The sequence below is a fragment of the Seriola dumerili genome, unplaced genomic scaffold (assembly GCF_002260705.1).
Source record: "Seriola dumerili isolate Sdu_G_001 unplaced genomic scaffold, Sdu_1.0 BDQW01000478.1, whole genome shotgun sequence".
Classification (NCBI taxonomy): domain Eukaryota; kingdom Metazoa; phylum Chordata; class Actinopteri; order Carangiformes; family Carangidae; genus Seriola; species Seriola dumerili.
This window is the reverse complement of record NW_019174733.1, coordinates 5,462,056-5,534,144: the sequence shown is the minus strand read 5'-3', so window position 1 is coordinate 5,534,144 and position 72,089 is coordinate 5,462,056. Positions and strand designations below refer to the sequence as shown.

At 39.8% G+C, this 72,089-nt stretch overlaps 2 protein-coding genes and 1 long non-coding RNA gene across 4 annotated transcripts; 2 read left to right on the top strand and 1 right to left on the bottom strand.

The window, feature by feature from the left end:
• Window positions 1-33,634: 33,634 nt before the first annotated feature.
• LOC111235213 (delta-type opioid receptor-like) lies at window positions 33,635-59,056 on the top strand. The gene is made up of 6 exons (XM_022763580.1): window positions 33,635-33,994; window positions 54,802-55,151; window positions 56,681-56,856; window positions 57,579-57,757; window positions 58,031-58,214; window positions 58,558-59,056. The coding sequence occupies exons 1-6, from the start codon at window positions 33,711-33,713 to the stop codon at window positions 58,561-58,563; spliced, it is 1,179 nt and encodes a 392-aa protein (XP_022619301.1). The 5' UTR covers window positions 33,635-33,710; the 3' UTR covers window positions 58,564-59,056.
• Window positions 59,057-68,112: 9,056 nt separating this feature from the next.
• LOC111235276 lies at window positions 68,113-70,668 on the bottom strand. The gene is made up of 3 exons (XR_002665672.1): window positions 70,530-70,668; window positions 68,476-68,593; window positions 68,113-68,320 (listed from the first exon to the last, which is right to left on the bottom strand). It is a non-coding gene; the product is annotated as an uncharacterized LOC111235276 (long non-coding RNA).
• On the top strand, window positions 70,052-71,699 carry sf3b5 (splicing factor 3b subunit 5). Of its 2 annotated transcripts, none has more exons than XM_022763681.1 (2): window positions 70,052-70,154; window positions 70,948-71,699. In XM_022763681.1, the coding sequence occupies exon 2, from the start codon at window positions 70,977-70,979 to the stop codon at window positions 71,235-71,237; it is 261 nt and encodes an 86-aa protein (XP_022619402.1). In that variant the 5' UTR covers window positions 70,052-70,154; window positions 70,948-70,976; the 3' UTR covers window positions 71,238-71,699. The 2 variants fall into 2 exon arrangements, with proteins under 2 accessions (XP_022619402.1, XP_022619403.1); XM_022763682.1 differs by having other exon boundaries at window positions 70,060-70,097.
• The last annotated feature ends 390 nt before the right edge of the window (window positions 71,700-72,089 follow it).

The window sequence follows — 72,089 nt, the reverse complement described above, 5'->3', positions numbered from 1 at the left end:
ACCGTGGCCCCTGATGAATTTGAGGCCACAATCTGTGTGAGGCAAAATACACTATAATTTACCCTATTACTCTATTATTTGGTAGTAGTATCTCATGTGCTTTCGATAAATTCCTGTGCCAATTTTAGAGGTGTGTGAGGTATTTTCGGGACATTTACCATAGACATAGAGTCCATGGTACTTTCAAACAGGGGTCTGTGGTATGCATACAGAACTAACACAGCTATTGCAAATTTTGGGATTTTAGCAGATCAAGCAGAGTACATAACCTCTATTGGATGGATGGATGGATGAATAGATAGATGAATACTTTATTTATCCCATAGTGGAAAATTCATGAAATTCATCATATTAACATGTCTCCTCCTACTATATGTACAATCCTTACCATAAATTCATGCAGTAAGGAGACATGCACACGGAATGTAAATTGCGACTGCATGTGTTTGGGCAGAAATAATGTGCTAAGTCAAAAGCCTTTACTCTAAATTGTAGTGGCTCAAACGTTCTATGTTTCTATTCAGTCTGAGTTGCTAGTTACAATCTCCAAACCTTTTACTTTATTTCATGTGAGGCCCTGCAAATAGTGGCTTCAACTAAACATCTTGATAAACATTAAATCAGAGCATCACTGTTAATATCTTTAATGCTGCTTTGAGTGGTATTTCACATTGCTGTGTGCTACATTTATACATCATGTCTGACTCACAGGCACAATTTGTTGCACTTGTACTGTGCTTCATTTTTACAGGCCAATTTTCAAAAAAGGAAATGGAAAACTAATTTAATCTCGGTTTCCATGGCATTTCTGCTTTATTCAGTCATGGGGGAGGGAGACAATACTTCCAGCTTGGATTCAAACTCAGGATTGTTGCAGTTACCTGGCAGGGATCTTATCTCAGTGAGACAATGTGACATCTCTGAAATTGCCCTTTCACGAGATTTTCACCACTGCCTCCCACAGAGTCTCTGCACACTGCTGTCCTGAGGCCTGACTGTCAAAGCTGATCCGTCAAAAGCAAGCCAAGCTTTAGGAGTAATGGTGCTAGTATTTTATATTTCTATATGATACCAGATGGGTGTGGTATGATATATCTATACATGTTATTGAGGAAAGGGCAGCAGTGTTGTTTGTTCTTTTTATGAGCGCCTCTTTATTGTTTTTCACGGTATAAAAAGTGCGCTGTGACTGATGCTGCATGGGCTCAGTAACATCTATTTGCATTTATGTTGCAGCTTTGTAGATGTACTTTATTAATTTACATTTTTGCAACAAGATGCCCAGAAATGCTGCTGGTTCACAGTTCAGCTCTGGAGACATCCATTTAATGCCTATGAGCAAGAGAGTATTCTTACATATAGGAAAAGCACTAACTGTCCATGAGTACATGAGAGTCATGGGAACAGGCCGTATAGCTGCTGTGAATACCCTCATTAATGGGGAGCACAGATGAATATTTTCTTTGCTTTTGTGCCTTAGGCTGTAATGAATGATGCATCCCATTATGAATGATGTGAGCTACAATGTATTTGCTCCTGAGAGAGACAGGTCGAAAGAGATTAAAGGGGCAGTCTTGCACTTCATAAGATATGTAATCTCCAAAACTCACCACACAAAACCTTCGGTCCTCCTCCAGTTTTTATTATTACTTTACAAAACAGTTTCTGCATTTTGAGAGTTGAAGGTTTAAAATATAAAGCACCAGCAAGGAGAAATGCATTTCTCTCTTCGGTTGCGTAACCTTGGTGGGAACGAAGCTTCTGCTTCACAGACAAACACAAACTCCTATTACTTTGTTCTGATGCTAAAACCGAATGCATGTTATAATACTGATGTTTAAACTACACACACATATAATCAGCAAAAAACGTTCCAGTACATGCAGGAATAAAATGTGCTTTAGAGGCTGAACCCAAAAGTGGGAAGATGAATGTGTCGCCAAACTGTGGAGAATTGTAATGTATTAATGTCACAGGTTTGTCAAATTGCACGGAAGAATTAAAATAAATTAAACAGGGGATATGGAAGTGCGGGGAACCAGAGGGTACAAGGTCACAGCCTATCCCACAGGAGAATTGGTTTTACTCTGAGAGCTGCTGAGGCAGAATACAACATTTTTCACCCAACTTGTTGTTGTGATCCACAGAGAGCTGAAAATACAGCACTGTTAGAATTTTAGATGAGTTCCTGTGGAAGTCACCCTCAGCCGTTTTAAAGCTACAGCTCAAACACGGGAGGTTCGGAAATAAATCCTTGTCTCTGTGTTTCCCATTTAATTGGACGCTTTTCTCCAAAAGCTCATGCTGTCAGCCAACACAGCCATTAAGACAGACTCACTTGTGCCCAACCAGCCTGAAATTAATTGCTGCTTTCTCCTCAGATAACCTGAACAATCAGGTAAGTGATTGTAGATAAAAACCATACATTCAGAGATACAAACGGCTGCTGATGGGAACACTTTGTTAGTGGAAAGTTAATTGGAATTTAGGCTTTGCTGAGGATGATATGTTTTTCACAATGTTTTTAATTCATGTTCAATATTTCATTATTTCACCCTTTTCACCTTTAAAGATATTCACGTTTGCTTCTGTGTGTATGAAGGAAAGATATTGATCTATTGGAATCAGCCTTATGAAGGCTATTTTAATCAACCATTTGTTTTGGGATGAGTGTCAAAACAGAGACTCAAAGTGTTATAAAGATCCTAACAATGTCAAAATGACAAGGCTTCTATATTCTTCTTCCTGTCCACAAATACCACAAAAAGACCAAATCCAATAACGAATTGATCCCCCTATGAAGCATCCCCTGCAAGTTAAAACCCTGATACAGATTATTTCTCTTTGTTGTGGACATCCATTGTTGTTCAAAAACTATTCTATATACTATAAAGTCCAACGTACATTGTCCTGCTGCTGTAAATTCGAGCTCATCAAATGTGTGTTAATCTGCAGCTAATGATGGTCCCTGATATATACAGTATATCCTCCTGTTTGGGTGAACTTTGCCAGAAGCTACAGTGCCCAGATACTGTGTCTGTCAGACATTACACTACTGTAAAGGCATGAAGTCACGCAGATACAGGTCAGGAGCTTCAGTTAATGTTCACGTCAAACATCAGAATGGGGGAAAATGTGATCTCAGTGACTTTGACTGTGACATGACTGTTGGCAGACGGGCTGGTTTGAGCAGCAGTTCTGTGGACTTGTTGATGGTCAGAGCAGAATGGCCTGACTGGACGATATGGCCAAAAATGTTATAATGATAAAAATTTTCATATCAATCGATTTCGATAATTATTGATAAGAATGACCTATCCTTAATAAAGACCGGGAGAAAAAAAAAAGATGTCGGACTTTTCAACCACACTGAGTGGTAGCATATTGTTAGCAATGTAGTATGCTACTGTACATGTCCATGTACCATTTGAATGTTTTGTCATAGTGTTGTTGGTCTGTTGTTGCTGAGTACCTCTCCATCATGGACTGAGTCTGGTCCTGAGTCTGAAAGGCTTGGCCTCTGAAAGGGACATGCTTTCACCCTCCAGTTGCACCTCCGGAGAGATCCAGCTTCAGTTGTCCTCCTATTCAGTTTCTGGAGAGATCCAGTCTTCATCACCGGCCTCCTGCTTGACCTCCGGAGAGACCCGGTCTTCACTGGCCTCTACAGAGACCCAATTATTGCCTCCTGCTCGTCCTCTAGAGCGGTCTGTTGTTCGTCTCTGCCTTCGCCAATGTCCTCCAGAACAGTCCAGCCTGTCTGCCAGGCCTGATGTGCATGCACATGATGTCTCCTGCTCTGCTCTTGTCCAGCCCTAGGGCTGTTCCCCGTTATCCCCTGCTCCTTCCCTCAGCCCCCTGTCCACTCTTCCCTGGATACAGAATGAAGGAACGGAACATTTTCTGAATGCTAACTTTTTTTGGACATTTGACATTTCAAGCTGTACATTCAAAGACACACATCTGATAGTTTTTGAGGTTCATGCTGTTGACATTTAAGGCAAACTCTCTAGTGATCCATGTGTTTCCCAGAGCCAACCTCTGCAGAGATTCTAGGTGTCACTCTTAGATTGCTTGTTTGTTTTCTCTAAAAAGTTGACATTTTGACCACAGGAGATCTTTCATTTGACATCAGTAATATACAGGTATGCTGCAGAGCAGCAGAATTTCAGTGGTCCTGAAGTTCAGCTCTGCAGTAAAACGAGGCAAGTCAGTGTTGTGCAGCTGTCATCTTTCATCATTTATCAGTGAAATGTCTAAATCTGTCTTCTGCAGAGCACTGTTTGGGTGGTGCAGCATTAACCAAACAAACACACACATATGCACACATACTACCTCTACTTGGCTGCCTGTCTCTGAAGCTCTCTGTCAGACCTCCTTAAAACGACATTAAATAATTCATTTCATTGCTGCAAAGCTGTGCTGAATTCATCATTCATCGAGCCTGCCAAGAGACTCAGGAAAATATTCTCCAGCAGTTTTCCAAGTCAATGAGGCTTTCCATTTGTTCATGGCTGATTACCAAATTTGGAAGATAATCATTTGAAATAAACGTCTCCATTTTCTACATTAAACTTTCCAGAGGCAAAATGTCAGATACGGTCATTTCTAGCAATTTCAGTTTTGGTAAAGGAAACTTGTTTTCCTTCTGAGTGTCTTCAAACTCTAAAAACATGCAAATGCTTCCCAGAAATGTCTCATTCAAAATCCACAGAGGTAAATAAAACAAAATTTCCACCCTCACATACTCATTTTAATGCATCTCTGGTAAGAGAAAGTGAATGTTTAGCAAAACTATTCCTTTAAAATAAGCTTCTCTGGGCTTTAATGATGCATGACTCCACAACATGAGTCCCACGAAAGGCTTGTGGGATGGAACGCGTTAACATTTTGTTGGTGGATCCAGCTAACTTTTTCTCTCTGATGTATAGTCTTCACAATTTGTCTGAAAATCCTCAACATATTACACATTTTCCCATTAAAGAGGTTTTTTTGGGGGGAATTGAGGGTCTTAAGGATAGACTGTGTGAAGTCCTCTGAGACCTCTAATTTTGGGCTACATACAGTAAATAAAACAGATTTAACTTATGACCTTTGGCTTCTGAGAGAGTTACTTTAAACCCTGGGGCACCTCTGCATTTCCTGCTACTTACTACAAACTGCAAACACTTTCGTTTTTACAGGGATTTTTTTTGTCACATTGCAAGTATGGTTCAGGCCATTCATCTTGTGCTCTGCCTGCAGCGCTCCTGCCTGAATTAATCATACCATCTATCATGTTCAGGGGTAAATTCTCTGGGAGGAAACCAGCTGCAATGGAGGAGAACAAGATGGTGCAAGAAACACTGATACACTTGTGTCATATTTGAGTGATATCTCTTGTTCAACCAACTCAGTTTCTGCATGAACACTGAGGTCTCCTGTGTGCACGTTGGCTTCAAAGCTGCTTTGGAGGCATGGTATCTTTTTTTTTTTTTCAATCTCAAAGAAAAAAAAAGGCAGAGAAATATGCAACACTTAAGACGCGGTTGCAGGTGAAAACATCACTTTAAAATCATAGCATACTCATATAATATGCTTACAGTAATAGAGGACACTTTCTTCATGTTAAATGTATCTGTAGATGCCCAAACAGAGGTTTTCTTATCTCACAGAGACTTAACAGAGATCTCTGTACATAAATATCTTGGCTGTTTTTCAGTTTGGTCATGTTTGCTGTCCTTTCTCATTTTCTTCTCCTACTCCTCCTTCACTCACCTTTTCTTTCCAGGACATGCCATCCTCTGCAGCGCACCTCCCCATCCAGAGAAAGTCACCTCTCGGCCTCTGCTTTGATTTTTCATTCAACTGAGGAATGAGTGCAAGATGTGTAAAAAGTCAGTGCTATTGCCAACTGGCATTTTAAGTTAACTTTCATGAAGAAGGTGAATGTTTTACAAGTGAGAGAGAACTTTCATTGTGCCAAAAAAACACAAAACGAAGAGATCTGAAAACATGTAGCCTGCATGTGTTTATTTGAGAAGTTGTGCATCCAGTGTTTTTGAAATTGCTGTTTATTGATTGTTTCCGTCACATTTCTCAGAGGGCCGGTTATATGAAATGTCACCTCAGTCGTAAGCAGGCGTGTGTCACATCGTGTACCAAGAACCAATCATATCAATGAGAGGAAAGTAGTTTTATCAGTCACGACGCTCACCTGCTACTTCAGTTGTCTAGAGATTTAATATCAATACTTTATATCCACTTTGGTGAAGAAAAGGAAACAGAAATGTAATTTAATATCTCTAAAACATCCAGTATTTAAAAGTGTTGACATTTATGTACAGATTTTTACATGTTCTATATTAGGCTATTTATTGTGATTAACATCTTTTAAAGATAGATTTTCAGATTAAGATGTTTATTTCATCTTTAAACAAAAAGCAAATATTGCTGTATAACATCTGGTTTTCTTTTCATTTACACAGCTGTGAATGGCAGCAGGTCCTTGTTTCAAATATATAGGTAAAATCAGTAATCAGGATGTTCCTTCCATTGTGACCCTGGACTACATTATATTGTTGTAGTAAAAATATGCTAGTTCCAACACAGACAGCTGACAATAAGAGAGTTAAATATATACTTTATGTGTAAACCACTGGTGTGTTAAAGGACACATATGATGTTTCAAAATTTCCTTTATAGCAATATAAGTTTGTGAAAACTTAATTTTTTTTTTAATTCACTCACTTTAATTTGACTAAAACAGATTTATCTGAAAAACAATATACTTAATTGGTGACACAGTTGGCAAGATTTAACAACCAAAACACCTGAATATGCTGAGAAGCAATCCTGCTGGTGTTAACTACAATAATTTCCCTCTGACTTGTTTTATGTAGCCTTTGATAATAATTTAAGCCTCATTCAATCTCTGCCCACCCTCCCCTGAATGTCGCTACCCATGACTCATAAGGTTTCCATGGCTACACTTATGTGTCTATCTCACTAACTGGAGGGTATACAGCATATCCATAAACTCATCATCATCTCTTTCCCCTTCTCTCCATCCCGTCCTCCTGCCAATTACCTTTCCCCCACCTCTTATACTCTGATGTTCTGCGTCAGTCTTCATCTCAAATCACCGCCTTCCTCTCCTCAGGCCCTGATGTCTTCTCCTGAAACCTCAGACTTGCTCTGGAAATGAATTTTGGCAGGTGACCCTGAACAAAAGTTCAAAAAAAAAGAAAAGAAAAAGAGCCTGAGGTTGCTGTATTGGATTCATATCCATCAGATTAAATTATTAAGATGAACTTTTCACACACCACTCCCCTCTGTATATTTTTACTCATATAATTTCATAGCCCAAATGAATTGTTTAATGTTGAATTTGTCTGAAGAAACCATCACCTTAAAGTTATAATCTTTGAAGGAGCTATTCATAAGGTTAGCTATTGCTACATAGCTAACATTAGCATTAATAGCTGTTTAGCCTACTTACCAGACTAGAAGAAATACTGTGAGTTCAGCATCAAACTTTATACTTTTACTCACCAAGAGTTGTCTCCAGAGGTGGAAAGCAGCGACAATGTTAACTCTTGTTCCTAACACGTCTTTTCCTCTGCTGAAGTTAGCATGCTAACCAGCTAGCCCTAGCTTAAGTTAACAGGGTGTACTATATTCTCCTGTCTCTACACGTTCGGCTGAAGAGAAAACTTACAAAGCCAGAACATCTTAATATATTTCCACTAAATAATTGCCTCTCTGTATAGTAAAATACATATTCAGTTGAGTTTGGTGTAGTATTAAATTGCATCTAACCACGGGTGTCACCAAATCAACCAGGAGTGAAATCTTAAGCATGAAAGATTCCCTTCAGAGATGTTTTGAGACCTATAAAATACTCTGCTTTGATTAATAATTTGTGTCTATTTTTTTTTTCCACAAAAAAGTTTAATTATCTCATTAAAAATGATCCATTCTACATTATCTACTCCTTCACTCAATAAAAAATCCAGAATATGAATATGCAAATGTATCTCTGTTCTGTCTCTCTATACTGGACATAAGATGTTTTCTTCTTCAATGAAAAATCAGTTCTCAGTTTATGTGAACTGGAGGCTTCAAGTTTCCATATTGCTCTTCCAAGTGAAGTAACAATATGCAAAATACATTTCTGAGCAGATCTTAAATGATTTATATATCTCTTTGTTGTTGTTATATATTCTTTTCACAGCAACCGTTGTTGTTGCTGAGTCTTTGAGTCTGAGAGTTTCTGTCAGTGTTATTTCAGTTTCCTCTTTAATCATCATGTGCGCCACTGGTGTAGAGAATAAACACACAGTCAATACAAAGCCTCAGAAGTGTGCGACTTTTTATATGTGGCATTGTGTGCTCTCCCTGCTCTCCTGCCTTTGCCTTCACCACACACTCATCCATCTTCTCCTCTTGTCTCTTTTCTGTCTTATATAATACCTTTTGTCCTTTTCTTTAACCCTCCTTCCAGCTTCTCAATCCACACCTAGCCCTAAGTGTAGCTTTTACACCCTTCTTTCTTTGAAAGGAACACTCATTTATCAACATCTATTCTACCTCCCATTTCTGCCCCTTTTCACTACATGAGCTCCATCTTATCAATAACAATCCTGAGACATGCACCACACATGCCTACTACCATTATCTTTTGTTTGTGCCCCCCATTTCATCCGGTAAACCATTAGGCGTCCTACTCAAAGATCATTAATTTCCTTTTAAATGTTAAAAAAATAGTACTTCACCACTGTATGCTCACATATATTCTCCTCTCATCATGGCCGCTCCTTTCTCACTTCCACCAATACAGCCTCAAAAATTAAGTCATTGTTGTGAATGAACAGCACAGACAAAACAGTATATTGTGTGTGAAGTGTGAAAACCAGGCAGAGAGCAAGAACGCCACTGGTGAAAAAACAACAGGTGGTAAGAGATAAGAGTCAGTCTTGAAGTCTGGTCTGAACACCCCAACAACTGCAGATTATTATTAGAAAATGTATTCAGTACAAATCAGTTCACTGTATTTAATGCAGTGGATTCCAAACATGAAAATCACACAGATACAGGATTTGTTTTCACTCATTGATATGCATTTACACAGTCACACATGACAGGCAATGTAAAATCATGGCTCACAGTTTCCTCTGAGACAACTCTCACAAGAACAGCAGGATCAAGACGGCAACAGTGTGTTTCAAACAAAGTGTTTGCCTAAACAAAACTCCTTCCAAGGTGGAATCGGTCCAACAATTGTAGTCACTTTTTTTTTTGTAACAGACCTTTTGAAAATCATGCCCAATTTTTAGAATTACTGGCCAGCTTTGTGAAGGCGAGAAAGTATCCAGGATTTCAGCTATTCTCTCAAAGTCTCTTTTTCAGTTTTCACACAATGTGTCATTTTTTTTTTGTGTGTACACGACAAGCACAATGTCATTAATGCCTATGAATTTCTTTGTGTGCGCAGTTATCCTCATTTGTATAATTCACCGCATCAAGATTATGAAGACATGCAAGAGATCAGGGAGGAAGTGGGATGCAGTCCGGAGGGGGTGACAACAGCAGGAATTTCACCCCACTTTGGTTTTTTAAATGTATGACAGCAATGTACTTCCTTAACTTTAACCAAGCAGTTTCTGTGCCTAAACCTTACCAAACCCTAAAAAGGGGCTATTTGTAAGTTTTCTCTGCCACTGAATGTGGTTTCTTGCCGCAAGTGGGTGGTAGTGAATGTTGCCTCCTGTTTACAAGACAAGACGTTAATACGCCTCTGAGCAGCACTACATCTTCAGGGCACATTGGAGGCTACAGTGAGCCGCCATCAGAAAGTGACGAGACAAGACGTGATAGAGACAAGAGTTAACCATTGGCGTTGCTTTCCACCTCTGGAGATGGCTCTTAGTGAGTGACTGGTAAGTAAACAGTCATGCTAATGCTAGCTATGTAGCAATAGCAGAACTTGCAAATAGCTCCTTTAAACTTACATTAACAGATTTTTTGGCCACTTGGGAGCAGCAGAAACAAGCTGTGAACATGACACATTGTGAACTTAAAGTACATATTAGCATTGTGTCCACTTGATGAATGTTAGTCCAATATTCACTGTTCTGAGTTGATGCTTCACTCTCCATCAACTCCTGAGAAAAATATCTGGCTCTTTAGCTGCTAAATGCTCCACTATGTTCACCAGCTAGTCCCAACTGTGCCTGTCTACCCTGTGGTGCAGGTAGCATACAGTGGGTTGTTAGAGCTGCCTGCAGAGTCTGTAAAACAACGCTTATTGTATGAGAGCAGTGAGAGTGAAAATAGTGGGGCAAAGGCCATAACATAACACAAGGGGTTGTGTTATGTTATGTCAAGAGTGGATGGATTGCCATGAAATCTGACAAAGTTCCTGACATTCATGTCTCCCCTCTGGACTCTGCTGATCCTTTAACCTTTCATTTAGCACCATCATCAGGCCAATAAATAAATAAATAAAATTTGCCTAATACTTGAAAAACTAATGACATTCAGCCTCATCTGATTATCAAATATTATCAAATATTAGCATCCTAACATGTCTTTGTTCAAATATAAGTGAAAGTCGAAATAGGACCTATGAAAATTTCAAATGCCAGTAATCCATCCATGGATCCATACATAATTGCTGTAATTTCTGATCTGCTGAGACTCAATTACTTGGTCCATTAAAGGAACAATGTACCAGTTGTGATTGGAATAAATTGTATGTATAGATATGACTCATGACACTGCTAGTGTTGGTGGGAGGGAGGAGGGGATTACTTTAGTGATCAGAGAAGACATGCTCAATGTCTCCTCTTTACCTGAATCCTGAAACTGGCGAAAGTATAACGTCTTCACATTTCAGCTACCCTGAACAAACACGAACTCATCCTAGACTACATGCAGTGAATCAATTGTTCTACCTTTTCCCCGGGAGGAAACCAAAAATCTATTCCACTTGCCTCAAAAGTCCTTTCATCACAACAAAACCAGCTATCTCTTAGTTTGGGGGGGGGATTCAGCTTGGCAGATTTTGAACACTTTGGCACTGTCATGGTTACCTTCTCTTTGCTATCGTCTCAGCTCAACTGCAACGCAAGTCTCCGTGAAAAGCATCTCCTCCTTGTAATTAAAAAGCCTAATTAAAACCAGAGGGATGATCTTCCTCTGAGTATCGTCTGCCCACTCAGAGCAGACAAGGGGAGGGAGAGGCAGCTGTGAGAAGCCTCTGATGGTGCGGCTGTCGCCAGCGTGACAGACTGACGATCCACCGGGATGCTGAGCCGAGGCGGGACCGAGCCGATAACTGCCATCATGACTGCTTCTGTATTCACTGCAACAGCCTCTTTAAATCCTAACAAACTAATTAACTACTTCATGTGGGCAACAGCTTCTGCCAAGAAAGTTCAAAATGAGTAAATCATCCCCAGAATCTTGCTGCGGCCCATCAGCACAGAAAGCCCCAACAGGCCCAATCCGTCAAAACCATGTATGTACATCAGATCTCTCACACTGCTCCAGCTGAGCTGCTGCAGGGCTGCTAACTTCTGAGTTCAGCTTAGATTTGTTCCTGATCTACACATGTGCATTTTAAGATGTTTTGAAGGCAAAGGTTCAAAGTTCAAACTGATGAAAACACTTGAGCCAGGAACCTGCAGCCGGACGCCACACGAGCAGCAAATGGCTTCAAAACCATGAATAAATTATCTGTCAAGCAGTAATACATAAGAATCAGGTTCAGTGTTGTAATGAATGATCCTCACTACAGTCAGGAGAGACGGAAGAAGTTGAAATGATCATGAAACAACTGAAAATAAATATTGAGAATGTGAAATTAAATGTTCAAATATAGGGAAATTCACACTACAGATACTACTAAAATCTAATCATAACCAAATATGGGAGCAACAGGACGATTGTGTGTATGGTTACATAGTTTGAATGTGATCAAGTCAGTCAATTCATGTAGATCAACACATAATGGACATAATGGTAATTGTGTCGTGGGTACAATAAGCAGCACCTGCTTTTCCTCTCTCAGGATGTTTCAATGAGGGCACAGCTTTGTTAATATGTACAGGAACATAGATCAATAATAGGTCACTAACATCCCCTGCCACCTCTTTCTGATGAATATGTTTGTTTAATCTGCACAGAAGCTGCAATGTAAAAATGACAGCTTGTCAACCAGCATCTCAGTTGGTTGCCTGGCAACCTCATTGTGATGACAAGACTTCTAGTCACTGCGTCCGGTCAAGAAACAGTGAGCGATCTTTTCAAATAACTGAATAAAAATTTAATAAGCACACTTTGTAAAATCATAAACTAGCAGAACTAAATCTGCAGAATTGTTCAATTATTGACAGAATTATGTTGATTAAGTGTTTATTTTATTATATATATCATATTTTATATTATTAATGTGCTTGATGAAGGCACACTTGACAGTGAAAAACCCACGACTGTTTATTAACACCATTAACATATCTGCCGCAGCTGAATCATTGTTGGTTTATTGAAAAACCTGAGCCGTTACACTTCATTAATGACTTACAAACATTTATAATGGCATGGTTAAAGAAGGCTTAGTAGTCACTGAGTGGCATTAAAATGTACTTAAAACTGAATTGTAACCACTCCTCACTGTCAGTTTTACTGAAGATGTTTGTGGAGCATCTTTATTCACAGGGGGAGTAAATTCACTGAACATCCTCATGAAATATTCATGCAGGATCTGTCTTAACTAAATGTAGGAGAGCATTTTGTCACATGGTGCATGCATTCTCATGAGCACACACACACACACACACACACACACACACACACACACACACACACACACACACACACACACACACACACACACCAGTGGTATTGTTTTCTATTTTTCACTTGATGTTTTATGAGTTAACTGTGTCGTTTCTGTTGACATCTAGACTTTGTGATCCATGGAGTTATATCTTGTCCAAATTGATGTATTATCTTATTGTGTCTTTTGATAAGAACTGTTATTGAAGGCCTTTGTTGTGTCCCTATAAATCTAAACTAAAACCTCAAACATGTTTTTCTCCTCAGCCAACTGCATGGTAATAAATCAGACAGATACTTTCAGAAATCCTAGACCACAATTCAGAATCTCAGCATGAATAAGTTTTGGATTTGTTGGTTTCGCTGCTGTTTCCACTGGTTTAGGTGATCAGTCCTGTTTATATAACTCTGCTCATGCACATTTACAGAGATCTTAAAAAAATGCTTATATTCAAAGGGTGAAAATACACCCAACTGTAAGAAACAATGCGGATCTTGTGTTCCACCGGCAGAGGAGGATATAGAAGTGAGGCAGTATAATTAAGTATAATTAGGTCACAAAAGAAGCAACACTTGAGCAGTAGCAAACAAATGGGAGTTGTTCTGACAAGCAACTGCTGGCAGATTTAAGTGTGTATCTGTTAACTGTTCTATCAATATCACATTATGTCTCAGAAATTGGAAATTGGAGAAATCAGGCTCTGCTTGTGCATTTTTTAATCCACAGCTTCAAGCTGGATTTCAGTTTGAGTAACTAACAAGTGATGACAGTAGTTTTGCTTGTGTGTTTCCTCTTTGCTCGTGTTTTACGTTGCAGTGTGTTTCACAGGGTTTAAAAGTGAGTTTAGACATACACCTGTTCAACATCTTCCAGTGTTATTAAAGAAGAGAGCTGCGACTTCCTCATGCTGCATCCTGTCACTGTTTGATGCACTGCCTCAGTGCTCGATGCAAAAAAATATATGTAATGAAAACACGTATAAAGACAAATCTTTCCCTGAAACATTTAAAGCCATTTATGATCATTTGAAATGATTATACCTCTGACTTCAATTTAAATTTATAACAATGTCAAACTTGAATCGACATTACAGCTGACTGGGCCATGTTCCAGTCTGGGTCCGTGGGTGTTGACAATCGTACAGTGTGTGATATGTAAAGATTGTTTCATATTTGTGACTGATGTCGTCAGTTGTGTATTGCCTGAAGGAGACATATCTGTGAGTAAACAGTTAATCCTGAAGTTAGCTTCACTGTAGAAAATTCACTCGCCTCCAATTCCAGCTGTGGACTATACAGGCCACATCGGCTACACCTCTCCATCGAGGACCTCACCCAAACTCTCTGCTTCTTCCTCCTGTTCCTTTTGGCACTTTCAGCATAAATTGCACTGCATATAAACAGTACAAGCTGCTAGTCGTGATTTGAAATTTTTGCAAACTTCCAATTTCACTAATTTCACTTCATTTACCACAAAAGTTGTTTCAAATGGAAAGTTTGACCTGTATATTCTTAAATCCTTCCTGGCACAAAGCAGGTTATTGCCAGGATGTTATTGCTGCCATTTGTTTCAGGGATGATGGTTTTGCATTTGCTGGAGGTGGAATGTGAATTCACAACAAATTCTTCTGCAGGGACAGAGGTGAAAATCCCCCACACACATTCAGCTGCACCAGTATGGATGAGCAGGCAGAAATGTGTAGATTATAGCTCAGCAATAGCAGAAGCAAAGACAGAAGAGTTTATTACTGTGTGCACGCGTGTGTGTGTGTGTGTGTGTGTGTGTGTACGCTCATCAATAATAAAAATGAGTCAGCATGGGGTTTATTACCCTCATCTTGTCGGCTCGGTTGTGTAGGTGATTAGGAGAAACTCTCTGAATCTGTTTTCCTGGAACACAGAGTCAGTATCTCTCTCCCTCTCCCTCTCCCTCTCTCGCTCCCTCCCTCTCTCTCTCTCACTCTCCCTCATGCATGTGTGTTTGTATGGACACATATCTACTGTGAAGGGTTGTTTTGTCCACATAGGGGACAACATTGTTGAATCTGCCAGGAAAACTCTATTAGAGCTCAGTGAAACATCCGTCTGTTACTATACTCCCTGAGTGCTCCCCATCTCTCTCCCCCTCTCTCATTCTCTCTCGCTCATATTTTTGTTTGTTCCTCCTCGCTTTTGCCCCTCAGACATCATGTAATGGTTGTTTTGTAGAAAATGGTTGTGCACCTGACAACTGCAGTTGATGATGCTCACTCTCACCAAGGCTCTCTCACTAAGCATAAACCCTGCAACATGTATAGCTAACACACTTTACACCTGTAGTAGTTAGTTACTGTTACTATGCAGTCATACTGAACCAAAACAATGAAGTTATGGTCTGTAAAACCAAAACAACGAGCTGAAAGAGGCTAAGGCCCTCTGTAGAGCTGAGGCCAGCAGTCGGTGGATATTTCTCTGTGGGGTATAGACATTTGCTTTATTGATTCATTGATATAAAAATATCGATTAGTGCAGCTTTCACAATTTTTTACATTTTGTAGAAATGTTGATATTACAGCGATGTTTCTCACATAAAGGTTTTTTGTCAAGGGAAATCTGTATAAGTCTAATGAATGCGGCAGGAGAGTGGAAAGTGGTCTAAATGAGAAATACAATTACAGACCTTTCATTGTGGCTGCTGGATGGAAAAAAGGCCACATCCATAAAACTTTCCATAGAAATACCCATAAATCTTATACATTTCTGCCAATATGAGTCAGCGTGCCCTTGTGACTGCGGACACAAGTCCATTTATCCTGTGTTTGGCTGATTTCCTCTTAAAAGTAAATGAGGGTAATGTGCTTGTTAAGCTGTAGGTCACTAATGTAAAAACTATTTTCTGGAAATGTGCTCAATATAAATATACTTATTATGGGTGTGAATATTTATGTATGACCTGACTTTGTGACCTCCAGTTTGTGACATTTTTAACAACACTTGAACAAAAAATGGCACATTTTTGGAAAAGGTAAGCAAGACAGTGGATAGTCAGAAGGAAAGACTGCACATCTCAACCAAACATGGGCAAACAGGTGTTCATAAAGTCCGTCATTTGGATGGATTTAATCTTACTTCATGCTGTGCTCCATTTTATGGTCATATTGCCTATGATTAGAAAGTGAAAGGAACATGTTGCTATAAAATGCCTTATGTGCCTGCCTGAACTCCACTGTACTTATATATAGTAGGAATGTTTACATTTTCCTTTTCATTACACAATTCAGAATAAAGATCACATCCAAGCAGTGATGCAGATCTTTATTTTATTTTTTTTGCATCAACTCTTTATCTTTGTTCAGTTTTGGTTTAGTGGTGATGCTTTAGACATGGTGAAGGGAACTCAAACAGTACAGTGCAATAGCACAATGATGCGTACACAGTGTATTTTCTATTATTATTACATACAATAACAAAACTTGTGAAAGGAACCATTATTCAAATAAGAGAAGTAAACAAACTGTGCTTTCAAAGTAAAATTTTAAAAGGCAGAACTTGCTCTCATGCAATATTATTGTAATGCAGTGGCATTGAGAAATTACATTTATATACAACTAATCTGCAACAGCTAATATCTTCTGAAGGAAACATAACACGGACCACATTATGTTTTCTATTAACATAATGAGGAAATGTTGTTAATCAAGGTATCTGGCAAGTTGCAAAAATGTGGATTGTAAAATAAAATGTTCCATGTAAAATGTGCTGTTCCAGTCTGTCAATGAAGTTTCTGCTTGTAGTGACTACAGCATTATTACATTTAACCGTGGTGGTGTTTAGGCCCTGGCAGCACTTGGTTACGGTTAGGGAAAAACTCCTGGTCTTAATTCAATTCAGAAAAAGTTTACAGCGACTTGAAACACAGCGTGTTCATTAACATTCAACTGTAACCACAATCTTTTTCATTCAACATTAACCAAGGAGCTCTTGTTGCCTAAGCCTGACCACGGATGAAAATCCTGCACTTTGTACACCTGCCATTCACCCCTACCTCCGTAGTGACTCCTTAGTGATACATAAATATAGCTACTTCATTCACTTCAAAAACGCTGCTTCTGAACATGATCCAGCCGGTGATTAGGTTTGTCACCCCAATATCATTGAGAAACCAACTTAGTAATATAAAGAGATATTGACAAAGTAGTAACAGATAAATGAAGAACAATGAGAGGTGGAAATTGTCTTCTGTATATGTTGGAAACGTAACCGGGCTTTCTATCTCCCCTCAGTGTCAGCTCCAATCAGCCACGGGACAAACTGGCATGTTGACAGATCTGTCAGAGTGAGATCAGATGTTGGCAGCACTTCCATTCGGCTTTGGAGGAAAATACTATCTTGGAATGTGTTTGTGGATTTGTGTGTGTGTGTGTGTGTGTGTGTGTGTGTGTGGGTGGAATTTGTTTAAAAAACAAGCAGTCACATCTCACACACTCTCATGATATGCATGTAAGCAAAGCAAAGCATGGCCAAAAACCGGCCTCTCATTAGTAGAAGAAGAAAAGAGCTCGGCAGATTGCAGAGTTGTTTCCATGGATACACAAACATATAATTCAAAGGGATGTTGTTGGAGCAGATGACCCATGTCGGCATGTCTCATTATCTAAAGGGTTGTTGGATGCACAGAAGAGTAAACAGTATTATCCTTAGACAAGCCAGCCAATCAAATAGGCTTTACCATCTCTAATGACTTTGTATAGCTTAGGCTGCACAGGTGTAGATATTAGCATAAGACTTTTCACAGTATCAAGAAAATGTTTTGGAAAGAGATCCAATCAGAACTAATGTCTTTGTGTGTTAAGGAGGTTAGATGCACACAACTGAATAGTAACATATTGATCTACCTAGCAGGAAGACAACTAGCATGCACGTGCTGCATGTCTCATAAACAGTACATGAATTATTAACATAAGGGAGAAGGAGAAGAACAGACATAAGTGTAAATTCCACATTTAATGTCAAGGAAAACAAGACCCTTTGTGGTGGAGAAACAATCACAGATAAAAACACCACGAAATGAAGCGAAGACTGAAAACTGGTATCAAATTCAGTCCCTGTACACTTAAAATTCAACAAAGTCATTGGAAGCAGCTATGCATGTTCCCTCTGTACTGACTCGGGTACAAAGTGGTTTCAACAGGAGCAGCTACATCTCTAAGTTGAATGGAGAACTGACTCTTTAAAGTGAGACCTCTTTGTCTCCTTTTGGCCTTTTTGTAATACACTTCTACAGACAATAATTCATGTACACACTGTACATTCATGAATATTCAACACTTTAGGCATTTGCTTTGGTGTTTAACCAAAGCTTTTCTCTGTCACTATCATCAGTTCGCATTTTGTTCACATCACATATTGACATTTGCTGAAAGAATACACTGGATGACATTTGTCTTTGTATAATCAGAATGATTCATATGTTCGAAGTGCAACAACAGCATTGTGCATTTGTGGGCGCAGCTAGCGTGCACCAGTTACAGAAACGCAGGAGTCATTTTTGTCTGGGTTACTCCAGCATAATTGGTGACAATGCATGGTTGTGAAGTGAAGGGAAAAAGCAGATGCCACATCATAACATCTTTAGAGAACCGCAAATGAAGTTTAAGGCACACAGGAGACCAACTAATCTGTGTTAACTAAAAGGAAACCTTGTCATGCTGGTGAAAATCAGCTTGATTATTGGAAGGGTAAGAGAAATTCATTCATCTGTACATCAGTGGGAAGACTAAGACTGTGTTCGGACGGACTGTTGACGCAGCAGGCGTGACAGCACAGAGTTGTTGGCTCTGTTGACCCTGACTCAGCTTTTGCTGCAACACAACGTCATCTGGCAAAACACTCCATCTGCCAATCAAATACATGCAAGCCCACGTTCTTGGCGAATTAGTTTGTGACATGGGGGAAGGGAGTATTTATACAGTTTATCTTGCTTTACTGATAAAGCATAAATGCCACCTTTTAGAGGCTTGTTGACATTTGTTCTGGAGTGGAATGGACTCGTTGTTGCCTCTTGTGGCTGGTCGGGTAAAAAGCACTCACTATGACTGGGGCTCTCACCATTACAGATTAGTGCACTACAATGAGATGAAGACGACAAAGACACTAGAAAACTTAAGACAAAATTTATGCTTTATCAGAAGTGTTTTCAAAACTAAGTTTTTCAGGTTTTTCACATGTGTGTCAGGTTAACGTCTCCAGCTCTGTATGTCGTGACCCCACAAACACAACTTCCTGTGCTATTTTATTGCAGGGCTGTTACAACAACCCCCCATTCATATTGTATCCATCCAAACAATGCAGTTTTTACATTGCCGCAATATCTATTGACGTCATAACAAACAGTATTGTGCTGTCAAAGGGCTTCTATAATTGTGTTTTCTTCCCTATAATTTTCTTGTGAAAATGTAGCAGTGTGGAGACAATTAATATCCTATGTCCAGGAACACACAACAACTTTGACCCATCCGCTGACTCATAACAGCCCTTTTCCATTTGCCCTGGTGCTCGTCCCAGTGATCCACTTGGCCACCACTGTGATTTCAATCAGTGTGAAGAGAGGTGAGAGATGGGGGTTTTCTTTAGTGATGAATAGTGCTATTTGGTGAATGGTTTTCTGATTGAAGCAACAGCTGAGTGCTACTGTTGTTCAGTTTCTTACAACAAAACAAAGTTTAGATGGCATCAGTGGTAACTGAGATGTTAAACTGCAGCCACATCATATTGTTGTTTAACATAATTATGTGGGTCAGAGGACAATTACAAGGTCAGACCTTTATCCACATCATCTCTTGATTTTGTATACCACCTGACAATAGATTTGATCTTATCGTTTGCACTAAGAGCCATTCACTGGTAAAATGTTCAGCTCTGCAAAGACGCTTTTCATTTCTTGGAAGTGGATGTGACTGTAATTTAACATAAATTAATCTCCACAGGTGCACAAGATTGGCTTCGGAGAAAACATTTATAAAGACCATCTTGAAAGGTAAGGGTAACTGATCATTCTTTAACCTTGGTAAAAGAAAGGAGACACTGACATGATTGAGAAGGAAATTGAATTTTCAGATGCGCATGGGAAGTAAAGTGCTAACTAGAGGACATTAAGTGACCATGAAAGTTGAAAGAGTGACAATGAAAATACGATAGACTGGAAACATACATTCAAGAAAAGATGTTACAGTATGTTTGTGTGTGTGTGTGTGTGTCTGTGTGTGTGTGTGTGTGTGTGTGTGTGTGTGTGTGTGTGTGTGTGTGTATTTCCCCATATTAAAAATGAATCAGTGGAGTATTTAATATTCAGGCAAACAATTTCCAGAAAATGGAATTCAATGTTTACTATAATGTAAGTGTATAGCTGCAATTACTGAACAAGTAGAATATAGATGCACTGTACATGTCATTGCATTTACTAGTAAACTCTGTGGTGACAAGGACAGAATGTACTGTGTGTGTGTGCCTATGTCAGTTTTACATTTTTACCGTTCATAGCCTAAATTATATGGACACCTGAACATTACACCCATAAGTGATTTTTGAAAATGTCATTCCGAAACCATGTGCATTAATATGCTGCTATAACATGCTCCACTCTTGTGTGGAAGCTTTCCACAAAATGTTGGCTGTAGGGATTTATTCCCACTCAGCCACAAGTGCACTAGTGAGGCGTTTTTCACAGCAGACATTCTGACTTGTTGGAAAAACACAGGTGTTACTAAAAACTTTAACGATGGCTGTGTTCCAGTCAAGTGTCCCAGTGAGCCGTGACAGTGTGACAATGAACCAGCGTGCACAATAGCCACAGAAGCAGCTAAATGAGTTTAGATGTCATTCATTACTATTTTTTACACCTGTGTTTTTCCACCTCAATATGTCAGAATGTCTTTCCAAAGGTGATAGATTGGGTTGAGATCAAGGGTCTGTGCTGGCCAGTCAAGTCCTTCCACACCAAATTAAACCTGTTTATTCATGGATGTTGCTTCGTGCATGGCGGCATTTTCATGTAGAAACAGGAAAGAGTCCTCGCCAAAATACTGCCACGAAGTTTAAGGCAATTATTGTCTAAAATATCATTGTATGCTCTGGACTATAGTTCGACTCATTCTTTTACACTTATTTCCTTTCTTGAAAAGAGTTAGATGACTCTGATTCTCTGTCCATTCAATATTAAGCTACAGCCAGCAACTGTTAGCTTAGCATAAAGACTGAAAAAGGTAATTAGCTTCTTCAGGGCAGAGAGGCTACAGTGAGTCGCTAAGGGGGCTTGTATTAGCATTAACAGGAAGGGTATGTGGACAGGGGTGTCCCTTGCACAATATACACTGTACATACTGTATAATGTATATGTTTTATACAGTCCAGTATCCTTGGATTAATGCTGGACAACTCTGCACAGATTAACATCCAATTACAGCGATCGGGGGCATTGCAGGAAGTGGTGTGCTCTTTATGCTGCAAGGCAGAAAAAAAAAGTGGATAAAAGGTGAAACTTTGGGATCGGTCATACAAAATTGTCAAGGAACTTTTTGGAAAGAAGTCCAGTATTGCTGTTCTTGTCTGGCTAAAGGGTTGATTTTACCTTCAGTGTAGCTGTCAGACCTAGTAAGTACCTGTAAGAGCTACACCACCTGACACCTGATTGTGGTTGTGGACAATAATTTGTGGATGATAATCAGTCCCATTATCTTATTGGCCCAGATGGATGTGCCATCTGGGCACTGGCAATTTGCCTCAAACTAACACATCTAAGCATCTCTATGGCTTTCTCCTTTGTGCCTTCTCAAACAGTTGAATTTTAACTGTTTTGTGTTTTGTGTGTGTGGTTTTTTTTATATGTGCATGTATTCTTTTTTTCAGATCTGAACTCAGAGAATTGAGGAAAAGTTTTACTTTGGAGAGACTTTGGCAAAGCTGATATTTACCAGAATCAAATAAACGGATCAGAGCAGGCTTTGGCTAAAGGGCTGACCATGCTGCAATATTAGATAGTCCCTCTGTGTGATGTGTGGTCATTGTCCACCAATGCCTGATGACAGCCCCAACATTAAACTGAATTATATAATGAACACCAATGAAACGATGAGTTCATAATAAGTTGATATTAATTAACAGCGTCCTTCCTGCTCTGCGGAAAGCGAGCTCGCGTCTGGGAGGAAGAGACAAACTCTCTTAAAGGTTATTAATCAAATCACTGAGTAGCATTAAATTGAGACCGAATGAGTTACAGGATGTATGGTGAACCCAGTTTATGAGCGCGCGTGTGTGTGTGTGTGTGGGTGTGTGTGGGTGTGTGTGGTCTAGAGTCGAGGAAAAGTCAAATAGGATACTAGCAGCTACCAAGTTGTTAGTGTGACAAAATGAACAAGGAGGCCAGATGTGTCAGTGACTCTGATACAAAACAGAGTTTTTCCATTTCAGAGAATAAAAAAGATATTATCATCTGTCATATCTTTTTTATTCAAACAATAATTTGAACAATGAGGTGATGATAATGGCACATCTGAATTGCTAGCATTGTGAGGACTTATCAAAGTGTCTCATCTGCTGAGTGAGACTGCTGTCCTCTAACAGGGAACAATGGGTGAAGTCAGACACATTCAGCTGTAAATGGAGATATTACCACCACCACCTCCCCCCTTTCTCCTTTTGGCTTCAGTTGAGTGTCTGGCCATAAAAAGATGAAAGGCAGTGGGCTGAAGTGATGGAGAGAATACTGAAAAGCACAAGAGTACTTCCATACAGCAATGGCATGAATACAGAGAAGGATGGGATGAGGTAAAACAGAAAATTCTAGATGATGTTGTCGATATGGAGATGAATGGATCAAAGGTTGGAGAGATGATAGAGGGACAGATAGGTGGTGCAACACTGTGTAACAATGTCGAGATAAGACGTGGAACAAGTCTAGCTTTTTTCTCTCATTAGTTCTTCTCTGGCGTTCCCAGATCTTCTAAACTAAACTATTAAGTGTATTTTTTCTTTATTTTCAAATAGTCCTGGTTATTCTGAAATAGGAAATGTGCAATACATCCAAATTTGAAGAGACTCTGAGAAGCCGATACTTAGAAATAGTACAGTAACACAGTTGTTGGGCCCTGAAAGCGTTAATATTTTTCAATACAAAGCACAAAACACTTTGTTTTTCATTTTTAAAAACACATTATACTCAAATAATATCTAGGTCTTGATATGTCTAGATAATCCTTACTCGTTTCAAAATTTGTGGTCGACCTTAGCACGTCCAACAAAATGTCCAGTTGTTCTCTGAGAACAAATACAATCTAGTGAATGAAAGATGCTTTAGTTGCCATGAATTGAGAATAACATAAACATTGAGTCAGTTTGAATAAGCTCAGTCTGAACATTTTGCACTGGTAGAAAACAGTGGCATTACGTTCCCCATAGAAATGCTAGTTTGTTAATGCAAATGAGTTCTATATAAACTTATCATTTTAGGAGATAGTTTGGTCTTAATTTACAATTTTATATGTCTGTGCTCCAAAAAGTGTCTATATTAATATTAATTAATTAAAAATTAATTATTCAGGAGTTCTTACCGTCAGTCCCCTGATTCTCAACACATAATCTGCATACCAAACCAAGACATGCTTGTTCTGCAGTGGGATGATTTTTACTTTCATCATTAGAAATGAGCTGAACCAAGAATTGATGACACAGAGGAAGGTTAATTAGAAAGACAGACAGATGTGGGCTACCAGCCACCAGCAGGGCGGCAGATGCTCGTCCAATGCCAGTGTCTGACAGCTACATGTGCACACTCAGAAAGATTCTCTCTGTCTTATGTGCAGCTTTAAAAGCAGACTGACAATTCTGAAAAACTGAAAATGTTGCTGTGACCAAGCAACACAAGGTCACAAGTTACCTGCCATGACAATGCCACAGGGACTCACAAGATGAGTCATTCTGATCCTGTCATCATGTTGTCTACCTTCAGGCCACTCCCACCAGCCACTTAGCTGGTGAAACTGATTTGGACGGCTTAATTCCTCTGCAACAAAACGCACATTTGTGGAATAAAACCGTGCACACAAGCTTAGTGATCCAATTTTTCACACTGCAGCTTCCAACCATGTGCCTGACACTCCACAAAAATACACATATCACATAAAAAAATACACACAGGAATAGCAATTGATGTTTTGATCTCCTTTTCCTTGTTAAGCAATATATAGATTAAAAAAAGGTAGTTCATCTTCAGTTCCCCTCAGTTGCCTTTAACTGCTTCATTGTTGGTCTGATTTCGGTTACTGCTACTTTGGTTCCAGTTTACTTTGACTTCCTCCTTCTTCATTTACTGGCTTGAAGCATAAACAAACAAACTTGCACAATCTGCAGCAAGTTCACACAAAATGTTTTTTTTTTTTTTTTTGGAGAGAAATAAAAGAAAATGCTCACACTGCTTTGGGGAGCAAAATCCACTTTTCATTCACTTTTTGAGTGTTGCAAATAAAAGAAATATAGAAAAATAAAGGCTGTGAGTTTTACAGAATGAAATTCAGTGCATTTATGAAGGAAGCAGACTTCATCGAGCCCCATTATGTCAAAGAGAAGAAGCTGCAGTGCAATGACACAGTATGTACAGTTTAATGAAAAGGCAAAGCATCACTCACAACAAGTAACTTCAAGGTGACCATTTATCCCTGGACTGTTTTTATAGTGTAATTTCGAGGGAAAGCTCTAAATCACAGTCCGATGTCAAAACATGTTTTGCATTTCATAGCCTTTATGTTACGGTCATGTGTCTTCATTTGTTTTAGGACAGGAGGATCTGACCTTGAGGTATACTGAAAGGAAAGATGTGTATTAAGATATGAGATATAAATAAGTGCGAGCATGAGGTGTTGAGATTTAATTGCAACATTTCACACACTACTCCTTACACCAAGAAACTAAGGAACAACTTTCATTATCCCTATATAACTGGAGAGTTTCACTGCCTGTGTTGTGTCAATAGTTAACACTGTGTCTGATCTCACTAAAACCCCTTATTTACAATAAAAGTTTGTTTGCTAAGATTCCCAGAGGAGTCTAGTTGTAACTGAACACAATTATATGTTAATTGCTTTGCAATGTTGCCACAGCAAGTTCCTTGTGAGATTTTGTTTTAGATGCTAAAAGGCTCTGTACGGGTGAGGGGAACTGCAGAGTATCACTATGTGCGGCCCCTTTCATGTCGCACAGTCATTTGTTCCATCATTAATATAAAAAAATCTCCATCAGTGCAGCTTTAATTCTTTTAATCACCTTTGTAAATATAGCTCAGATTTTTGCAGCCAAAAAAGTTGAAGTGAGTTGAACTGAACAGAGCAGAATTGAAATTGAAATGAACTGAATTGAAATGCAAATGAATGGAGCTGCATTAAAGAGAGCAGCCTTTGAATTGAGCTGAACTGTGATGAAGAGGAGAAGTGAGGAATGCTGTCATTTTACGAGAAGCATCGTTCACTGATGGGAAGAGGAGGAAGAGCAACACGTGAGCCCTGGTTTGTCCCAATCCTCCCTTTGTTTGACAATATTTACCCCACAGAAAGACAAAGACTGTAAACAGGCTGATTTGGGCAGCTTCCTCTGGAGAACAAATAAGTACCTGCGTGTCATTTGTTTACACTTGCTGGAAGCATTGCAGAGGGAGATATTCCCACATGTGACAGTAACATAGTCCATGCTCACAGGAAATGCATGACGATTATAAATAACCCTTCGTTGTATGTTCGGCACAAATTGTCTGTGAGGCGGTTGTTGAGGGTGGTGGCGCAAAAACTGGAGGTATAAGGGGTTAAAAGTAACTTGTGACAGTCAATCTCATTACTTATGTTTTCAGCAGTGTTACTGTGTGGATGGCAAAGTCGATCTGTTGGTCAGTTGCTTTGGACTGAAATATCTCAACAACTATCACGTGGATTTCCATGAAATTTTTGTACCTCAGTTTGTGGAGCCCTGATGATGAATCCTGCTGACTTTGGTGATTTCTTAACTTTTCCTCCAGTACCACCAGCAACTCAGAGTTTTCACTTATCCAGTGAAACATCTCAGCATCTACTCGATAGGTTGGTACAACATTTTGTACAGCCTTTCATGTTCACCCCCCCAGGAGGAATTATATTAACTCTGGCGGCCCATACTGATCATTAAGCAACATCTTCAGGTCAAAATTTTATCTTCCAAACATCAACATGTAAGCATCAACATGTGAGCATGTTAATTCAAAGTATAGACTCATAGAACGGCTAGTTTGGCTTTAAATTTTAGTTTTAAAAATCTGTGAAGTTTGGCTGCTATTGAGCAATGAAGACACAATACAATCCATAGCTTAATTTAAGCATCTTAATATGATTGTTTTTTCATCCAACGCACTTCATACTGTTTGAACTATCATCTTTTACACACAAATACTTAGGTTTTTTTTGCTTTTAATTTTGAGAATTGTACTTTGTTTTATTTGAAGTTACATAATTTACATCATAACAAATAATCACAGTTCAGTAAATTTTCCATCTTAACCGCTGTATTTTGTTTTATTTCTACCAGCCATTTAGATGAAACATAACATATCATTAAATATCCCTTCCTCTTAGCAGTCACATTATTTTCTCTAAGCCTTACTCATAATGCTTGCCACATACTTTATCATCAGTGGCTATCAATGTCAAAAGGTTTTGTCACCCTCTCTTTGAAGAGTGTAATTTATTCCATCAAAGTGATGATCCATAAATCTGTTGAAGGGGAGGAGGGGGTGGCCTGAGGCAGAGAGACACAGAGAGAGAGAGAGAGAGAGAGAGAGAGAGAGAGACTTCCAAAAGCACTTCAACATGATGGGAATCACTCATTTAAAAGAAAAAATCCAACTGTTGTTACTCTGAACAAGGAAATTGACTGTTAAAAGTCAACCAGAATTTGAAGACAATTTCCAGCTCAGTGCATAGCATAGACAAAATAATGTAAACATTTCATGAAAACAACAAATTCCCTATTCTGTCAAGATGGCTTCACTGCAGCTAAGAAAATTCTTATTTCTAGTTGGAAATGGTGAGCATCCTGTTTTCACAATCTCAATCAAAGTTGATTGTGTCTATTAATGTTTTTAATTATGAGACAACAGTTGCTATTAGGACAATCTCCTATTTAATTCAATTCTACATTGTATGTAAGATGTATAGACTGTGACTGTTAATGTATAACTAAATGCATAGTGATAAGAGGGATGGGAGAGAGAGACTGTGGGTGGATCAGTTGTATATCTTTTCCTTTATATTATTTTAACTCGCTTTATTAGACTCTCTGCTTATCTTGCGTACATGCTTGTGCCATTATGTGTGAAAGTTGGTAGAAAGAAATATAAGTAGGCTACTTAGTGAAAAGGGACTTAATTTCGATGTAATTCAACTGCTGCTGCAAACAAGACAACAAAGATGGGTCATGATGATTGTGAGCTGCAGTTGTTACTATTTGTAAAAACCCCTTGTACACTGAGTATATTACATTCACAAAGGTCCGGTGTCTACTGGGGTCATTATCCAGATGCGAGAAGCGAGGAGCTGATAAAAATGCTAATACTCATCTAGTGCATTACCAGCTGTTGCTGTGCACTCGCTGCAATAATATTTATGTGCTTTGTGACTTTTTTGCCCGGGATTTCGCTTACAGGCTGACTGTGATTGGGGTAGCTTGTTGGGGCTCTACACAGCCTGAGAGGAAAATCTGCAGACACTGCTCAGGGATTTAAAAACTCTTCTGCCAGCCTAGTTTACCATATTACATTTGTCATAAACACGACTTACCTCACCATACTGAATGAAATCCAGGGTTTCCAATACTGACGTTCTGGCCCGGTGATAGTGTTGCCTCTGCATGTCTTTAGGAGTAAATATTTCTTAGTCCTGAAATGATGTTTAATGAATAAAAAAAAGAACACTGAAAGTTATTTATCATATTATAGAGTAGCAGGTCTCTGTCAATGAACCTAAATGTGATTTTAAATAGGCTAGACGTAGAGTTATCACAGTCATAATACCCCACACACCCCTCATTAGTGTTGTTAACTTGTGACCATTGTTCCTCTTTGTCGGCGCTGGTTGTTTGTCAGATGCAATCATGATTTTAAACACTGTTCCTTTTGTCCTACTAAATAAATCTGCAAATCTCACAATGTGAGCACAGTAGAGAGTCCTGCCATTTCAAAAGTTCAGATATCAAGTGCTGTGCCAAACTGGTTTGTTATAGCCAACAAAATGCTGCTAATTGGTGTTTGGAGTTGAATTAGTTAGTTTTTTTTTTTTGTACTGTTTTTGTTAGTTTGTTCTTTGTCTTGCCTGTTGTCGATCCCGTTCCAGAGATAAAGAAAAATCTTCCACGTCTCAGCATCTATTGTGATGCTTTGTAGTTGCTTAGAACAAATGTGATTCAATTTGAGCCTTTGTTCTAAATCCAAAGTACCAATCACTTGAGATAACATCCCAAAAACCACGCAAGTGTGTGGATTCACATGCCTCATGCCTCAAGATGGTTACATAAACTTCCCTAGATGAAACATATTTCATCAAATACAACATGACAAATAGGTGCAGCCAGCTAGAATACATTTTGTCTTGTATAAAAAGATGTGAGTCTGAGTAAGAAGATCTATGACAAAACACTGCAAGGCCATGAGGAGAATACTTCTGGTAAAGCAGTGATGCATGTGTCTGTTTCTGTGATTGGTAACAGACATCAGTTACAGGACGGCTGTGCGATAATTTTTCAGTGCTGATGACAGTCTTAGTTGTTTGGGTCATGACTCTTGGTGCGAAGCCTCATAATTTACACTTCACAATGACAGACCATGTAAAAACTGTCAGTGCTAAGTGGTTTTCTATGTGGAAAAAGAGAATTTGATTTCTCAAGCGTAATCACAAAAGGTTTAAAGATTCTATTTGTAAGTTTTGCTATTGCTACAAAGCAAATATTAGCATTAACAGCTGTGTCACAGTGATATGAAATGCATTAATTTGAGCAACATTGGTCTCCTCATCAGTCAAGCATTAAAACTATTTTACAGGTCTGTTACATATTGTGAATACTCCTTCAGTTCACACTGAGAAATCTTGAGTGTTTGTTCATTCATCACAAACAGCCGATACACTGACAACACAGAGGTTTGCTATAGTAAGCTAACAACATCAGGGTTAGATGTTGGGATGGTGGGAAGATGTTTTCAGTTGGGGGTGCTGTAGTGGGAGGAGCATTTTACCCCAACCCATACAAATACAACATAGGTCTACAATAATATGGGTACACACACAGACACACACACACACACACACACACACCAAAAAAGCAGCAGCAGTAACAACAGCAGCAAGGTCTATGAAAAAGGATTCAGTAATACTATTGCAAAATAATAGCTCACAATAATGCCATAATATTGCAATACACGTGTCCAAAAGCCCATTGCGCACACCACACAAGAACCTATTCAAATACGCAACAAAGGTAAATGAATGTGATGTTAAAAGTAACGGCAGTCTCTGGCGGCAGCAAACGATAAGGATGCTGGTGGAGCTGCTCTCCTGCGAAGGCTGGACTTAATCTGTGCTCTCTTTAGCCGGAGTTGGCCAAAAAAATCTGCGATACGCTTTTCCTCCATTATGGTTTTATCCTTCGATTAGCTGCCTCTGATTGGTTAATGACCGTTGTCTTCGCTGGTTGGCTTGGTTAGGTTTAGACATGAGGAGCGAGGATGGTAAGGGTCAAGGTAAGAAGTCATTCTGAGGCAGAGTAGAACTGGCCATGTAATCACCAAGCAGCAACCTCTGAGGCTGAAAAATGAAGCCAACACAGAAGTACCAAAAACTTCACTTCATTTAAATGAGTGCGTGCCGCTTTGAGTGACAGGCATGAGGGGCGAGGAGGGCTCTTTGCCCATTTTTGTATTAGCTGGGCGTTGGGCGGAGTCAGGTACAGGCAAGATGGCGACGACAAAACCACTCTTCAGAAACCTATGGGTGACGTCACGAAGACTACGTCCATCTTTATTTACAGGCCATGGTCAACACTTTAAGAACATTATGCTCTCGCCACTAGGGGTGCACCCCTAGTTCCCGCGGCCATGAACAGCATGCAGCAATTTTGTTCAAGTGTGTGGGCATCTTTATTGTGACAGCTCAGGGTTGGATGATTTCAAACACTGACCATGAACTCTAGTTGTTTCTTACTCCTCTACTTTGACCTCCTGTCACTCTTCTCTTTTTAGGTGTTTTGACAGCAGAGATGTGAGAGGTAACGTTATGCAACTAAAGTACGTGGCCAGACACAATGTGGTTCATGGTTCATGGCACCTTAGACCCCTAAGCCACCATGGCACCCCCTCTCACCCACCCCTGTACACGGGGGATAAGTGTGAATTTTAGTTCAAGCTGAAATGTGTTCAACTTGTAAGGGTATCTCAATTTCTGGGCAAAGTGCACCTGTTTGCTCGTTTCCATTGACTTTGTGCACATTCATACAGCCTCTAAAACTTCATGCTTTCTCTTTTAACAACCCCTGAGACAAGCAGACTTTTCTTTTTCTTTTTTTAAAGAAACAGGCCTAATTAAATCATTTTGATTCTACCCCTTACGGTTGTGTTCTGTTTGTGCAGGCAGGTGAGGTGCTGTGAATTTTATGTTTATAGTCACTGAAGGAAATATATCCAATATGATGTGACTGCAGGGTTAACAAACATCTGTGGAGGCTGTGAAGGTGTTGCCTCTGTGAAACATAATGTTCATCCTCACCATGGCAACAGGACAAAGCCACTTCACTTCACTTCACAGGTACATAAATATGGTAGCAGCACATCAGAGGAATAGTGATGATGTTATGAAGTGTGTTAATTTTACTTTTCAAACAAAACCAGCATTAACAGCTTCCCTCCCCTCATAGCATGTAGTAAAGTGTCTTTGTAGGAGTGAGTGGAAATGAGTTCAGGAGTTCATTCATTCATTAGGCCTCAGCATAAGAGGAAATCATCTATCTGATTTATGCCACCAGAGTTATTTTATCCTTAGTTTGTGCACAAAGCTATTAAATCTCTCTTTAAAAAAATAGTTTCAGACTCTTTAGAGTGTGTCTTAAAACAATATTTGTATTACTTGTATATAATATGTACACTTAGAGCATTATTGCTTATTGACCATACTGGCTCTGAAGACTAAAAATACTGAGGTCTCCACGGTGTTTCAGGTTTGTTTTAAGTTCAGGTATTTTCCAAGTTTTATTTAAATTTCCCCTAAATTTGAAAAATAAAAAACTCAACACAATTACCTAAACTCTGACTGAAATCCACTGAAAATATATATAATATATGCATTTTATCATTTTAATATTTGAACTTCGAAATTTGATCCTCTATGTTTTCTAATTTTATTTTTTACTTTTTACTCCCATTTGACCCCCATTTCACTGCACTCATTAAAATTATTAATTATAATTAAAACTTTTCCTTTATTTAGTACTATAGTTTTGTTAGGAGACTTCCTAGAAAACTATGGTCCTCTAAAGGGTTACCATTTATCTCTCAGCATGAATGTCTAAATGTTGTTTAAAAAGCCTCTCCACACACTCCAAACACTGTACGTTCTGTAGGTTGTAAGCTCCCCCAAGGTTGTTAAAACTCCCAAATTCCCAGAAACATTACAGACATGGCCTCATGTTTTCTAAAACGTAACTGCAGCCGTGCCCTTTCCATAAGTGACTATAACACAAGAGACAAGGGGACAAATGGACAGTGTAAAAATGCATCCTGAAGCATCAGCTAAAGGTTATATAAGCCCACAGCTGTCTGACTTAGACAAATGAAGTGTATCTTCCAAATCCACAGTCTATTTAGTGTGCAATCCACTCTTGTATTAGGATAGATGTTGAAAAAACAAACTTACCCTTGAAATGTCATCATCCATCTGTAGCCTGCTCATGTTAACAGTGACTGTAACACTTCATAGTGCAATCCTGCTCCGTCTCGCACCAATGAATCATATACCTATCAGCACAAAACACAGCCAAGCTGGGGAGTTGACCGTATGTGTGGGCATACGTTGAAGGAAAACATTTTGGCCACAGAAGTAAATCTACATGTTAAAATATCAAACTCAGAACTGAAAGACAATATTGGTTTAAAGTAAAAAACCAAACAGCATAAATAATGTCACTATGAACTAAAAGAATCCCTGGTGTTTGAAGAAGTCTCTGTGCTCTTACAGAGATAAAATTCTCTCTCTTTATGAGCAACAAGAAAGCTCTCTATTCTCTCACTTATATAATTAACTGACTTTTTTGTTATTGTGTGGGTTTTCCGTGATTAAAGCAACTGTAAAAACAAACTTTCAGTGATGACTTTGAGCACTAGTAATGCTCATGTTGAACAGTTTTGCTCCAAACAGGCCTCCAGCATGTTTAGTAAATGATCTTTGCCCATTTTCTGCTTCTGTGAAACTGTAATGAGACAAGCAGGGACATTATCTTGATTAAAATCAATCCCTATTGGATTACACTGTGCTACGTTCCCCCGCTCGGCTTCACTCATTAGAGCACAGCACAGAAAACAGAAATCAGAAGTGAGGAGACTCCTCAAAGTGTTATGTGTACATGCATGGATGGCTTGACAGATAATCCCTGGACTCCTCCTCATCAACATTACTATGTGGCTACTTGCTGCTGTTTTATAATCCAACAGGCACTGTTGGTTGTTTTACTGAATATGTGAAAATGATAGATACAGTATTACGTCTCAGGAGATTGTCACTTATGGACCTGTCACTATTGATCTGAAGTCTATGCAAGGAAGGGAAAAGGGGGTAAGAAAGGAAAGACAAAAAGATTGATGGAAGTATAGAAAAGGAAGAAGGAAGGAAGGAAGGAAGGAAGGAAGGAAGGAAGGAAGGAAGGAAGGAAGGAAGGAAGGAAAAGGGAAGAAAATGTGGATGGAAAAGAGAAAGGGATGAAAACGGATTAGGAAGGTTATTAAAGATGGGAAGGACAGAAGGGAGGATGGAAGAAAAAGAAGGGGGAAGAGAAAATAAAGTGGGCTAAAGAAGAAAGAAGGGAATGAACTAAGATGTGAGGGTGTGGAGGTACAAGAAAGAAAGGAGAAAGGAAGAAAAAGAGGAAAGGAACAAGGAAATAGGATGGGAGGCAAGAAGAGAAAGGAAGGAAAGAAGAAATTAATTAATAAAGGTGCGCAAAAGCAATGTAAGATAGGAAAAAGAGAGGTTGAAGGGAAAGAAGGAAAAAAGGAAAAGGAAGAAAAGGAGAAAGATTGGAGAAAGAGTGCGTAAATTCAGGAAAGAAGTAAACAAGAAGTGGGAAGAGAAAGGAGGGTAGGAAGCAAGGAAGGAAGGAAGATGGATGGTGGGAAAGAAAGGAAGGGCAGAATTAAAGACGAAAAGGACCAAGTAAGGAAGAAAAGGAAGAAAGGGGGAAAGAGAAAGGGAAGGGAAGAAGGAAGAAATGGACAAATATGAGAGGGGAGGACGTAAAAGAGAGAAGAAGGAAGGAACCTAGGTAGGAAGGAAGAAAGGGAGCGAAGTAATTCATTTTCACACCGTCGCTTCTGTCCCGTGCAGGCTCGTTGTGCCGCGCTACGGTCATCAGTAAAGTCTCGCGCAGGCTGGCGTTAACCCTCCCTTCATCACACGCTGCCACATTCTTCAACACGGCCACATTTGACGTTACCGGCGGTTCGTCCCGCGCCTGAAACGAAGCGCTTCTCCAAGCAAACGACGAACAAGCACCCAGCGGGACATCACAGGCACCGAGTCCGCGGACAGGCACCTGTGGGGAGGCGAAAAAACGCGCTCAACTCCTACCGCAACCACAGAGCAAGGACCATGGAGAGCGCAGGCAACGGCTCGGACGCGGATTACCGGAGCCAGCTCCCCGTGCTTTACAACAACAACAACAACAGCAGCAGCAGCTTCTGTCGGAACTTCACCGATGCCAACAGCACCGCGAGCTTCGCGGAGGTGAGATGCGACGGGGAGCGCGGACTGATCGGCAGCCTGGACAACGACGCCAACCCGGTTATCATAGCGATTGTTATCACCGCTCTCTACTCCATAGTGTGCGTGGTGGGGCTGGTTGGAAACGTGCTGGTCATGTATATCATTGTCAGGTAAGAGAACAAAGTACTCCCCCAAAAAACACTGATGAGTGTGGTTGTGATTTATCAGCTGTGTAATTAGGCCTTTTACATTTTATAAATATCCTTTTCTAACATGACTGTGAGTGAGAAAGGACTCATAACCTGTTGCTGTGTTAACCATGTTGGACATAAAGGGTGTGTGTGTGTGATAGAGAGAGAGAGAGAGAGAGAGTGAGTGTGTGTGCGTGGTGTGTTTACGAGGCCGAGTGAGACCATGTGAATGCAGTGTTGACAGCGCTCCCAGCTCAGCTGCCGTTTGTGCGTAAAAATGCCTCCAACATCGCAAGTTGCTCCAGCGCGCAAAATAAATAAATAAATAAAAATAAAAAACACTGAGCGAGGGGCCGGAGAAGACAGAAAGGCTGCTGAACAAAAACATGCTTCCTATTTTATACTGACAATATCATTAACAGAGGAATAATGTATAATTAAGGCCCAAGCATACCCTTGCTCGCTCTCTCTCTCTCTGTCTTCCATCCACTGAGCCAGAGTTAAACAGGTAAATGGCACTGTTGTGACAAGATGCGGCATATAACTCTAACGATGCAGCATGGAGCCAAAGATGCTGCTGTCTTCATATGCACTGCAGATTCACTCCTCTATTCCCTTGTATATGGCTGTGCTTGTTCCAACTCTCATGTAAATTAGATGAGTGACCTTAAACAGTTTTATAAGTGCTCTTAAAACACGCAATCTGCACACAGAAAGTGAGCCCAATAGACTCAGCTTCGGCATCACTTGTTTTATATCTAAAACTCATGGGAACAGCATAAAAGACTTACACTATAGATGCTCCAATATGTGCCTTCCACTGCTCCCTCATCTAGGCCACTTTCATGCCGAATCTGTTCGCTCAGCTAACACGTCGACATCTCATTAGTCAACATTTCAAACTTTGTTTGAAACAAATGTCACACTCTCAAGATCTCATCACTGCAAGAGCTTTCATTCCCTTTAATCACCTGTCACGAAAAGAAAGAATTAGTAGTACATGATGAGTGGTGCACAAATGAAAGATTTCAAGCCCACTTGCTCCTCCTACGGTAAAGGTGAGACTTCTGATCTTGCACTCATTTCACACACTAAAGACACTTTGAGACACCAGTTCACTAAGGACTCTTTAGGGGCAAATAACTTTAGTATTAAAAAGGTCTCATACAAGCTGAGTATTTCTCATTTTCATCACCATCATCAGTACTGACTTCAACAAAACTGACACTCAAGAATGGAATCAGTTAGAATATAAATCGATTTATGTGTTAACTTAAAAGATAATTAAACTGAAAATAACAAGTTGTGCTGATGATATCAGCCCTCTGAGGTGGATTCCACTGTGAGGCAGCAGGATTTCATTTGTGGCCTTTAATTACACATGAAAATCTGACATTCATGTTGGTTAAATGCTCCCCGGCTGATGCTACGTCCTCCCAAATTAGGCTCTTTCAGGTAATTAAAGGCATGAGATTGGAGAAGATAAGGAGAGATAGATAGAGAGAGAGAGTGGAGAAGGGAAATGAGGACAGGACAGGTGAGAGATGGACTTGAAAAAGAGCTGGACGTGAGAGGAAGGTTGAGGTGAGAAAGATTGATGGTGAGCAATGAGAAAGTTAAGAAGTGAGAAAAATGGAGATAAAGGTGAAGGTGGTCCATCTTCTTTTTCCACCTAGTGATTATCCACTTCATTGGTGTGATGGAGTCAGTGAAGAGTGGGCAAGTGGAGGGTTTGCTGTGCTGAGCTTGTCAGACAGGTGCACCACATTCACTTTCTTTTTAGAGAAATTAAAGTGTAAAATAAGGTTGGAGACTTCTCTATTTTGATGTACTTCTCTCTTAACACTGTAATATATGATATCATTATTGGAACACCTATCACCACTCACTTCTCCACTGTTTCCAGGGCAGATGAAGTATCAAGCAAATGCTCATTTGCAAAACATGCATCATCCTCTTCAGACTGAGTGCTTCCCAAAGCTAGTTCTGTTCTGCTTAAGAACGGACACATCTTTACAGGATGTTTTCTGCATCTCTGTCGGATGTTTTCTACCCCAAATTACTTTGGGCCCCTGGCTATTCCACAGCACCAAAATGAAGTGGAAAAAGAAGGGTGAGCACTGGGCAGATGGGGGTTACATCGCCTTTTGAGATATAAGTTAGGAACCAGCATCGTTTTGATAAGGGGATCTATTTCTGGCAGTGGTGCAGTGGTGTTTTTGATGTATGAGTATAGAGGCTTGTATCATGTATTCTAAAGTAGTTTGTCTACAAAGCAGATAATAGATGGTGAAGGGCATTACTTGAGCTTTAGCTCTCTCATCCTTGGCTGTAGTGTGAGAAGAGATTTAGGATGACCCACCCGTCCTCCTGCCCTCTCTCCACGGTAAGGAAATGGGCCTCAGCCCTGACACTAATAGACAACCATGCATGTGTGCAAGTCGTGAGTGTGTTTGTGGCTGAGAAAAGTTTTGCAGATTTCTGAAACTTTTTGAGCTGGATTAATGAGACTTTACAGGAATTAGGAGGAAGGTAAAGGAGTATCTCATTCCTCCGAGAACCACAATCCATCAGGGTCATTAACATTCATCAGCGTTTTTGTCTTTCTCTCTATCTCTGCCTGTCTCTTGTTCAGTCTCTGGCAGCGGATTGAGAGTGAACAGCCATTTAGCTAATGACACAGTGGATATTTACTTGTAAATGGAAATGTAGTCTTGAACTCTCAGTCCCCACTTTACAGTCATGGCCTTGAATGCAATTTTGCTAGATTAAATAGAGACAGTCGTAGATGAAGGATGTTTTCCCCCCTCACTGTCTGAGTAATGATAACCTTAAAGCCATAAACCGTTTCTCTCTCCCTCTTTATCTCTCCGTCCGTTTGCTCTCTCTTTGCCCCTCGTCTGTTCCCTCCACACTTACATCCGCAAACTTCTCGTGAGCAAACAAACACAACCAGAGATCTGCACGCTCAATCGGAAAAATCAATTGCGGTTGAACAGAAACCACTGGGTTCCACAAGGAATACGCCATCAGAACAGAGTGCTTGCTGTTACCATGGAAACACCGGGAGATGTGATGAGTGCAAAAATTACTCCACCTCCTCTCCAAGCCCCTGCCTCCATCCCCCATCCAGCTAGAAGAGCTGTTGTAGCTGGTTGGTCACATTCAGCAGCCAAGCGTTTCTCAAACTTTGGATGCTTTTGTTTAAGAGGCCATTGAACATCTGCACCAGTTAACCTGGAAGCACTAAACTGCTGTTACATTATACAGCATGCAGCACAACAAATGCGGCTTAGGATAATTCTGTTGCTTCTTAACAAAAGGCGAATTTTCTGTGACCCTGTTGTCTAATGTCAAAGTAGGTTCTGAACATCTGTGTCACAGCTGTTTATGTGAGAGTGTGAACCCAATCACATGACATATGCTGTTATGACGAGAGTCACAGGACTAATTCCCAGATCATCACTGATGTTTCTCTATAATGGGTTTCTAGTAGCTCCTGCTGCCTGACATGACAAATAGTGGGCTGAGTTTCAAACAATCTACCTGCAGACTTTTGATTCACTGATGCACTGACACCTGGCAGTCAGGTTAATACTCAGCAGAAAACCACACAGCATTAAAGCTTCTTAGAGAATCATTTCTGGTGCTCAAACAGGTAAGAGGTATCTGTGAATTACGTTCACATTCTTTAAGTCTTCAAGGCCATATGTACATTGAAAGGCTCATTGGTTGCTGGGCCTGTTTCTCCTGTGAATAACAGCTGCTGAAAACAAGTGAGCGATGGCGGACAAAATCCACAGACCTCATTTCGTGCGTTGAATTATTTCTACAGTTTAACCGATGTTACCGTGACGCTTCAACGAACAATTCAAGTGGGTGCCTTCTGTCAGTCAGAAAACACTGTCCAGGCAAGCACAAAGAGTGAACTGGATACTATAAAGACCATAACTTTGGAACATGACCACCTGATTTGTCTAATTCAAACCATGCAAGTGTCTTATTAGCCACAGCTGAACTGCACAATTTTCTTTACATGGAACAAGGACTGCAGGTTTTGTCCCCCGTTTCTTACGATGGGAACACTTAGGAAGGGAATTTTTTAAGGCCAGTATAGACAGGACCTCTCTGTGAACTTCATGTAAGGCTCAATGTTAGATACATATACGGATACAGATGGAGACTTCTGTCCATGTTTTCTGAGAGGATACGGGCGAACCAGAGCAGTATGACCAGAAACCGTGGGAGCAGTGTAGCCAACAGTTCAAGCGAAACACAACCTTAGGACGTGACGAAGAAATTTTAAAAATGGCGGAACATTTTGAGCCGTGGTCATTCTACTGTCAGTGTAGAAATGCATTTAACTGCATCACAGACCACCACCGACTACAACGCTGCCTGTGCTTTTGCCTCTCACCATCGCCATGTTTGTTGTTGTCAGAAACTTTTGACACCAAGCTGCCCTCTAGTGGATGTATTGCTGAACACAACATGCCAACGTCACGGTCACATGGAAGTGTCGTAAGCTGTGATGGTTTCATCGTTTGAAGTATCTATTTTCGTACATAGGGAGCAGGGAGCATGAATAAGGCCGACTGACTATAACTATCAACTACAATTATAAATGAGTGAGTTGTGTGGGATGAAAGAGAATGGCTCCCCTCTCATTAACACAAATTAGTCACTGGGCGTACATAGTATTTTTTAACCAAGTAAAAAATACATACAAATCAGCCCTCAGGATCAGTTATTTAATTTCAAATCCTCTCTTTGATGACTGTGAACAGGACCTGGTTACCTCGTGTGTCTAGAAACCTTTTACGTGTATTCATGAACATCCTCATGCATGATAGATGTAAGTTCTGCTCGTGTGGTTTTTCCCACGTGGAGGCCGATACAGCGTAGGAGCGTCCGGCATATGGATTGCTTCAGGTCGTCACAGGAGAGGTATGAAGGTAAACCGACTGAACCAACAGCAGACGTTGGTGCCTCTGGTGCCCCCGAACCTCCTACCAGCTCAGAGTAACGTCTGTCACTCAGAGTTGCATTCCACTGTTGGTGTTCGTTCGTGGTGCAGCACTCGGCACATCCCTCTCTTACCCTTTCACAGCCTGTAAACATTTGAAACTCTGCACTCTGACCTCGGTTTCGTAACAACTGCACAGCGCTGAACATGTAGCTATTATGGACCGTGGCCTTGATTGCTGTTAACCAATTGCAAGCGGACAGCTGGAGAACTGCCACTCGCCTGTGGATTTTGTGCTTCAATTACTTTGTTTGCTTTGGAGTACTGAAAAACTCACCTGGCATTAAATGAGTCAAGGAATCAGTCAGAAATTTATTCAGGGCATAACCTCTGCCCCTGGCAACAATAAAACTTCCAGCTGATAATTAAGATTAATTGTTTGACTTGTATGTTTACCACAAAGCTGCCTGAATTTAAACGATCATGATTATTATCAGAGTGAAAGAGTTTGAGAGCTCAGAGAACGAAAAGGGAATTATGAATGCCTCTCTTATTAAATTTGTGTACCTGCACACAACAGGGTGGTACACAATCTAATTTATTGTTGAGGGGAAATTATGAGTAGATAGTAGAGAAGGGTAATGAGAGCATCCTTCCTGTGTTATGAGTGATGACCTTCTTAATACTACTGGACGTTGCTGGAGAATTAGAGCGCTGTCAGTCAGGATTCAACAGGACTCGGCAAAAGAAAGAGTGACAGAAAGAAAAAAACAACAATGAATTGGAGGGATGGATCATTCAGGACCAGTTACATAGGGTTATACAACATTGGCAGACCTTCACTGTGGAAACTGAAAAGATCTTTGGGAAAATAGAAATGGTAATTTTTTGGAGAAATGTGATAGTCACTGATAGCTGGAGAGAGAACGAAGGAAAGATGATTAACTAAAGAGGAGAGAACAAAAGACAGATTTTGTATCCTTCTGTGCTTTATGATTGATGGGAGCTCTCGGCTCCTTTGTCCATCTGTCACTTACAAAGTGACTCACTCACTTACCCTGATTCTGCTCTTTATACTCTGTGACAGGTATCATCAAACAAGTCTTTCTTCATCAGGGCTGGCATTTCAAAGTACTGAACATGTTGGAGATTTGGTCTCAAAATCAATTTAACGATTCAAGAAAATCTTCTTTCAAAGCAACTTTTCCAAAGGATGAACAAACCAAACAAACCAAGAGGTCAAGTGATGACCTCATTTGAATGGAAACTCATCACAGTTTGAGAGCTACCAAACCTTTTCTCTGTACAACAGTTTCGCTCTAATGAATGTGGATTTAATACAGGGACTAAGGACACAGAGAGACCCTTTGCAGAAGATCTTCAGTACATTAACAACAGTGTTCCTAAGCAACAAGATGATAAACTCTCCTTAAGGTCCCAGTTTCCATTGCCAGTGACACTGGGGATCTGGATTTGGCCTAAATTGGTTCCCTATTTCTTGTTCTTCTTCTATGTCCGGATATGGAAAAACATTTTAGAAGTGAATCACTATGAAATGGGCAACTATTGTCAAACCCATGATCGGCGCACAATGTAGTGGAGCTTGAATACACGCAGTGTGTGTGTGTGTGATTTATGTCACTGTGATCTAGGTAATCCCAATAGGAGACTGTTTGAGGAGTTTTGCAAACCAAATTCGAGCACTTTGTAACTAGGCCAAGTTTGGATTGTTGAGGTGTCCTAAAATTATCATTTACAGGTCTTCACTTTTGAGTTTTTTTTTCAGACCCTAACAATAATCAGCAAAAAATCATCATCTCATGGCATGGGGTAATTACTTGCTTCAAGTAGGTAATCCATCACCGTGCTGCTGTATTCAAGATTGAGGGAAAAATACGTGTGCTATGAAACAAAGCATCGACATACACAGTGAAAGTTGCATTTGCTGTTCGCACTAGAGGGAACTAGTTCAAAGTTCAGTTCATATGGATGAAAATCAACTAGTTCACATTCATTTGTTCCTTTTTTAAAAAAAATAAATAGGATGCTATTCTTTGTCAATAGAACCTCCTTCCACCCATCCATCGCCAGCCCCAAATCATTGCCACTCCCAGACTAAATGAATCATTGTATAACAGACATTATAGTTACATTTAAAATCCGTATATAAATATAATCCGTCTGAGTCTTCACTTGTTTGTTCATAAAACTGCTTCAAATGCTCAAACAAACTGGCTTCAACAGTAGCAGATGCGTCTGTACTGTCTGTACCGCTAGCACCAGCCATGCTGGGCCGTGTCTATGGAGACGTAAAACTGCTGTAAAACTGTCATAAAACGTGAGCTGCGTTCACTCACATTCACTCACGTTCAAGTGCACGTTCATCATTTGTAAATTGATTCGTTCAGTTCAGCGCTCACATAAAATATGAACGTGTTCAATGAACGCAGTTGCACAACACTGCATTTGTGTGTCCATGGATATTGATCTCCTTGCATCAATTTCAGTCAGGCCAATCAGGACTGCTCCAATGTCACCTCTCACTGCTGATGGATGTTTTTATTAAATGTTTCCATCAGTGTGCTCATGGTGGATCTGCAAAGGATGCAGAGAGAGCTAACAGTTCTCGTGACCTTGGTGTGTGTTTTCTATTGCAAGGCAACAACTTATGTGCGAGGGTGTGTAAAAAGAAAGGCAGTACCTTTTTTATACCTATTGGAGGACAAAAGCTTTAACTAAGGCAGTAACCTGCTGAGGTGCAATACTGTAGCTTTTCTTGCAAGTCAGTTCTTGTCCATCCTCCATTTGTGGCTTGAAAAGTACAAAAAGTACCACAAGTGAGCAAAATATATGTTTCAATAGAACAGACGACATTGGGAAAAATAAAGAAAATCTGTGTGTATTCAGTACAGACACAGAACCAAAATGATATGTACTGTATGTTGTTAAGACCGGCCCAGAGAACCCAGGCTTCACATATTTATGCTTAATTTAATCCATTTCAAACATTAGCTCGTTGTGCTGATTCAAGACATTGGCTGCACTCTGTCTCTTACTTACTCTTATGAGAAAAAAAACAACATTTTAAACATTAATTATATATTTGAAAACAACCAAACCCAAATGTGACCCAAACCCACAGTTACACACAATAAAATGCTTGAGTCAGACCCAAGACCCGACAGTTGCCGTCAATGGCTCATAATTACCTACATTTACCTTAATTACCTACCTACAGTACCTTTTACCTACTATAAAAGCACTAGCGTAATGGAAACACAGGGCAGTGTGACTCGTTTCTGTTCATGGCTCTGACGCTGATTATGAGCAGGATGCATGTATTTCTCTGTCTTTCTTTATGTGTTGTTGTAACATGACAGCCCCAGTTTGTCAGGACCTGTTGGGTTTGGATCACAATCAGAACTCTATATGGAACTGCTAGCAGCGTTTTTTGTTTTTCACTTACATGATGGTGTTAAGACTCATTTTCATCCCCTCAGATCTCACCTCTCCCTCAAAGCAGGCATCGTGAACAACCTGTAAGAGACACAAGTGCAGGGAAGAGAACACGATCCGACGCTGGCTTCTCACCGCCTACGTATTGGCAAGTGATGTAGCCAAACTAGAAAATACCACAGCTGGCTGACATTGAAATGTGCTGATTTTATTGAGAGTGCATTCAAAACACTGATTATATATCAAGTGTTAAAACTAGGCTGTCAAGCATTGTAACACATGATGACAAAAGACTAATCTGTACCAAGGCTTAAAAGAAAGATTTCAGCTGATAGACAGTGATACTCTAATGATGGTTTTGGAAAAGAAAAGTCTTTTGAAACATCTTGGATCGGATGAGCTAAACACAATGCAAGTAGTCACTGATAATAGCTTACAAGTACTTTTGGTACCAAAACACAAACCTCTGCAGTAAGTCAAAACGTAAGCGCTCTGTATGCGACGTAAGAAATACGGCTTTGTGAGTCCGTGTTAGTGTGTTTGTTTGCATTTGCTTTGCATTTTAACAATGTGTTGGAGAGTATTTGTATGAACGCATTACTATGAGCCTCTGAGCGCACATCTGTCACAAAAGTGTCCGTCTGTTTGCCGTCCCCGAAACACACTCAGCCAAACGGTTAATCGCTCTGACATTTGGATTTGTAGCTATACGTCTTGTCTATTCATCTGAATTTGTGTGAGTGAGTGAGTGAATGAGTGAGTGAGTGTTTCGGTGTGCATGCGAGTCACAGCAGATGTTCTGTGACAGCTCAGGAAATGTGTGTTGTCAAGCTCAATCCAGGCACCTTCAGTCAGGACTTGTAGATGCATGTTAACTGGTTATCCACACAACACACGCATGCATGCGCGCACGCACACACACACACACACACATACGCGTGCGCGCACACACACACACACACACAATGCCATACACATAATTACATAAAGCTCTTATGCAAACACACTTTTCTGATCTTTTTATCAGTTAGGTCTCTCAGTTTTATCATTTGTCTGACGTATGTTTGGATTTCTCTGTTTGTCTCTCTGCTCTCTCTGTTATGGTTAAGAGTAAAGTAAATTAGAGCAGTGGAGACAGGAAAGTTGAACCTGGGGTTAAGCCAAACCTGGAGAGACAGGATGTAGCAGAGAGGAGGAACTCATACACAACACAATGCAAGACTAATGCAACCAGCGCTTTCAAACTAGGGTTTCTATGACAACATTTTCTGTGATGATGAAAAGTTGAAGGCATTCAATGAAATGGCATGAAATGGATGTTTGATGACTGAAAAGCCAAATATTTTTATGAATTTTTCACTCACTGTGGTGCCTCAGGAACTTCTCTAATTCTTTGTAAATACTTGCTTTGTGCTGTTATTCCTTACTTCATTCTGCCTTTTATGGAGGAGCCACTATTGTCAAAAACAATTTTAGTAGCTTAGCTTAATAAAAAATAGATATCATTCTATCGACTTACCTGAACTGGAAGTAATGCAAGTAAAGTTAGAAAACAACTGCCAGCTTACTGTACACTTCTAGTGCAAATAGGGCAACACGGGAATCCCTTCAGAGTCCACTCTCTCTCCACCTGTTGAATGTAACAGGAATAGAACATTTTTAAGGTGACCAAGAACCTTTAAAGGAACTCAGGAACCTCACCTTTATATTGTACAAACGGTCCACACTGCTTTCTTAGTGTTAAAGAGGTGTCGGGATGGAGCTTGCTGACTGATCCAACACAGACACTGCTGCTGCTTTAACTTGTGTACAGTTAAATTCACATAATATGAAAGTACTAGCATCAATATTAAGAAGAGGGTAAAACATTTCTTGTTGTTTATTAATGATAAATATGTGTCGTGTTGGCTTCTGGAGCTTCTAAAGCGAGATAAAGAGGGAGTGTGAATGAGTTGAAAGCATGAGCAAACATGAGAGAGAGAGGAGAGGCGGTTTAGAGAACAAAGCGAGTGAACAAGAGAAATAAACCTTTATTTGCTGGTAGCTTCATCGCGGTTTAGTACTGAAGCAAGAAATAAATCTAACCTTTAAACATCCAGCAGATTGACTACTGTGGAGAGAGATGCTCTAGAGGTTTGGTCTTTTGGTTTTCTACCTCAGTCTGTTTCCGTTTCAGTCATTTGTTACATCCACTCAAACACCAAAGCCAAACACAGTAAATGCAAACAGCAGCAGAATGAGGTTGTCTCTTTATGTGTGAATTTTCAGTTTCGAACGCTGCAATTGTCTTTTAATCCATTATCAATGACTAGTTTTCCTAAACTCAGCAGTTCTTCAGGTGCACTGGAGAAAGAAACAGGGAAGGAACAAAGGTGTTTTAGTTCCTATAGTTTGGTCACTTTGCAACACTCAAGTCAAAAAGTGATAAAAGTGAAAAATAAATCCATTTCATGATGTGACAACACTGTGGTTGAGGTTTGGTTAAGTTTTGGCACAAACACGACTTGATTAAGTTTAGGGAAAGATCAGGGTTTGGGTTAGAATAAGTAATTAGTTAAGGTTATGGAAACGTAATTTGGATTCAAATGACTACCTTAAGGTTAGAGGACCTTTGTCATCATGGTTACAATAACAAATGTGGTTAAAACTAAAAATCAATCATGGTCATGCTTTTTAAAAAAAAAAAAACGGCATTGACAGACAGTTGGAAACAGAAAATGAAGCAGTCTCACGTGTCCAATGTTTTGTCGAACCATCCATCCTCTACGATCTCCTCTCTGCATGACTTTGCTGCTGAGACTGTCCTCCTGTTAAAAAAGCAACCCCATAGGTCGCCTGTGCAAACTTCTTATTACAACCAATAGTTAAGTTTTATCGTTAGGCGGCTTCTAGTGGCCACAGTGATTATGACAGAAGTACAGGTGACGTTCTACATAGAATTTGTTACTGTATACAGTTCGTCACTTTGTTAGTCCACGTTAGAAGGGGCCTGCTGGAACCGATAATCAACGTTCTTTAACCCATGACCGTTCCACAACATTAGGCTTGTGTTAATTATTGTAACCATGACGACAAAGCTCCTCTAACCTTAAGGAAGTACTTATTTTAACCGAAATCACTATCTTTTCCTAAACCAACCAAGTAGTTTTCATGCCTACACCTAACCAGTAACCGTTTTACAATCTTATCTGCATGTTTATTATTGTTACGACAAAGGTCTGATACACCTGGTGCTGGTACGCTCCAAGACGTATTATCGTTACCATGATGATAGTAGCATACAGCTAGCTTGTGTTAGCTCATGTACTAAGCTGTCCCCAGTTTTATACAAGTCAGCATGGTTTTGGTTTTGTCAGGTTTGATAATCCAAAACTGAAACCCTTTCACATAAGTGTGGAACATTTGATTCAATGTCAGTTTTAAAAAATATATTCCTTAATACATTTTTAGTATGACATCATTATATTTCTCTTTCAAGCTGCTTGGTTTTCAAACATTAGCCTTTTGTAGCAACAAAACTTGAGAACTTGAGCTCTCCTTTAGCAGTGAAAGTGTCATCATAGGTCATTTCAAACACCTCAAAGTGCCTTTATGTCTGTGTCAGAATAAGTGCTATAGCTCAGTCAGGCTCTGACAGTGTGTGTTGGTCCGTTTAGCAGCGTTCAAGGCTGTATTGGGATCTGCTTCTACTGCAGCTTATTCCCAGCGGTGCCTGACAAATACATGTTATTATTGTGCTTTTCTTTTCAGTCCCATGTTCCTGTAATTGTTTTTTCACAGCTACATCACTCGTAGGATCTTCAACTTAATGCATCAAGAAAAATAATAAACCTAATGTCTGACCTTAACACTCTTAGGTGATTTTTAACGTCTTCACATTCGTTATGGCTCTGAGGTCAAAGCTCACTATATGTTTAACAGTCAAGAGGTGTAATGCATAATTTATCAAGCATTTTATTAGCTCAACTATTCAATAAAGCATAAATAACTTCAGCTTTAATGATGTACCTTATAAGTAATTTGTACCTTTAGGATCACATTAAGTTAAACTTGAAGGATCCTCTTGAGAGGAGAGAGCCTCGGCAGCAGCTGTAGTCAGCCTGGATTCACAGCACATAAAAGCAGATACCAAAAGGTGACTCGGATTCATGGTGGAAAAAAAAAAAGTATCAAAATGTCTGTAGAAACTCATCAACATGATGGACTTTTTTTAGCTGGCACAGCTAACTGTTTAGCTGTTGCTCGAAATGAACATAAACAGTTAATCAGGCTTTGTTTATGGGGCATTTTTAGCTGTGCCAGCAGCGTGGCTCCACAGATGGCAATGTCTTTCTGTTGATCCACCACTCTGAACCAAACTGAAATAGCTAAACAACTATGGGATGGAAAATTTAAACAGATATAACACATAACACAATATATGCAGTAAGACAGTACAAACTTGCCAACCATCTTAACATTTTGCCATACTGTTTATACCGTGGTGATTATTCATTTAATATCTCTGGATGAATGAGGTCATTGTAGGTAATGTTAAAAATCAATGGGCAAGACTGTTTTCTTGCAATATTGGATTTTATATGATCATGAATGTTTTGAGGTACCTTGATTTGTCAGGCATTTCATCATCTGCATTAGTCAAAAAAATATTCCAGTCTGTTTATTTTTGTCTGTATATGCAGATTGTAAATATTCCAGTGAACTATATTATGATAGGATATATATCAATATCTTTATGTAAATATGTAAATTTCCATATACAGTGATGGAAAATTTCAACATAAATATCACATGCATGCAGTAAGCGCACAGACAAATCTCAGCTTCCTATTACTGCTCACCACAGACACACATGCCCAGCAGTCAGACACGCACACAGTCACACCCTGCGCACCCTAATCCATCACGCTCCTCACAGTGCGCATGGACAGTGTTATTGGTCGGAGCCAGAGGCATACAGATGTCTGTTCACATGAGCGGCCCCTGTTTCTGCAACCCAGACTTAATGGTTTGTCTGCGCCCAGCAGCAGCCCATGAATCATACACGAGGTCACACATACACTGGCCAGCGTTTCTGGCTAATGATGAATTATGTTTAGCTCAGTGTTTAAAAAAAGAGGCATGAAAATGAATCTGCTTTTGTTCCAAACAGTTGACCATTAGTGTGTAGGTTTCATCTTGACATTTGTTGGAATATGATGACAAGACTGTTGATTCACTGCAGGCTTGTTCTAAATATACTGTAGATACACAAAGCTCGTACTGGTACTCATAGTGCTTTTAAATGTCCGGTCTGTTAGCGTTCTAAAATTATCTACCTGAGACATCAAAGGCAACAAAAAGTAACAATGAGCAGGGCATTAGTTGTAAACTGTAATAAATCCTAATCTAATTTTATTTTTACAAACTTGTGTCTAACAAATCAATAGCCACATCTGTTTTTTCTCAATCACTTTGCTTTTACGGTTTATTACAGTGCCATTAACTAAACTGCTGCAATTTGATTGAGGTTTATTATCCGCCATCGAGATTTAAAATTCTTCGACAGGGGCTGTGGTCACTGAATTAAAGAGTGGAGCTAATATTCACTGGCTGATATTGAACCCATCAGACAGCATCAGCAAAAGGGAGTGAATGAGGAAACGTCTGAATACAGAAAAACAAATGATCAAACAAATGTTGAACCAGACCTTCAAAACATCACAACACATCTGTGCCACATGTATTTTCTAACCTGTAGATGATGCAAAGTTTGACCACAGAAAAGGTTTCTCTTGTTACTGCCTCATTTAATCTGAGCTTTCCATCCACAGATAACCATTAAAACCCAGGAACGATCACTGTTTCATCGTCCTTATGTTTATTTTATCTTATGTTATTATAATCATGCCTGCCTGGTCACGGCTGTTGCCATGGTGAAGCACGATCCTCACATGTGAAAACAGACAGTTATCAGCTAATTAACATTCAGGCACATTTGAAGGGCTCCACGCTGCGTACCATTTTCATTAACCGGGGACATGCTGTGTGGGCAGGATGCATTCTCCTCTCCTGCCTGGTCATCCCCATGTGTGTTCACATCAGTCACCGTCTCAGTGTTTCTTTAATCAAACACGACTCGGACATTGTTTGCAGCCAGAAATAATTGGGCAAATGTTCATCCTTTGTTATCAAACAGCTGGGGCGAGTCTGATTCTTTGTTATTACACAGGGAGCACCTGTGACATTTATGGCATCAGAGGAGAGTTTTTGCATCTAAACATGTATGTGAATAGTGTTTAAGGGGTCAACCCTATGAAATATGAGAAATAGAATAACTTATTTTCTGATATTTTCATTTTCATTCTTTTCCTTTGATTTTAAGCCATAGCAGCATGGGTTTTTGGTCCAGACTTAAATAATGACAACTATTGGATAGATAGCCATGAAGTTTGTACCCAGAGGATGAATCCTAAGGAATTTGGTGATTCCCTGACCTTTCCTCTAGCACCAAAAGCAGGTCGAAGTTTTCACTCATGCTGTAAAACAGCCTGTAAAATTTCCTGAGGGTCTGACTTGCTTGTGCAGAGTAGACGTTACTTGTTACTTGAGCTAAGCTCGAAGTCTTTTACCCACTTTTGTCTTGCCCTATCTGTGTTTGCCAGTAGCGCCTCAGGGAGTTTTTATATAACCTGGAGATGCCATTCTACTGAGACTGAGAAAGGCCATAGTCACAAATATTTATTTATTCTGTTATCTTGACATATCAGAATATAATAATAACATAATAATATGATAACAGTGTGGCCTCGGCTTCCAGACCATTCAATAGCCTATGGTTATAAAGCATACTCTCAATTTTAGATGGTTTGTGTTCTTGCAGAAAACTTGATAGAACTTGACAAAATCTAAATAAGCAATACTTGGAGCTGATTACACTGTTATTATATGTTATTATACAAAAATGTGTGTTACATTTTCTAAATCCCTTATTATACCAAAGCCTAAATGTATCGAAATTTTCCTTCTGATCAACATCCCAAGGGCATTAAGTTCTCCTACAGCTTATGATATGACGTATAGGAGCTTCTCCTGAAATACGGTGGTAGGTGTATCGGATCTCCATCACCATGGTTACAATAATAAACATGCAGTTAAGGTTGTGGTTAAAAGAAACATTGTGGACAATCAGTTTCAAATGGGAATCAAACAGCGGTCTCCTGTGTGGAAGTCCTTTGTTTTGTCAACCCATCCATCCACCCACCAACCCACCCACCCACCCCAACCTCCTCTTCATACAGACTTCATACTGACTCTCTCCTTTGCTTTACTACGGCCCCAAGAGGTCACTTAACAATAAAACACAACTACAGGTTGTAATAATCTGCTTGCGCAGGCGACCTATGGTGTTGTTTTTTAGGGGAAGACCTTCTCCACAAGGGCCCAAAACAGCAAAAAACAAATTCTCGTTCAAAAGAATGACCAATTAAAAAGCTGCTTCTGCCTTTCTACATTTTCTACAGTTTCAGCAACAAATGAGGCTCATTAGGGAGCAAGGCAAGAGATTATTGTAATTTTCTTTTCAATTTGTCTCAACACTTACTTAGGAGGTTATTTGAGCATTCAGTCACAGCTGGGGTAAAACCAGAGTATTTTATCATTATTGCAATTTTGCCAAAATGGCCATATTTAACACTTTGTATATTATAGAATTATTATAGAATATTAAAACAATAAATCCTCAACCGTCCTACTTTTTATGGAAATGTATTCAAATGAGGAAGACACAGTTGTGAATCTGCATAGGTGTGAAATGATTTGGATGTTTGAATAATGCATCCTCGAGGACAGACAGCCTCTCTCTCTTTTGACTGGGAGCATGTGTGATGACTTTGTAAAATCTGTTTCTCGTCAGAATCTTCTCAGGGATAATTCACCGTCATTACCAAATCTGTTTTTACTCATTTAAGAAGTAAAAACAGATGAGAAACCCATTAGATCCGGTTCCCGCCTGGCTATGAATTATACATAATTTCACTGAAAGGACTGTTTTAGAGGATTCTATGGTCCATTACTGCACATTTATCTGCCGCCTCTGTGCTCCAGTGGTCCAGAAAAAGACCAAGTCCAGATAGTTTAGAGGCACAGAGAACATTTTCTGTTGTCAAGTGTTGTTTATTCACAGAAGGAGCGCAATGATTACTTCTGTCTGGTCTTGCTGTGGCTTCACTGACTTCCTCTGCCTCTCAATTATAGGCCGGGGAGGATTTGTTGTAAACGTTTTATTTGTTGTCTGTTTACTGACTTGAAAGGAGACAATTTCCTTATTTTGCATAGTATAAAAAGAGCTTTCATTTTCTAATCAGAGTTGTATTGCCAGATGAGAAACCAGATCTGTATCGTCTTTATGAATACTTTTCAGATGATTGCTGCTGTCATAAAAATACATTTTACACTTTGTAAAGTATTAATGTGTGTTTAATGTGTTTAATTTCCTCAGTAAATATCCATTTTGTAACTCAGTGTTGTCAATTAATATAACACAATAGGCATTCATGCTCATAAAAGTGTTTGAAATTTTGATGAAATACCTGCTTGTGGGTGGCCCTTTTCAAGGAAACATCATCTTGTGCACAGGCAACTCTAGCTCCCAGAAATTACATTAATAATAATATTATACGACTCATTTGCAACAGCAAAAATGTTTTTGCAAAAATTTAATGCAGCCTTAATTACATTTTAATAAATTTATTTTAATATATTTTTTTTGCAGAACAAATCTTCAGTGTTCACTATCAACATATCTTTCATTTGTTTAGAATTTTTAAACTGTTTATGGTTAAGTTTTGGTACCTCACAGCATTTTGTTAAGGTGAGGGAGAGATTGTGGTCTGGGATTAATACTGAAAAGGTTAACAGGTACTACTAAATGTGTTTATTTAACTGGCATTTAAACTTTTCCTAACCTTAACCAAAATGCTTTTGTTGCCGAAACGTAACCATTTCCTTCAAAATGTCAAATAAATAAACACAAGTTTTAAATTTAACCTGGAGAAATCATCTGTATTTACATAATATCCCAAGAATTTATGTGATTATGTGTAAATTTCCACTTAAACTGTTATTTTACTTATTTATAAACCAGGTCTCAGAAATCAAAATGATGAAGCCTGCAAAGAAATATAATCAATATAATATAATCAAAATATAATGACAGTGAATGAGCAGCGGGACGAAACCTCAAGGGCGGCGAATAAATTAAAGCAGAAAAATCAATAAAACACTTCTTTCAATTAATTTCCTTGAGGTAAAGCCAATTCACCTCCATACAGCATGATGTACATAGGAGGGCGTCCGACTTATAACACACAGGCGAAACACAAGCCATCATGTGCAGCCACGAGTTGCTACCTGCAGATAGTCTCAAAGTCAATAAGGGGGTGTAGGAAATTACCTCCAGTTCCATCGCAGCCTTCAGTGTATGGCGACGGCTTTTACTGCGTCTCGAGGTGTCTCGTCGGTCCCCCTGCAAATAAAGCCTGAAATAACAAACACACTAAGCCGTCAGTGGTAAAGTTAATCAGAATTTAATGAACTAACTGTCATCTCTGGTTGTTAAGAGGATTTGGGATTATTGAGGCGAGCGCTAGAACAGAACAGCAGTAATTTACCGCAGCTGTAGACTGACAGTTTGGGTTTAATAATGTGAAGGCCAGTGGGTGTGATTTGTCATTGTCACTTTAAGGGTCCAGATTAATTAAATAACATTACAGCAGGGAGATGTCTAAGTAGCCAGAGAGTTAGATGAGAGGACTGATACCACTATAACATATGTCATTTAAATGTAAGGCTACAGCCAGCAGCACCTCTCAAACGAATAATCATCTTATATTACTATTGTTGAAGTACGACCTGGCATCTGCTTAGAGCCGAGAGTTTTTTGGCGCATTAATCAAATGAGAAACAATATGTTAATTGGTGAGCTTTTGAGGTACAGGTGGGCACATTTTGTCACCTTTTGATAGCAGCAGATGAGCTATTTCACCTGGTTTCCTGTCTTCATGCTATGCTAAGTTAACCAGCTGATGCTTGTAGCTCATATAGTTCATATTTATTGGACAGATAGGGGAGTGATATCAATTTTCTCTCCTAAATATCACTTAAATGTCAGTTTGAATATTTTAAGCTCAAAATGATTGAGTGAAAATAGGACTGAAGTTGCTTTCACAGGCAGAATCGTCTAATTCCTGGGTAGGTTCATTATACCTTCATTATCGGGGTTGATTAGCTCTTTACTATGTAATGCCACTCTGTGGAGCTCTATTATAGCTCTTAGGCATATTGACCTCATTGGGGGACCCAGCAGTAGATATCATTCTCACATTTCACACTATAAAAAAACAAAACAAAAGCAGCTTGATTAAAAAGAAATGCTTTCACTCTGACCTGTCAAACATCAAGATGTGGCCTCAAGCTGCAGGCTGAACTTTTTCACTGCACTTTCATCCATAAATACATAATAACAGTACTTTCACAACATTTTTCACTTGACCAGAAACATGTGTTCATCATAAGGAATAAGTGGATTCTGATTGTTATTTCTTAAATACTTCACAGTTGGGTCTTTGGGTTGCGATGTCCAAGATAAATCACTCTAGATCTTTTTTTGATGTGATCCAGCTTCACCCTCAGCAAACTCTAAACACCGTATATTTCTTTTCCGACAAGAGCTCTAAACAGTCGATCCATTTCGATCGTCTGTATTCCATCCTCTTCTCTCTTTGCTAATGGATCCACCATTTTTCTTCTGTGGTCTATAAAAACTCCACTATCCTCCATACTCTTTGAACTACCGCTTATGCTTTGCTCAGTTTTCCACCGTATTAATTGGAAAGACAGTTTTTGTGATGGACCATCCATGACATCCTTCAATGACCCTTCATTCAGATGATGAAAAGCTGCAGCATCTTTACCTGAGGTTAAATGTGTTTGTCCTTTAGGTAAATATGGTGGAAAAAATGAATTTTTTACTAACTGAGTCTTTTTAGTCATTCTCAAACAACATCTTTTATTGGAAGCCATGTTGTGTCCCTTCATGTTTCAAGGTTTAAAGAAGCTGTGCCAAAGCCTGAATTGTTAACAGGCTGTTAGGAAACTTGTACAAAGTGAAATACACAAAACCTCAAATAGCTCAGCTGTAAGAACTTACTGAAAGAAATTTTGGAATGGATTATGTTTCATCAAACATTTATGCAAGTAAATGTTGTGGAGAAATTTGCACTATATGCTCTGCAAACAGCCGCAGGAAAATCGTTCCTTTGTGGTATCTGTTCGAACTTTTAGGAGTATGGGGTTTCCCCCTGTGGGCAGCTCCTTAAACTGGAGCCATTACCACTGATTAAACAAGGAGTTTTCTATTACAAAATGTGCTGCTAGCTGACACAGGGAACCTGAATTATTCACTAAACATCCCAGGATGCTCTGCCCAGCTCATGTAGCACCTACTGCTGTGATTGTACCTTTACAGGGGAAGAATGTCAGCTATAAATTTAAACTTACTGCTACTTTCTGGATCATTTCCTGATTGCTGTATGATAAGTACTACCTCAGTGGTTTAGAGACTAAAAGGCAGTGTTATTTTACGACTTACTTTTGCACCATCATGCCCTACGTGTGTTTATAAATATGAATATTTATTGACTGATATTTGCAAAGAGTGCAGCAGGCATCTTTTGGAGTTTGAGTTTTTTTTCTTAGAAAGATACAGACTGATTTAAATCAGAGAGGAGGTCTCTATCTAATAAATTATAATAAGTAAAGATAGGAATGAATTTGTTTTGCAGTGTTCATTGCCTTAACACATGTACATAACCTAACTAACTGTTCATTTAAATGCGCTTTAATGTCCATATTGACATTTTCATGAGCTGAGAGCAGCCCTATTCTCAGCTCAGTGACAATGTATTTTTTATATAATGCTGTGGGTTTTTAAATGGTTTAATTATCTTTAAGAAATAGGAGAATTTTTCAACCCATAAAGGAAAACCTAATCCCTCAGTTTTTCTGCACAATTCAGCGACAGCAATGGTATGAAAATCCCATTATGTGGTAAGAAAGCAAGGAAGATGGTTTTAAAATGCCATTCCATTCAAGCATATATTTTCCAGGAAGTGGTGTCTCTCTTCACATAACCCCATGTCTGGAATCAGAGGAGACGCAAATATTTCTCTACATGAGAACTAATGGAAGACTTTCATTTGAAGATGTCATAAAACATTTCAAATTCACTGAATGAACTGAATCCACATTTTTCTCCTCTCTTACCTTCCGCTTCTTTTTTTATCATGAATCTGTGTCTCATAATAAATCCGTGCCCTCTGTGCAGATACACTAAGATGAAGACAGCCACCAACATCTACATCTTTAACCTTGCTCTGGCCGACTCCTTGGTCACCAGCACGCTACCGTTCCAAAGCGTCAACTACCTGATGGGGACCTGGCCGTTTGGGGACATCCTGTGCAAGATGGTGATGTCCATCGACTACTACAACATGTTCACCTCTATCTTCACGCTCACCACCATGAGCATCGACCGCTATGTCGCTGTGTGCCACCCAGTCAAAGCGCTGGACTTCAGGACGCCCCGCAATGCCAAGATCGTCAACGTCTGCAACTGGATTCTCTCCTCGGCCATCGGGCTGCCTGTTATGTTCATGGCCTCCACCGCTGTCACACGTAAGTATGAACACACATCATTATTTCTGATAACTGCTGAGGGCAACTTTCAACAAACATACTGTATATCCTTTATGATGACAACAATAAATAAATAAGTTTAGCTCTCCTTGAAATATCCATGAAGCAAATGACAAACTGAAAAAACTGAAGGCTCATTCAGTGGGCTCATTTCTTTCTTAGTCCTTGGTAGACGATGAGTTCAACAATGGCGCAGCAACAAATACAAACACAAAACCTGAAGAAAACACATTCAGTTAATTTTGTGCATCCCAGATTTAAAGGGCAGTTATATACTCCGGCAGGCTCCGTAAGAAGGACACAACCCATAAGAGTTTTTCTATGTAACTGCAAAGACATCTAATGCTATATGCCTGGCTGATAACTACCATAACTGCACAGTAAATGAAGAGCCTTCAAAGACAGGCTCCTCTAACAGGGTGTCTCTGTTTAATGGTAGCTGTAATGGAGGAAAAACTGCCACCGATATTGCTGAAGTGTGATTACACTGTTTGGAGGAGAGAGAATAATGAGAGATTTACTGACACCGGGAAGTTGGCACTGTGAGGGAGCCATGGTGCTTAAAGATGTTGCTGCTTCAGCTCTTCAAAACTTTCAGTAAATTGTTTACTTCAGTTGATTTCTGTACAGTTAGTTCAAAACATTTACGGTGAGACAGCATAAGAAACACAGAGGTCTCTAGTCAAAGGGCTACATGTCAGATGCATTAGTCAAAAGTAAAAGGAAATTCTGATACATATACATACACACCAATATCCAACAGTAACACAGACAGCACATTTACACATAGACAAAAATTCATTATCACAGTTGATGGGATTTAAATATACACAGCCCCAGATGGCGTAAACATAGGCTGCATGAAGACACCAGTTACATTTATAATAAGTACCCTTTTGTGCACTAGTGGCAGTGACATAACACTGGAGTCTTGGGAGGCATTTCATACCGTTATTAGAGATTTGAGCACTAAAGAGATGACAGGAAATGAGGGGTGCGAGAGACGGGGAGTGACAGGCAAACAAATGGGCAGAGCTGAAACTGGGAATATTGCAGTTCATGGTCGGTATCTGTAGCTCAAGGCAACCAGGCCAACAAATGAGTCACAGAAGAAAATTAGCAGCTAGCTGGTGAAAAGACTGGACACATATTTCTCTCAGGAGTTGTTGGAGAGCTTGCAAGGAGAGTGAATATTGCTCTAACACTCATCAGTTTCACACAAATACTGAAGGAAAGAAATCAAGGAAAATTTGACTGATTGACAGCAATGAAAATATATAGACTATTACCTCATTACCCTAAATACTATTACTGTACAAGACTGCAATTGGTTGCTTTGTGTACAAGCAGATTAGACAAACACATCTCAGAGGAATGAAGCATTGATGTTCAAACATCGCCAGTCAAAAGAAAATAGAGTGAATAAAAATGAAATTGCTTGTGTGCATTTAACGGCTGTTTGTGTCTCTGTTTACCTGTTTACATGCGTGGCTGTTTACCCTGCACAGCCTCCAGTATAGTTGACTGCAAGCTGATTTTCCCCCACCCCTCCTGGTACTGGGACACCCTGCTGAAGATCTGCGTGTTCATCTTTGCCTTCATCATGCCCGTCCTCATCATCACCGTCTGCTACGGCCTCATGATCCTGCGGCTCAAGAGTGTGCGCATGCTGTCAGGCTCCCAGGTTAAGAGAAATCTCTCTTAAGAAATCTCTTTTACAAACATGAGCCAAAATTACTACATATAGTGGGTTATTTCCTACATTTGATGCCAAAGGCTTTTAATTAGATGCAAATGGGAATTTTGGAACACAAGCATGAGTATGCAAACACGATGCACTCATGTCTCTGGAGAGAAAGCAATTAGGAAAAAAATCACCTTAAGCCTGAGGTTGTGGCTCGGTTTTAATTATTTGCAGTAGAAGGTGAAATGACCCAACAGCAATACTTAACATTCAGTATCTGAGAAAATTTGCCAAACACTTGCTGCCACACATGTGCTCATTCTAATGCAGATATATACACACAGTACATACAAACGGAAAACCAAGTGGTTGTATATTTTCACCCACCACCGCACTTTTCTTAACCACTTTTCTTCAATTCTCATCATCTTTCTGCCTCTTGATTCGCTTCCCTTAACCTCTCCTCTCATCCCCCCTCAATTCATCCTCTCTCCACCTTTCTCTCATCCTCCCTTACACATTCTCTAATTTTCCTTTTCCACCTCCCCCACCTCCACTTTTCTTTCCCTCTCTTATTCCCAGCTCTCCTTTCTCCTACTTCAAACATCATTATCTACCTCGCCCTCTCCTGCTTTTCTCTTTCTACTTCTTCCTCGGTTCTCCAACACTCATCTCGTGCTCCCATCCCCAGCCACTAAACCACTTAACTTTTTCACACACAGGAGAAGGACAGGAACCTGCGCCGGATCACCCGCATGGTCCTGGTGGTGGTTGCCGTCTTCATCGTCTGCTGGACACCCATTCACATCTTCGTCATTATCACAGCACTGATCAACATCCCCAGCTCCACGCTGCAGACTATCACCTGGCACTTCTGCATCGCCCTGGGCTACACCAACAGGTACGCACCGGGCAGTAGCCTTTGACAAATAATTCAGATAAATGATTTCTTAAGTAATAAAGAAATAATTTAATAAATTGTTGTCTATTGCTTGATTTTCTCACATTTTACATTTTTTATTAAAGCACATTTGTTGATTTATGTTTTTATACAATGACCTAAGTTAACTTGTAGTTTTCACACTCCTCATTATACTGAATATAAAGGTGAAAATGATGTTGCTGGGTTTACAGGGAATCTGATTTTCTCGTGTGATGTTTTTGCCCCCTGCAGTAGTCTGAACCCGGTTCTCTACGGTTACCTGGATGAGAACTTCAAGCGTTGTTTCCGTGAGTTCTGCACCCCGAGTCCCTCGGTTTTGGAGATGCAGAACTCGTCCAGGACCGGAGCCACTAGCCGCAAGCTCCCACAGCGCGAACACAACAGTGGAAACACAGGAGAAAGGTCCAATCAACAGGTACCCAGTGTCTCAGTGAGAGTTAAATGAGAAAATTGGTACCACTCTCACAGTAAATGTGAAGCTACAGTCAGCAGCAGGTTAGCCTACCTTAGTGTAAGACTTGTCCTGACCACGAGGTTGCCAGGCAACCAGCAGAGACCCTAAGCTAAGCTAACCAGCTGCTGCCTCTAGCTTCGTATTTACTGTACAGACAGGAAAATGGTGTTGATTGTCTCGTCTATCTCCTTTTTTTACTGGTTCAGTATATGGCTGTGGACAGACGGTCATGTCTGTATATAAATATACTACATACACTATAACATAAACATACTTTCACCTCTTGCACCTCATCTCTCTGTAGGTATGACTAGCCTTGGAGGGGTCGTCAGTGGACTCTCGCTGTTGTGGCGGCGTTGCCAACGACGATCTCAACTCAGAGGTCACGCAGGTTACCACAGGGCTCTGACCACACACACACACGCACACACACGCACGCACACACAAGCCAAATGTACACACAAAGAGACATCACTGAGACTCAAATAGCACAGACCAATTCTGACAATGTGTTGAAAGCTTAACTACAGTGCTGCATCAGGTCAGGCCATTCACCTTTCAGCCATCCTAACTGTTACTAACTGCATGGCTGTGCAAGGCTTTTACTCTGACTGAAGCAGATGCAGACATGAGTCAAGCTAGACTAAACAGAAAACCAAGAACCATTACAAAACCGTGTCCTCCTAATCGAAGAAGTTGTTGCACTAAATTTGCATTAACACTACAATTTTTATCTAGCTTTCATCATTATTATAACAGAGTAGACTATACAGACAGAATAAGTACAGTACACACAGACAGATGTATAGACAGATCTATAAAAGCCACTTTCACAAGACAGTAAAATGATATGTCGTTGTGTTGTCTACAGAGCTGCCTCATTGATCTAAGGCTCCTGTCCTGTCCCTGATCTTATCGCTAATTATTTCAGTTGTAAAAAAAAAAAAAAAAAAAAAAGATCAATAACTGTTTTATGTCTTGTGTTTTATGATATTATATGCCATCTTGCCCGTCTGTCACTTTTCCTCCTCTTGTTTTTTTGTTAATCATTCACACGTGTCAGCACACTGTACGTTGTAGGAAACATGGATTAATGGGGGTTAATTGAGTGTGTAGACTCTAATCTGATTTGGGATTGTTAATGAAAACTCAAAGGCTCAGTGCTTGTCACCACACAAAGACATTAGTGGACAGGAGGTGTTGTTCAAAGTCATTCACGGCAACAGCTGTGCTTTTCATCCTGCCTCTGTATAGGTTCAGCAGGGGTTGACCCTGTCATACCTCACACCTTATTTACACCGTTCTCCACTGACTCATCTGCACAGCACCGCATTGGCTTTGGCTACTTCAGCAAGTATAGCACAACTGTGCTCTCTCCTCTCAACCTACCTAACCCTTTGTTTTCATTTACTGCCCCCTCAGTCTTCATCCTTTCCTTTCCTTCTAATTCTATTTCGTCTCTGTAAATACATTTTCTAATCTGTTGCTGGACTTACCATTAAGCAGACATACAGTAGAGCTCTGTATATCCTCTCTGCTGAATTTGAATGTACAGAAGAGAAACCAGCTGCGTTTCTTACTCTGGATCTTTGTGCTGAAATGCGGATCCTTTAAACCAGCAAAGAAGACACATCAGCCTGTTTGCACAAAGCATGCTGTTGCAGCATAAAGTACGAACATATGATACTACTACCAGTGTATGATGAACAGCAGCTTAACAGCCATTACACCAGGTATGGGTTTAAATGGAGTCACTTCTCCTCTGAAGTATTCAACAAGTGAGCCAAGCAGGATTGTACATCTGTTGTAATCTTTAGAATTGCTTGTGCTTACGTGTTGTGCTGTGTGCTATATTTGCCAGTTGCCTTCTTAGTAGCTCTACTCGATATTCTATGTACCAGTATTTTTTCTAAAGATATGTAAAGATGATTGTATTAATCTCCCATGTAAAATACTGTAAGTATTGTGTTGCTTTTTTATAAACATGACATCATGAAATTGTCAGAAAATGATTTCCGAAGATGATGGTGGACCAGCAAGTTATTGTGCTTCTAAATATAGATTTTGTCATATCGAATCTGCTGTGACTGAAAACGTGTATATTAATCAATAAACAATGTGTGTAAAATGTTAAATTGTGGATATGAAAATGTATAGAGTTTAACTTCAAAGACTCATTTTTTTTTTTTGTTTTGTTTTTTTATTGTTTTTGACTGAAAACCAATGATAAAATCACGCTGCAGTCAGTCCGTCTTTAGTATCGCTGCTTTCAGTCAGTCTCAAAAGAATAAAAAGTAAATTGTTATTGAACAGCTCAAATTTTAAAATTACTTATGTATGGGGCATCAGTGTGTCACATGCTGTATTTCATACACAAAGTGTTTATTGTGACAAAATGTAAAGTATATTTTCATGTTACAAAATACATCATGTGAACAAACAAATGCTGAGGAGCCAAATGTCACCTTCGATGCTTTGGAATGAATTTCAGGCCAAGAATGAAGAGAAGGAATAAAATATTTGGCACATGTGTCACTCTGTATAGAGCCAGAATGTTTGAGTGTTTTTCCCTCGGTATGTAACCTACCAGGTGTAAATGTATCAAGTATTTCGAGTTTTCCAGTAGTTGGTATTGTGCACCTTTCAAGCCGCGAGTGCAGGGCATACTAACATGACATGTCGGTATCAAGTGGAATTAAAACCATATTCTTCATTATCTTCCCAAATTTCAAGCCTTAGGCTACATAGCTAGTCTATACAGCTACAGTAAGCCCAGAGGGAAAAACCTGTCAGTCAGGCACTACCTGCAGCATACACTGTCTAGCACAAAAGGGGACATTTGGCATTAATGTAAATTGTATCATTAACACATATTTTTTAGCAGGTGACATTTGGTGCACCATATAGAATATAATTTGATGGTGTCCTTGATCAGAGCACACACCACCATTTTACTCTGTTTTCTATCATTTGCTTGTTTACATGACTTTTGACTCAATCGTGACCTAAGTTGTATTCTAGTCATGATAAGGCATTTCTTGTCATTCATGTACAGACAATAATTTCTACTTTACGAATGACACGCTGTAATACAATACGTATAATTTTACTGTTCATCAGTGCATCGTCTATGGAATAAAAGGCAATTCAAAATCTCACTGAATGTCTTTTTTCTTGTGTCTGAATAAAGTATCACCTGCACTGTGGTCAGGCCGTTCTTCAAATGTATTTTTCAGTATGTTCTCCATTCTCAACCTAAGACACAACGCAGCTTGTCTTCTGTGTGCACTGAGATTGTAGGAGTACAAATAACAAACAACAAAAATGAATTATGATGAAATATGGACTGTCATTCAGTTGTATATTTTGTGGAGCTGGGGCAGACATAACTCAAATCCAGCAGTAGGGGCTGCAGGAAGATGTTTTAAGTTGGGGGTACTGTAGTGGGAGGAGCATTTTACCCTAACCCATACAAGCCATAAAAATACAACATAGGCCTACAATAATACTATTACACACACACACACCAAAAAAGCAGCAGCAGTAACAACAGCAGCCAGGTCTATAAAAAAGGACTTAGTAATACTATTGCATACCATTCCAATACACATATCCAAAAGCCCATTGCACAGCACATAAGAACATATCCAAATACGCGCATTTTATCAACAAACTTATATCAGTATGAAGTAATTGCCAGCTGAATATTAAACTGCTCGGCGGCAGTTTACACCAGTCTTACCTTGAGCTGCAGACAATCCAGTAGTTATAATAATCCAAATGTGGCCATCAGGACGGCCTGGGTCAGACTCCTCCTGAAAGTGAAGGGGCACCAAATCAAGTTCTTTCCATCTGCACCCTTTTCATGCAAGCAAAACACACAACCTGGCCACACTCCGCCACGTAATGAAGCCACAAACCAAGTTGGTGTAAATGCACGGCTGAAAGTTTCTTTAAAGTTCCCAAAACGTCTGACCGGAAAATTGAAGTTGGGTGACTGGAGAGGCTCCTCAACTGCCACCAAGTCAGTCCTAGCCTGATACCTGTTAGCAGCAGACTCCTCGGTGGTGGCGGTGCTAACGGCAGTCTCTGGCGGCAGCAAACGATAAGGATGCTGGTGGAGCTGCTCTCCTGCGAAGGCTGGACTTAATCTGTGCTCTCTTTAGCCGGAGTTGGCCAAAAAAATCTGGAATACTCTTGTGGTTTTATCCTTCTAATAGCTGTCAAGGCTACAGCAGCCAAGTGTAAGTTTACAAACCCTACCATAGAGTTGACATGACCCGCCCCACACTGCATCTGATTGGCTAATGGCCATTGTCTTCGCTGGTTGGATTGGTTAGGTTAACGCGTGAGGAGTGAGAAGGGTTAAGGGTCAAGGTAAGAAGTCATTCTAAGGCAGAGTAGAACTGGCAATGTCGACCAAAGTCTGTAAAAAAAGATGGACGCAGTCTCCCATAGGTTTCTGAAGTGCGGTTGTAAAGTTTGGAGTGGGTCGTTCCAACGGTCGTTCTGTCGTCGCCATCTTGCCTCTACCTGGCTCAGCCGAACGTCCGGCTAATACAAAAACGAGGAGGGGCGCGTGTCGAGCCGAGACTTCGGCGCATGCCGGCTTGTGGCAGGCATACGCCCACCTGCCTGTCACTCAAAATGGCACGCCTTCATTTCGCCATAACTTTAAGCCTTAATAAAATGTAAACAGCTGAGTTATATAAAAAATTCACCCCCTGCACAGTTTTCATAAAGGAGGAAATTAGCTTTAGACCAAAACCGTTTTTGTACCAGGCTGTAAACATGTTTATTTCTGCTGTAAAGTTAGGCATTTTATCATTGGAGTAAATGGGGATTGACTCGCTTTTGGAGCCAGCCTCAAGCGGCCAGTCGAAGAGGTGCAGTTTTTGGTACTTCCGTATTGGCTTCATTTTTCACTCTCCGAGGTTGCCGCTTGTAGTAAACACAGTAGGAACATTACGCTCCGGCGGCCATACCAACAATCATCAGGTTTTTTCCCCATCAGTCACTTGTTACTCCCTACAGAACTCTAGTTTATTACTAAATGATTGCTGTAATGTAAAAACTTAATATTGTGCAGTTTGGTGATCCCCATACAGTATTTCACCCAAAAAGTGCTGCGTTAGCTCGGTGTGTATGTGTGTTCGTCTGTGGATTGAGACGTCACAGCAGACTTTTACTCACTTCAGTAAAAGCCCAGGTGTAATAAATATAATAAACAACTGTTGCAATTTAACTGTCCTACTGAGTCAGTGAGCTGTGCATTCACACAACCAGGGCCCTGGAACTACACTTAAATATGTGTACACTTGTGTAATGTTCATTATGTCTGTGAAGGAAAGAGTACTTACACATACCTGTGTATTTTAGCAGCAACTAAAAACCTTGCTGTTTTTTTCTCCTTGGCACTTTTGCTCATGGGAAATCCCTTGAAAACTGCATTAAAAACCTAAGTGGACTTGTGTAAGACTGACTGTTCACAGCTCATATAACGTCCATGAACTTTTTTGGATAATGCATAATGGAATATCAAGGAATATACAGTATATTTTTTGCCAATTCAGCATTTAATTCTATAAAATCTTTATGGAATTTAATGTTTAAGGGCTTATTTCTGACAGTGAGCCATCTGTTAACCTTCATTCCTCCCTATTCTGAGTATTTCAAATCATGTATTATCCTCAGTTACGAGGCCTGCTGAAGGGCAACTCGCTGTCGATGCCCCCTCGCTCAGCAAGTTTCCTCTCACTTGACATATGGTGCTATATATTACCAGGTGTGGAGGGGAAGTGAAAGAGGGCATTAAAACACACACTGGGCTGAAGTCTGTTCCCACGCCATTGTACTTTTTTTCACACTGTGGTTGGGATTGCCTTGATTGCAGTGAAATCGAGTGAATTACAGAGGCTCTTTCCAAACACTGAGGAAAGTTTGAGCTGTTGTGGCAGACAGTATTGTGTGAACATTATGAACCAAGAGCATCTGTGTGTTTCCAAGAGCATGGGTGCATACATGTGAAGTGTGACATGATTTGTTTACACCGGTGTCTGGGTGAGAAAGAGTCATCAGCATCGTCTCAGATGTGCGTGGGTGTGTTTACAGCATGTATGTCTGAGTACATGCCTTGACCTCTTTCTCTGTCATGTATGGGGCTGTCTAGGAGCCAGGCATTGTGTTATTGGAGTTGGCAGCATGATTAGTCCTGTCATGGCGATTATAATCAAGTGGTTTTGAATGTCCCCTCTTCCTGCAGAAATTCCGCTTTCGCACGGACCTGATGTTGTGGAGCTGCCCTCGTCTGTACAGAAAACTAATCAACCACAGCAAAGTTAATCAACCACACCTGAGCTCATATTTCAAAGCCCAAGTCTTCTTCTTGAGGAGAAACACAAGGGTTTGTATGAGGAGACTGAGGACAATTTTGTTGTAAAAAGAAATACAGAAATGTGGTACTGTCTTTCTCTACATGCATACAGGGGACAGCTATTAAATACCTTGTTTTCTTTTAACCAGAAATATCTGATAAGATTAATCATCTTATTACAATGCATGTGAACACATTTATGCTACACACTACTGTATTTATGACCTGGTATCACTGATTAAAGATTCCCACTTTGTACATCCTAGAATTGTGTTTTTAAAAGGTCTGAGTGTCATGTGGCTCGTACAGTAACACAATATCTGCAACAGTCACTGCCTAAATAATAAGATTAAGTGTTGTATCTGTACTTTTAGGAAATGTGATTCCTATTCATTGAGAAAATCATGCAGTGCCCCGGATCTTAGTTATCTGCTGTTCCACTCCGAGGGCTCCAGGGAAGCTTATTTTATCTTTGCCACTGAGGTGACTTTGCGCAGGTTGTAACCAAAGCCTTGAGCAAACAGGTTCTTGACTGATCACATCATGAGATCAATGGGGAAATTAATTAGTTTTTAACAACAAATAAACATAAATCCTTTACGAAACCCGAAAACAGCAGGGGTGAGGAGGGGGGAGATTGTGTGCCCAGAGCCATGCCAAATCCGATTTAAGTCCTCCAGGCTTTGATACCCCAGCAACTCAGCACTGTCATAGAGCAGGAGTTTCCTCAGGCTATTTCACACCTAGATGAATGGCTAACTGGCTCTCATCATCTAACTGAGAGGAACATTGCTTTTTGCTGGCGTGGTTCACAGCACATTAGGAGGTGGGAGGTGGATGCTGCAGAGAGAATCTCGGGTGTTGTGGGGGAAATGAAAGTCAAAGATTGTCCAAAGAAAAGAGACAGGAAGTAAAGCCAGAGAACCAAACCAGCCAGTTAAGTTGAGCTAATATTACAGTAAGAAAATGAGTGGGACTGACCACCAGTCATGCAAACCTGTCATCCACCCCATTACTTTGTCCACCAGTAAACTAGGCACCCAGCAAAAAAGGAAGGCAGATTGTCAGCTGACCAGCGAGCCGCCTCGCTGTTACAACCCTACAGGGTGTAGTTTGTTTTTACGTCTTCTCTCTATCTGCCTCTGACGCCTGGTGGTTGGGAATGGGTTACGTTTTAGGCCGTTGGTTTAAATCACTGGAAGTATTGCTGACTCCATTTTTTATAGGCTATCACTCAGCAGGACTGTGGGGGCACAGGACCCATCCAGTCAGGTAATATTCCTATCCATCTACCTGATTTCATTACCCCTTCCCCCTGCTAGTGCTTTGCTTTGCAGTTCCCAGGACTCCTCACTAAAAGATTGGCTTTCAAATGTTTAATAATCTTGCCCCTGTGAATATTATTTTACCATAGGTGTAGCTCTGCAAAAGTGATATATAAAATTGAATCTATTTTGTTTCTGGCAGAGTGCAAAAACAAACACAAAATAACAAGAGGAAAATAATCTATACTGAATCTATGCTTATGTGTCACACATTATATTCATTATATGCACACATACATTGACAAAGGTCTGAGTAACCTGGCAATACACTCAATAAACTTGGGTCCTATTCTGACAGGGCATCTTCCTCAGACGCTGGAGCAGTTAACCACATGCATTTTATAGAAGAGTTGGAATAATATCTAGGGAGAAACACTCCACAATACCTTAAGATGATGAGACACTTTCCACTGACAAGGTCTCTCTGCAATATGTGTAAACATTGTGTGCAAGTGGAGCCACACTGATGCACACACACTGGTCTTAACCAGGCTGAAAAAGATCACTTTTTCAAAACAATGGAAGTTTTGAATTGATCCTTCTTCTCCGCACTTGTCTTAAAGGGGCACTCCACCAGTTCAACAGTTGTCTTAACAGTTGTTGGCAACAAAATTTTGAAAGGAAAGTCTGAATCATGGGGTTTGAAGTGTTTAGCAAGCAGGGAAGTCTAATGAAAGATGCTTGCGTTATGGGAATTGTAGGATCTTGTGTTTTTGGTGCTTGATCCATACTAGGGACTAAAAATCAAGATATGTCAGCCTTTGATGCTTCAATTTTGTCTGTCCTTACTTTAAATTGTCTCTCTTCTAGATTTATGGAAGTCCAATTTGGTGGTGTATTCCTTTAAAACTGATTATTCCATAATAAAAATCTATAATTCTCCAGTAATACAGGTCTGTAATTTCTTAAGAGATACACAACTCTCACTCTGTTGGTTTCCAGAAGAATTTCCTTGAGAGAAAAGCTCAATTTAAACCAAAGTAAACCTTCATGAATTACTTTATTATTGGAAACTTAATCTTCCATTTATGTTGAGGTTTATGCTCGCCTGTGGACAACTTTCACATTGTTTCATGTTCACTGACATGCTGAACTGACTAAAAGACAGTTGTAATTTATTTCTGTATCCTTCTTAAGTTTGCACTCTCTTACATGAGGCCACAATCATTTTTTGTCCACTTACACTGTTTCATATGTTTTCAGCAATATGTCCACAATGTCCAATAATAATGATGCAGTGCTTGTTACGCAAACTGCTGAATATTATTAAAGGAGAATTAGAGACTGAAGTGCAATGGAAACTAAAGAAAATGTTAATAATGGTCACGATCAAACACACACACACACACACACACGCACAGATAAGTGAAAGGACAAGCATAATGTAACAGGCTGTATTAACAGCACCTCTTATTCTTCCCCCCTTCTATCTCATTTTTCCTCTCTCAAGTGGATGTCACGAGACTAATGACAAGCGTATAATTGTGTCTATTTTCTCATTTTGATGCAAATCCCACATCTTTTCAGCTATCCATCGCCGTCATTGTGCTTTCAGCCTCTGCAGCAGAGTAGAGATGCAGTCCAGCGTCATCCCCCAAACCACACTGAACTCCTGTTCCTACTTTAAAGATAAAGCCTGGATAACTTGCACTATATCACAAGCTAAAAGGAATGGAAACTGATCATGGCTCACACAATCCTCTGGGCACTGTGATACGGACAATATCCGCCTCCGCCACAGTTGAGGTGCCACACAGCATTGACCTCATTCCCAACGGTTCCTGCCTGGCTCTGCTATCAGAGATGTAATCTCTGTCCCTGTAGATTCTCATGGTGCAGTGTGATAATGGACCTTGCGTACTCCTTACTGTTATCCTTCAAACCAAGTTATTCTTATCAGACATTCTTCTACAGAATGAGTGAGCTATACAGCCAATCAGTGGTCAAGAACATCAGCAGTCCTCAAGGTATTTATCTGAATAGGGTATGTTGTCTAGTTTAATCATACAAAAAGGTGAACCTCAGTGAAATGATCTGATATCACGGTGGAAGCTTTTTCTACCTAATTTTCTTACAATGACTTCAAAACCTAGCTTTCAGCATGCCAGTGGAAATGAACTTGACAGCACTGTACTACCTTATTTTCTTTTTTTTGCTTTTATTGAGCCCCATTATCATGGCAAATGTTTTGAGTGATTTCTCTTTATCACAGGCTGAACACATTCAAACAGAAAAAGTACTACGAACATTTATTGAAAATGTAGTCCCTTTTCCCAAATGTGTCTTAACTTGTAAATGTTCAGGCAATCTTCTTCTTATGTGCGTAAAGCCAAAATCAATTTTCCATGTAGAAATTGCTGGCTGAAGATCTAGAAAAAAAGCAAAAACGCAAATGTAAATCATTCAAAATGGCTCTAGAGGAAATGCAAGAGACATTTTAAACATTCCTGGGTAAAGCCAGAAAGAGGTAACATTATTTTTTTTATATATGATGGGGTTTATGTAGCCAACCAGATGAACATACCTCTGATGTTAAGGCAGTCTAGCCCAGTGGATGTGACCTGCTGAGGGTATCACTTGACTTGTTATTACAATGACTCTTGCCATCTGCTTCAATCTGCTGTCTCTGCACATCTCCACTGCTGTTTTAATGAGAAACACCAAGAAGGCAATGACTCAGCTCAACAAGCAACATGCTGATAATGACAGTAAAAAAACTTGAAATTGGAATGGAGACTAACCTGTGCAAAAGTCAGATTGTGCAAAATGTTCCCATCAAGGTAGTGAAACAAAAAATTTGCTTTGGCTATAAAAACATTCTACACATGGGACACTGCTATTGCAACAGTTTGCTTGATTTACCTTCAGATAACCTGAATAGAGTACCTGGAGGAAACCCACACAGGGACGAGGAGAACACGTAGGCCTGCAGGTTCATACCCAGAATCTTGTTGCTGTGAGGCGGCAGGTCTAATCACTGCACCACAGTGCTGCCCCCAAAGTGAATATATTTTATAGAACAATTTTATAACAAAGAAGATAAAAACAATTTTATCATTCCAGCCAGACAGTACATATGTGAGACCACAAAGTCACCTTGGAAGATACAGTCCACTGCTATGTGGCTACAAGGATGGTAATGTAGGTCTGTCAGTCTCCCACTTGGGTCCAGACCAACATATTTTATCAGCCATTCAACTAATATTACATTTCCATGAAATTTTGTACAGATATTTAAGTCCCACTTGAATATCTCCTTGATAATCCCCATTTTACTCAAGTGTCACCATGAGTCTTTCCGTATAGAATTATTGGATGGATTGCAATGAAACTTGGTACAGACATTCTTATTTCCCAATCCTAATGACTTAAGTGATTCCACTAGTGCCACTATGAGTTAGTTTTGAGTGAAATGCCTGAACAACTGTTGTATAGGCGTCTAGTCCACACAACATGTGCTGTAACCCAAGTCAGGCCTGGCTTGTGACATTTGGGCTGTGTCTGGCACACACAGCAGAAGTGGTGCAGATTAGACCCAAATGTGTCTCTGGGACATTAGCCTCAGACAGATGGTATAATGTTAGTGTGATCATCACCAAACTACTGGAACTTTGCCAGTAGTCGTTGCTATTAGCAACCTCCTTGCCACAGTCACCTAGTGCCTGCTCATGGTGGGAATTGTTGGTTCTCTGTAATCACTGTTATAAAGAGTATGGTTAAGATTGATTTAATTGACTTGATTTGACAACAGAAATTTCAAATGAAAGCAACTGCTGGGAAACAAAGTTCATCAACCACTTGGCATCTGGTACAAGAAATTGACAAAACCATGTGACATATTTCCTGAGAACTGTGAGTAACTACAAACTGGAAGCAATTTATAGCGAGTGACAGAACTATGGCCAGCCAGACTTTTTTTGTTTGTTTGTTTGTTTTTCTTATATCTGTTCTTATAATATCATTCTTTTAATGAATTGTTTGCAACAATTTATTTTAATTATAGTATAGCTACAAACTATATCTTAAAGTCCAATCTGTCTTGCTGAACGTGAACAAATAGTTAAAGCTTTTTTTCCCCCCGGTTCATTTTACAGGGGGACACTGCCGGAAGTCATCGCTGCATTGCTTTGAGACGAAGTGTGGTCGGTCTGTTGATTATTTACATCTTCTGCCTTTGTTTTTCAGCTCTTTACATATTATCGAGTAAGTATGTTATGCTTCCGAACGCTGTACGATATACTATCTCTAAGAAACTGATATTTAGCTAAAAGAGCCGCTTCGAAAATACTTTTATTGGAGTAATATCAGCTAGCTAGCATTACGTTACGGTTAGCATGCTAACTGTTTCTTTGTAGCGTTAGAGAGCATTTTAGGACCTGTCTATCAATTTTAAGTTATATTCGGCAGGAAATTGAGTCAAACATATAGAACGTAGTTAATTTTAGAAAGATGGAGCGGAGGGAGCTATTTGTAAGTTTTGCTATTGCTACTTAGCCAACGTTAGCATTAACAGCTGTTTACTTAGCAATCTAGAAGAAACGTCGTGACTTCAGCATCAAACTTCATTCTTTTACTCACCAAGAGCTGTCTCCGGTAGTGCAAAGCAACGCCAATATTAATTATTGTCTCTATCGTGCCCTTTCTTCTCGTTCTCCTACTGAAGTTAGTATGCTAACTAGCTAACCCTGGTCCGTCTCGTCCCTTCCCGGTAACGGCTAATTGCATCCTCCAATCTGACCTGAAGACCTGCTTAGACGGCGTATTATAACCTCTTGTATTATAAAGACAACTATGGCCGAAGCTCTTGTCAAGCGACAATCATCACCATTCGCTCCCGGAAAGAAACCGCGTTTGGCAGCAGAGAAAACGCACAAATAGCCTGTTTTGAGACAGGCGTACTGCTTTTTTTTTTAGAAGACCTCCCTGCCTCTGTTTGAATTTTGTATTAACTTGTACTTTTATGATAAATTATATATTTTTTTCCTTCTCTGTCCAGGGCCTCAGGGATTCTCATTCTCAGTGAGAATGACAGACAGATACAACATCCACAGTCAACTGGAGCATCTCCAGTCTAAGTACATCGGCACAGGACACGCGGACACCAGCAAGTGGGAATGGCTGGTGAACCAGCACCGAGACTCTTACTGCTCCTACATGGGACATTTTGACCTGCTCAACTACTTTTCTGTTGCTGAGAATGAGAGCAAAGCGCGTGTCCGCTTTAACCTGATGGAAAAGATGCTCCAACCATGTGGACCACCAGCAGACAAACCTGATGATGCTTAGATTACACTGAAGGGCACATGATGTTTTTATACTGGAGTTTGTTTTGTAGGATTGGTTTTATTTCTCATGGACATTCAACTTGATTTTCTGCCAAACATTTTCAATTTTATGTTCTTCTAAAATTTCTGACCATAAGTTAGGACTTCTGCTCCATCCCTGCCAACTCTTCCAACTCTGACTGGAGGGTCTTCGTATACAACAGAATATTTTTTGTTGTATCTGGACCACTGAAAAATATTTCTTTCCCTGTACAGATCTGCAGCTCTCAGGGAAGTTAGCTATGAAGGTGAAAGAAATGAGAGTAAGGAAGAGCTTCAAGACTTAAGGACCCAAGAGAAGATAATAGAAACGTGTACAAAGTAGTGTACTATCATTGTCAAGTATTCGTATTAACTGATGGAGATGTATTCTTGATTGAAACATCTGTTTTGATTTAATTAAAATGATTTTTCTCTATGTTGATATATTCACATCATGACTGTATGCTTTTGAATTTTATGGTTCATGGGTTTAATTAGTCGACAGGCAGCTGCTCAATTATTCATGTGCTGCTTTTGAAAATAAAATAGTTTCTCATCACAATGTCTGTACCCAGACTACATACAGATGGTTGACTAATTAAAGTAAAGCCAACAAAAAGTCACTTTGTGCAGTGCTGGGACACCATGATCAGACTACTGCTCCTTGGTATAGATTTTCCATATTTCTAATGATATGGAACACCATTCTTCCGAAAGATATTCCCTCATTTGATGTCAGTGGGTGGAGAGAGTTTTCAAATATGTCACTTCAAAATCTCCCTATTGTGTATGATTCACATCATATTCATAGGCATGAAATCCTTGAGTGAAC

Excerpts from the sequence above, each read along its gene's own strand:
- sf3b5 (XM_022763681.1), top strand. The coding sequence starts at position 70,977 with ATGACAGACAGATACAACATCCACAGTCAACTGGAGCATCTCCAGTCT.
- LOC111235213 (XM_022763580.1), top strand. The coding sequence starts at position 33,711 with ATGGAGAGCGCAGGCAACGGCTCGGACGCGGATTACCGGAGCCAGCTC. Across the intron at positions 33,995-54,801 it reads GTCATGTATATCATTGTCAG|ATACACTAAGATGAAGACAG; the intron begins GTAAGAGAACAA and ends CCCTCTGTGCAG. Across the intron at positions 57,758-58,030 it reads GCCCTGGGCTACACCAACAG|TAGTCTGAACCCGGTTCTCT; the intron begins GTACGCACCGGG and ends TGCCCCCTGCAG.